General features: G+C 35.9%; 2 protein-coding genes across 7 annotated transcripts; both read left to right on the top strand.

Annotated features, from left to right (window-relative positions):
• The first annotated feature begins 747 nt into the window (after positions 1–747).
• On the top strand, positions 748–18,956 carry LOC145691017 (uncharacterized). Of its 4 annotated transcripts, none has more exons than XM_081766552.1 (4): positions 748–886; positions 7,034–7,195; positions 8,367–8,971; positions 15,671–18,956. In XM_081766552.1, the coding sequence occupies exons 2-4, from the start codon at positions 7,115–7,117 to the stop codon at positions 16,383–16,385; spliced, it is 1,401 nt and encodes a 466-aa protein (XP_081622678.1). In that variant the 5' UTR covers positions 748–886; positions 7,034–7,114; the 3' UTR covers positions 16,386–18,956. The 4 variants fall into 4 exon arrangements, with proteins under 4 accessions (XP_081622678.1, XP_081622677.1, XP_081622676.1 ...); XM_081766551.1 differs by having other exon boundaries at positions 764–978; positions 15,671–18,955; XM_081766550.1 differs by having other exon boundaries at positions 766–1,069; positions 15,671–18,950.
• An 11,594-nt stretch (positions 18,957–30,550) lies between these two features.
• Positions 30,551–61,573, top strand: LOC145691016 (uncharacterized). Of its 3 annotated transcripts, none has more exons than XM_081766549.1 (4): positions 30,551–30,688; positions 44,149–44,304; positions 51,752–52,395; positions 60,343–61,534. In XM_081766549.1, the coding sequence occupies exons 2-4, from the start codon at positions 44,230–44,232 to the stop codon at positions 61,241–61,243; spliced, it is 1,620 nt and encodes a 539-aa protein (XP_081622675.1). In that variant the 5' UTR covers positions 30,551–30,688; positions 44,149–44,229; the 3' UTR covers positions 61,244–61,534. The 3 variants fall into 3 exon arrangements, with proteins under 3 accessions (XP_081622675.1, XP_081622673.1, XP_081622672.1); XM_081766547.1 differs by lacking the exon at positions 30,551–30,688 and adding an exon at positions 30,868–31,106 and having other exon boundaries at positions 51,755–52,395; positions 60,343–61,573; XM_081766546.1 differs by lacking the exon at positions 30,551–30,688 and adding an exon at positions 30,868–31,106 and having other exon boundaries at positions 60,343–61,512.
• Positions 61,574–72,089: the final 10,516 nt, after the last annotated feature.

Below are 72,089 nucleotides of genomic sequence, written 5' to 3'. Positions count from 1 at the left end.
ATATTGTAGAAGCATGACGTGGAGCGTGGATCATAGTTGGTGCAAAAAGATCGGCAAGGGACTTTATTGGTACCAAATTAAACTACCGCTAATTTTACAAATTTTACAGTTTTTCTGTAATGTATTCAAAACAGTAAGTTAAGTTAACGAAATATACACGAAAACGTATTTACTTAATAGATATGTATTAGGTCCATAAATTACCATATAGCATATATTCAAACAGAAAAGGCAAAATTTTGTCGCTGAAAAAGAATGCTAGAAATAAATTGGCCCCATTATCTTCAATAGCTTAGGCCCCATCAAACCTAAATCCGGCACTGGTCACCTTTATTATTCTCCTTCTGTTGCAGGGGTGTCATTTCAGACTTCGCTTGAGGGGGCAAGAACACCAACATTATCAGACTTTCACAGTTTGCACTAGTATATTAGTAGACAATCGATAAAGTATATGTATTTCTCAAAATCTTGCGGGGGGCAATTGACCCCTCCTGTACCCCCTTAATGACACCCCTGTTCTGTTGGGGTGGGCGGATGGGTGGGCGAGGCCATCCATCGGGTGGGCGGTTGCCCACCCCCGCCCACCCTTAGCGCCGTCCCTGCACAACCATGGACTGCCCTCCTTATTTGTAGCAGTGTGTAGTATATATTATCTTCGTTATAGTTCCGCCTAAAGTGATTGGTAGTATTGTGTGTTAGCATTACATTTCTGTATCCATTCTATACTGTATCAACTCCTATTTGACCGATTGGATTGCTCATTGGAGGATCAAAACAATGAGGGAGTGAGAGAGAATCAGCTGGTGTTCTGTCAAAATCAAATCACAATGTTTGCCTATATTTGCGGGTTGATTTTCAATTCAGTTTTCGAATTGTTCACTCAAATGTAAATAGCTTATAAAAAAAGATAGATAATTCATGTGAAGTAGACTATACGATGAGCAGTTTAGAGAATTTATGTCGTTTCTGCTTGGAGAAGTTGGGTGAAATTCCAGCTATGAATATATTTGATACACATCATTGTAGTAGAAACTATATTCAAAAAATTGTTATTTGTCTGTCCCTAACAGTAAGTATAACGGTAATAGTGAGGCGTGGCTTGGGCATTACTCGAGCAGACGGTTCTACCAAATTTTCACATATTTCTTACATTTTTGGGTTAGGGTAAGGCTTTGTATTTCTTTTATCAGAGCATGCAATAAATGCGGAGCTTCATTACTACATTCAGATTGACTTCCAGGTGGTTTATTATCAATAGTTAGTATCAAACTTCTGCAATTGGCCACTAAAAAGCACGAATGCTATCTAACCGGGTTAAAGCAGGAGAGCAGCGGGCGGGCACGAGCGGCAACGACGGGGGTGCGTCCGTAGGGAGATTGCGCGTCAGTGACGGTGGTATACGCAGAATGAGGGTATTGGAAGAGTACATTTACATATGTGATACTTTCACTATTACTCAAATTTCATTTCGATATGTTGTGCACTGACGGTAATTACTTATATTCACATTTTCATTTCTTTTTAACGAAAAATGTTTTACATCGTATTTATGCCTGATTTAAATTTTTACTTCTTTTCCACGCTTTGCATAGTTAATTTTACACTTTATCATACCATGATGCTGTGAAACTTTATAATTCTATTCTCTATATCACACAGATCTTTGTAAGAAAAAAAAAAGTTTATATTATATCCATCGCAAACGTCCGTTGCTAACACACGATCTGAACATTCCTGCCGTTTGTGTCCACCTTCTTCACATTCTTGTATTCTTCGACCGCCCGCTTCAGTAAATAGTTACACTTAGAATACGTTCACCCCATTCAAAATTTATTACAATATACTATGCACTGACAGAAATTACTTATATTCACACTCTACTTCTTTTACGAAAAGTTTTTCACATCGTATTTTACTTATAAATTTTGTTTTGTTTTTGGTAGAACCGTCTGCTCGTGTACCCATAATTTGGTAAGTAGCTCCGTGCAGGTTGAGTTTAGGTACATAACCCTAATTTTCTTAGTGTTCTTCAAAATATTTGTAGTGGGGGACATGACAATAAATCACCATAGATAAAGTTCAAGAGGGCCTTCAGAAGGAATTGTAGAAAAATTAGAAGTATTTTACAATTTTCGTACAAATGCAGTGTACTTACACACCACAGAGAAATTACAGTACAAGGAACTAACCAACTTGTGTTAGGTGGCACTAAAATATCAATGTTATCTAATCGATTGAGAGCAAGGCATGCTGGAGGAGTGCTCCGATGGTAGCGGAAACATGGTGTACATGTCACTAGATGCCTTACTTGTCGGATAGGTTTATCGTTAGCGGTAGTAAAGTTGTTCATTTTTGTGCATGTTTGCTACATTTACAAGTATGGTAATGTGGGTTTTTACAGTATATACCGTTGACCTCTGCTACCTTTTCAACATGACACAATTTATGAATGGATTAGGTTTTGTTCACTTCCTTAGGAGTGACTTGGGTTAGTGGGGCTTAGCGGAACTTAACGCTTTCGATATGATATGAGTTCCTATAGTATTTGTAATGATTTTACAGTAGTAACGTTACACTGGTAAAATAAAATAGGTTTCTTGTATATTGTGCAGAAATTTACGCTGTCAGAAAAATAGCGTAGTATATAATACAATCCTTTCCATATGCACTTTCTAATTCAAGCATTGTATTGCATTGTAAACATTAAAGATCTGTATTACATACTGTTTCAATCAATCACCTGCAGAAATTTGTTGCTTAGAAAGATGTCTTTCTGTACAGTGTTCAGCTTTGTAAATTTTGCAAAATGTGGTGTACATAAACTTAATATGCACCTGTAGTTTTTTTATGTACAGAAAGTTAACTTCGTAAAGAATGTGCAATCTAGTTTGTAAGCTCTTCTTGCCCTAAGGGTCATTGGATCATTAAAAAGAAAAATATACTGCAGGTTTAATTTAGTCACAAAATAACTATTTTGGTAGTTTCAGAAGGGGCTAATAGATAGAAGTAAAATTAAAATGAATCTAATAAATGTATCGTGCCGATTAAGAATACGGTGTCATCGCTACACTTCGGATCGATATTCAGTAAAAAACGGCAAAGTATTCGCTAAAAATCACGAAATTATGCGAATATGCACTAAAAAGTGCATGCACCAATGCGAATATTCACTAATCAAAAACTAAAGTTAAATGAGAATTTTTATTACACCTTCAGGAAAAAAAAATGTTTTGTTAATTGAACTACATGTACTTGGTGTATAACTATGACGCATTCATACTACAGTACACAAGTATGAAGTTTTCGACATTTTCTGACAAAAAAACCTTCTGCGTTTGTCAGTGAATCTGTAAGTAAAAAATAAATTTGCTGAGAGAAATGAATAAACATTTCTGGCATAGATTATAGTAAAACCTGTCTTTCGAAATTCAACTGGACTCTCAAAAATATCCGCTAATGTTTTCTGGTTAACGAAGTTAGATCTAACAAAGAAATTTAAGAATGTGCATACATATAATGGACATAGTGAGATAAACCAAAATTCTATACATACCGTATTCAATCATGGTATATATTTGTGCTACGAATTAATGCACATAAACCTTATAGTGGGGGACAACATACGGTTTTCAAAGACAAGACAAAAAATAGATTCTGTGCCCTTTCCCGCATTCTTACTTCTACTTTTGCCTTCCTTTTGATCTATTGCGTATATTATGCTTGTTGTTCCATATCTCTTGATCAACTAGAGAATGAGTTACTGGTATTTGAATAACTCTACTTAAATTGCGCTTCGTTCAAAAGCTCGCACGGTATCTACGGCCTTAATGACAGAACGGGCTTTGTGACTAAAAGTTAAATACGTAACTAAGGTATAAGTACACGAAGACCTTTACAGACAGCGCAGTTCATATATCTAACCTCTCACAGAATGGCAAAAGATTTTCTAAACGCTGTATTCCGGAAGTTGAAAATTTCTTTTAAAAAGCTTATTTTAATATCTGATGTTCGCAACACAGGTTTCGCATAATCACGGGAATTAAACACATTTTTTACCTCTAAATTCATAAGACGGAGAAATATTTCCATTTAATAAGGGTTCCGTTGAAGGTAATATTAACACTATTAAGAGTCTGTCTTCAAACCTTGTTCTTGTTTAGAAGAGAATAATTCAACTCGAAACGACTTTTTGTATCCAATTATATATGAATCTAGAATATTTTCTTCTAGTGTAATATTGTCCGTTTCAAATAGCAATGCTTTACAATGCATAGTAACACATGAATGGGAAGAAGGTAAAGTTATTGAAAACATAACAGAAGACTTACATGTTAGTAGGAAAGTTGTTTCGAGAGACCGAAACGCATATGAAAGCAACATTAGTCTGAATTCAAATACTCTGATAAATTCGCTTAAAGGAAAACTCGGTAATTTATCTCAGAAAGTAAGCGCTGCGACAAGTCTTTGATTTTGTAAAGCAACTATTTTGATTGATTGAAGAGCTTATTTTCAAAAAGGTTTTCATTTCTTCTCGAAATACTTTTGAACGTTTTCTTTGAGATGAACTCTATCAGAGTACGCCAAAAACACACATATATTGTGTTTCATAGTTGTATAAACTCCTTACCAGTCTTCTAACTGCTATAAAAATATAACGAGGTCAGAAAATACGCTGCTGAAGTTTTGAGTTTTTGCTGTCGAACTAAATGGAAATGTCCTCTTTTGAAAATAAGGTTGCTTGCTTTGCAAATATTACTTACTTGTTTAGCACACACTTTGCAAAATATAGTAATTCTCCTCGAATTGTTAACGTCTCGTCTCCTTCAATCCATTGTTTCAGAAGATAGCTCTTAGAAATTTTTCTTTCTGCATTCTTATACTACCACAGAACCACTGAATTTCAAATTCAAACACACAACAGTAGCATCTTTAAGTTCCGAGATCGGTGACGGGGAAATCTTTTTGTATATGACTTAAACCGTAATTTATATCTTCATCCAAGCAGGTGACAGTTATGGCTCATTGCTGGGAGGGTGAATCACTTACCCTTTCTTATTCTCCATGATCTTGGAAGATATTCTATACTGACAAGAATTAACCATTTCTAGGTCTTGAGTTTATTTATACTAGAGACTTAAAATTCCATTTATAAAGAAAGTTGTTGGACGTTAAATATTATCAATTTGACCATTTCTTTAAATATGCATTTATGTGGAGTAACGATATAAACATGCATTAACCTCCAAAATATGCACATATATGCACTATAAAACTGCTATTTTATGCGAAAACAGCTGAAACGATTTTCTGTTTAAAGTGCATATCAATTTCACATCAGGAAAAAAAATGCAAATATGCTAAAATCCGGAATCTAGTCATCACGTAACTGATACAATCATGTTACTTCGTGGAAATATTATTATAATTCACCCTCTGTGAAAGTTCACAAGGCATCTGAAGAAAAGTCTAGATACACAATAATAATTTAGTGGTATACAGAGAATCTAATAATAGACTACTGTTTCAGAATTGGCTGTTCACTTTTTTATAAATTAAGCTAAAAGTCCGAATACTACTAGAACTTGATTGTCGAGACAGACCTCTTTCTTGAAGATTTAAGTGGATTCGCACTTGAAGACACAAGTACACCATCATCCACAATCTTTCACAGCAGGCACGTAGCCAAGGGGTGGGTCGGGGGAGGGGGTCCGGACCCCCCTTCGGAACCAGAAATGTAAAAAATTAAGGAAGGATGAAACAATAGGAAACGAGAAAAAGAAGAAGAAGCGTTAAAAATATGAAGCTACAGCAAGCGTATGGTTACTCTTTCTTATGAGGAGCTTTGTGTAGAGGAAACTGTGTGTGTGGGGGGGAGGGGATCAAGTTGAAAATGAATATTATTGTAACGGGGCATTCCAAATTCCATCTAGCTCCATGTTAATCCTATGGACAACAGATGATGATCGAGAAACCCATTCGATCAGATAGACTCTAAGAAGAACTTAAGAAACTCGGAATATTATATCTTTTTCAATACATTTTTATATTCTTTTACTCAAGAGATAGTTCATTATTGAAATACTTACTAGCATATTCTCATTTTATTGTCCTAACAAACCAATATACGTGTTGCCACTAAAATAGTTTAGATTGATCGAGCTCCTGGTGTGTAACCAGAGTATTTCATGTTAACCCCCCCCCCCCAGCATTACGAAATCCTGGCTAAACGAACCAATATATGTTTACAGTAAAATAGTTTAGAATGGTCGAGCCCCTGGCGTGATAACCGCAATATTTCGTCACGGACCCCCCCTCTATTATTAAAGCCTGCCTACGTGCCTGTTCACGGTCTGTCTTTTAACACATTATTCCAAAGCTTTCTTGTGGCAATACTGTTTGGAACATTCGTAATAGTAAATAGCTGACATAGTAAAATGGTACGTTAGGAGAAATGCTTGACAATATTTTCTTTACTATGTTATTTCTTATAACAATTGTCTCTGATTTTCTGACGTCCATTTTCCATTGTATTATCAGAATTGTCAGCAATATTGGAAATAATAATAGTTCTAACTGAAGAGGCGTCTATTGTAGAACCTGCACTATTGTCAAGCCTTGTGAGTTTAATTGGATCCATTTTTTAATTAACTCCTGAAAAAAAATAATGGATGCATTAGGAAATTGTTATTCACAATTCACTCTATAAAGTTTTAATATACATAGACTATACTAATATACATATATATATATGAATCCCAAGTCATAATAGGGATCAAATTCTGATAGATATACTTCATTTTCAGGTCTCTAGGACGTTCCATTTGGATACTTTAAGCCATATGAGTGTTATCAGGCGGCCATTTTGTATGACGTCATTCGTGAAAAAGTAGGGAGTTGAGGAGTGTCTACCCAAGATCTTTATCCTTCTTAAGCGTCCAATTAACCAATCCAACAATAATTTTCTCCCTCCAATGACTTCCATACAGAAGTGTTACTGGCTCCAGGACTAAAACGTACCCTCTTCTTTTCACAGGTTTCTCCAGAGGATGGCCTCCCTAACACCATTTGCGAGCCATGTGCAAATAAATTAGATAGTTTCGATAAATTTCGAGAGATGTGTCATCAGTCTGAAAGCTACCTGATGAGAATGTTGTCTACTCGAGTGTTCCAGACCGAAGCTGTTGCTGATAAACGGGTAAGTATTAAGAAGATAATTCAACTTTTATTATTCGGAACATTTACAGGTGGCCAATGTTAGAGAGAGAGTAAAACAGTAATTTCCAGCTGTCAAAAGGATGACGTATGATCCCATTTTTGCAATATGGAAGGAGAACCCACGTGGAAAAGAGACAGAGGTATGAAGTAGGAGAAAAAGATAATAAAGAGGATCACGTATGAATGATTTGAAGTGCATTTGTATTAAGGGTGAAGAATATGTAAATATTTTCAACTAGAAGTATGTGTAATCGTAACTGTTAAATGTTCTAACGATTGCATAGTAGTGTTACACCAAACTTAAATTTATGAATAAATGGTGTATGGATAATCATCGTTACTTGTAGCACCCATTTCTATATAACTGTTGGAAGGGGTTTCAGATATTCTACTTTGTCAGACATCCAAAACAAAGATATCGAGATCATGGGACCCGAGCTATCTGCGGAGGAATAGTCGCCCAAGACTATTACACGTGAATGTGTTAATGGATCAACCCATTAAGAAACTAGGCCGAGATAAACGCGCTAGTTATCTATTCCAATAAACAGATTACTAAATTATAGTAATAATGAGATTGGTATAGTAATTGAAGTAAACAGACTCTTTGCGAGCCTTACGAGCTTAATGTTTTGATGTAGGTCTTTAAGTGCTGTGAGAGAAAGTTGGAACTTGTGGAGCAAGGTTTATAGAAGTAAATTAGAACTTAAATAAGACTAAATTTAGGAACTGCTTTGCGAAGCAAAAATTGCCCCTTCCCGACATTTTTAAAAACGGAGAAATAGAATTAATTTGCTTCATATTAATGTGGAGATTATTTCTTTTATTTATTTATTATTTAATTATCTCACATATTCCATCAAAAGCAGGATTTAGTTTTATACATGTACTTTGCTACTATCTGTACGAATTACTTATGGAACTCAAAAGCAACAAATCGATGTAGCAGTACACATTTTATAGATTGGGGCGTTTATATCAAATGGCTACACTATACCATGTTGAAATAAGAGTATATTCTAAGATTCATTTTTAAATGTAGCCAATTTATGCGTAGAAATTGTAGGAAGTATCTTGATGTAGGATTTTTATTACTGTTATTTACGTGTGCCTACTAAATGTTGAAAACTCATTTAATTCCTTGTTTTCAGAATGACTTAAATCCTGAAGCGTGCGATGAATTGGAAGTATCCTCATATCGTGTATTTGTGAAGGCTGACCCTGATGAATTGGAGCATGCTTTTCACATGGAACCATCAGGAGCCAATAAAGAAAATCTGGATCAGAATGTAGATGAGACGGACTCGTTGAATGCGTGTCAAGGAATTTCACAACAGATTGTAAGTAGTAGTGATGAAAGAAGAAAAGCTGTTTCCTCAATAACACAATCTGTAACAACAGACTTAAATAATGTTTCACCAAACTCAACGACATTGGCTTTTAGTGGCAGTGTACTAAATAATGAAGATGCTAGAAGCATAGTGAAGAGTGAAGATGATACAGATGTAGAAATTAGTGAGTGTGTCTTGAGTCATGAATTTGATGATATCAGTTACTCAGATACGGTACTTTCAAAAGGAGATAATATTATAGAGGAAGATGGAATTGTCATTTCGTTTGATGATGACGTTAAAACTGCAAGAGAAGGTGGTGATTATAGTGATAATATGCCTGTAGACAGTTCGATGGATATCTCTGGCAGTGGAACCAGCGTTGTAGAATCAAGTGGTAATGCAAGATTGCCAGGGACCAAAATGTAAGTTTGATCTTTAAACTCTTTTACTACTTCATTTATTTATTCCTTTTATTTGAAGGATATATCGCACATCCTTAGATGTTTTTTCCTCAGAAAAATCATACTATACTATGTTGCGAGATATTTTGTATCAAAAACATTCAGTGTTTCTCTCTTCTTATTCAATTGTTACGTTTGTTCTTTGAACAAGATGTGCAAGGTAGTAAAATAATACACCGACAAACATAACATTAAGGAGAAACTTTGAAAAAAGCGTGGATCGAAGGCTGCACTGTTATGAGGTGAGAGACGTTGAAAACGCTGCGACAGAGCTGTTATAATGCCGAATTTTTCACAAACACGAAACGATATCCCTGTCGGTTCAAGGGACTACAGAGAAAGCCTCATCCAACAGATGCAATAACTTACAAATGGGAGCGAAGTGGTCGCTTTCCAATGAATGAATACATTATTATAGTTTAACAAGGGCGTCGTCAGCAAGGTTATTTGTCCCCGTGATATATATTGTCAATGGTCGACACATACTGTACATCAAATATGCATAATAAAACTTTAAAAGATGTGTTTCAAATCAAAGTATTACAAATGAGGTATTAAAATACACCAAATAATGTAAAAATTAAAACTTCCTCCTTCTTGTCTGTTAATTTTCTCCGGTTTGTTAGTGTATTATTGTAACCACCCGGGTGTCGGGTTGCTGTTCGGGCTGCCATTTATTTGTAACCATTTTGAGGTCCAGTCTCTGTTCGTGGTTCTGTACTCCGTGGTCCTGCCAATAAGTGTTCTGCTGAGACCTGAACTTACCTGGATAGGATAATGAAAGACCTCTCCAAGAAGGAGTTACAAATTGTTTCCAAATCGCTCGTCGGTCTCAATGATGATATGAGCATTAGGCGCAAAGGTTCGGATGTTTTGTCCTGAAAACCTCACGGACGATCAGACGGTCATCCAGACCATAACGCACACAAACATCATTCACACAAACAACAAAAACACACTGGATTAAATAACACTATACTTATTTATTAGAATACTATTAAATAAAAAAATAACGAAGAGAAATAAACACAACACTTAACACAGAATATGTATAATAATCTTCATCACTAAAATCACACTTTGCCTTTATAATGCACTGTAGCCCTTTATATATATATATATATATATATATATATATATATATATATATATATATATATATATATATATATATATATATATATATATGAGATTATATATATGAGATTATCATTCAGATTTGACTGCAAATGCTTTTCTCTCACACCATTGACGCACTGGGGGAAAAAGATCTCCGGGGTAATCCCACGTAGTACCCTGGTTGCTACTCCAAACAGTCCTGGAGAGTCGGCGTGAGTCTTCAGCGAAATAATTTCCGATGTGGAATGCTGATGTTGGAGGGCGCGTTTATAACTTTATAACAAGGTTTATGAACCTGGGACTTCACTAGTTGGGGCTAGCCGTAAGAAAACGTCCTTCGCCGGCTAATAGTTTGTGCCCTTTAACACAAAATCATACTTAATTCCCGACGCAACCTGCGTGGTGGCTGCACACAATACCGGAGTCAAACTCCCTGAGCACCAAAGCTCAAGGTACGAGCTGCAATGGTCGACTGAAGAGTGTTGGCAGTCATTCCAAAAACCACTCAGTTAAATCACTTGTATGCACATACAAACAATACGGAAAAGGATTTGTGTTAATTTTAGTCAACTGTCCACAATGCTCGAGACATTACGATAACTCGGGCGTGAGAAAGTACAGATAAGGAACTGCAAAAGCTATGAGGCTGGTGCCAGTCTGTTACTTGAATGCCTGTTCTGGTCTAGCCTGCTCTACTCTACTGCAATATTTCCATATGCGATTAAAGAAAGCACTTAATTCAGTTCCAAATAACAGTAGAATATATACGGTGCATACAAGTCAGGGAGCAACACTGAGAAGGTTTGTGGCTCACTGAAATTTTCTCACCAAAAAGCAATGTTTTAAATATATATATGAAAAAACAATGAGACTTCTTTGTCCAGTTGCGTGGGAAGGAAGCAATTCCCACCAAAGAAAGAACTTATTTGCGTCGCAGAATAAAGTATAAATCGAAAAAATAATCACTGTCTTTACGAAATATACAGAGCGTCCACAAAAAATACTTCTATAACCTGGTGGCGGTTATATTATCTTACCGTCCTGTATATTATTTTACACTCTTTAATTTTTTTTTCTGAATTCAGAATCTTATTTTATTCCATTTTACATTATGGAAATTTTATTCAATCGAGAAATTGTACGTAAGTTGATTTTCCAATTAAATTCCTTTTCTTGTCAATTCTCTTAATGTAAGTGTTGCCTCCCGCATCCTGGATCAGTTTTGTGTTGCCTTTTCTTCTGTATTCTATGTTTCTCCGCAATAAAGTGCATCATCGCGTTAGTCTTGCAATATATTTCAAGTTTTCACTTCAGTTTGATCTGTGGATCTTTTCTTCCTTTATTTTTAGTAAGTTGCATTTTAGTCTTTGTGTGCGATTGTTCTCCTTAATCCACATATAATCTTGCTATATTCACATCGTTTCCACTTTACATTTTTGCTTTATCCACCCTCTTTCAATCTCGGTATTTTCGATTGATCTGATTTCTTATTTTTTTTTCCTTTTTTTATACTGAAATCGTTGGAAATAGTTTCATTTTCTTGTTTCATTGCTTCTTCTACTATTGTATGTTCTGAGTTTCTTCTTGAACTTTCAACACCTGAGTTCAAGAGTGTAGCGTTTTTTGGAGTTTCTTTGTTTGTCATCTTACTGTATCGAGTTATTCATGCTACGCCTTTATTATTATGAATTAATGAAATATATATATATATATGTGTGTGTGTGTTAACGAACATTTAAATTTTAGTTTACTCTTGAACACTACTAAGTTGTGGTCACTTCAGATTTGCTCCTGGCTTACTTTCAATGTGCTCAATTGGTTTTTGAACCTCCCTTAACGAGTATGTAATCTCTTGAAAATCTTTGTTGCTCACTGTCATTTTCTACAAGCGCACAAATATCGGGCGCTTATTTATTCAACAGAGTGTTTACTGAAACTCTCATGCCCAGTTTTGTACCTTTTCGTTCAGCTTTACGAGTCTACGTATTGTGCTAACCCTTGTAGGCTTTTTCCTGCTGTTTCATTGAAATGCCGTACCAAAATAAGGTTTGCTTATGCCGGTTTCATTCGGGTTACATATATAGTCTATTTCTTTATTTTCGTCAGGGATCGTTGGCATATATTTCTGAATGATAGTTTTATCCTTTATTTGGCAGCTAGTTTTACTACCATACATGTCGCGTAACATGTTGTGACGTCCTGTTTTCAGACTCATTATTTATCTTTCCATACTGAATTCGTCTCTTGTTTGCGAGTTAATAATCTAACCGATTAGAAATCATCTTGATCTCTCCATTCTACTATAGTGATTCTAGGTAAATCTACGTTGAATTGTTCTACCTAGATACTTCTGTCTTCAGTTTCTCTAATTTACATGCCATTTTAGGCACCTGACTACGCTCCCTGTTACGTAGTTGTGTTTAAGGACCCTTGTCCAAAAAAGCGTTGCATTCTGAGTTTTCTGCTTACCGATTTTTAAGTATTTCAGTTTAAAAAACCATTTCTATCTTGCGTGTTCTTGGGAAATATAAATTGCTGGTTTCCTCTTGTCTTTCACTAGTTATCAATGCTTTTTCTACGTTACTCTTTTTCAAAACTTCATTAATTTTCTCTAGTAACGACTGATACTACACGCACTCTCAGACCTATCCTGTAGACTCCTCACTGTAAGACCCGCCTTCAAATATGCATATTCCGTGCTCTAGCACACCCGAACCCCTTGAGAATGTAAATATGAGGTAAAAAGTTAGACACAAAAATAATAATACAAAACTTCAAAATTGCTAATTTAGTCAAATTATTAAAAATAATGAGTGGAAACCCTAATCTCATTTGTTCCGTCGATAAGATTATTACTTGTCGCTTTCGACCACTTAACCTGTCGCCTTGTACGTCAGGTAAGTGGCATTAAGATCAAATCACATCGTAATGTAACGTGTCTTCCTATAAAGTTAAACACGTTTGGTGCCGAGTAAGAATACTCATACAAAAAATTAAATATATAAACAGCTGAATGATACTGAAATTCATGATTTAATTTATGTTACGTACGAATATGTTTATAGAGTCACTAAGAATCAGTTCAAGTAGTTCTTCCAAATGAAATACTAAATTTCAATATTAACTGTGCAACTTTAATAATGCTTTCAAGAAAAGAAAATCCTTTTAACATTAAACTACATCCGAACTGATTAATAGGCCTTATCACTGCGAAATTAAAATACCGCTAATTTTACAGTAATTCTGTGATATCTTCAAATAGACGTAAGATAATCGAAATGTGGAACAAGAGCGCCCTAGACAATATTATTTTGCATGAGGTACCATTATCACGAGTCACTTAATAGCTTTTCGTTTGCAGCCATGTAGAAACGCGAAAATAAATGCCGGGTTCCTAAATGGGTGGAAATCGAAAGTAGATAAGTGACTGGTGATAACGGTATCTCATGTAAAATCATATTGTCTAGGGATGTCTTGTTCCACTATTTGATTATCTTTATCTATTTGAAGATATTACATAATTACTGTAAAATTAGCGGTATTTCAATTTCGCCGTGATGGGGCCTCGTAAGTTCTGAAAGTGGACATGTGGAAAACTATTCTTCATAATACGAAAAACGTTAACCATTAAGCAGAAAAAGAGAACTTCAATAGTCAATAGAACTTTACTGAATAACAACTGTTACTTATTGTATTTCACTACCAGAATAAGTTGCATATAATTTAATTAAATATAAAAAAATGTCTGTTTATCCGGATATCCATAGTATTGGCTAATACACAGAATTTAACAGAAATTACAAACGCTTCCCTGGAAATATTCCACATGGATTCCAACAAGGTGCTGCTTATACTTCAGTATCAGAATAACTATATTGCAAATAGTAACTTCATACTATAACTTTCCAAGCACTACAATTTTGAAGTTAACACAGTTTCAACTGTTACTTAGAGCTCCCTCGTGGCTAAGCGGTTAGCGTACGCGCCTTTGGCGTGGGAGACCCGGGTTCGGTTCCCGGCGGGAGCTCATGTGGTTCGGATTCCACGTTAATCAGTAGGTCCACGTCTCATATAGCCTCGCTGCTGAAAGGGACGCTAAACTAAAATCACCTCACCTCAACTGTTACTTATTAATAGTATTTCAGACGAAGAAACTATCTCAAAAATCATTTTATCACTTTATGGCCATTTTAACTTAACCAACTTTCACACCGGAAACTAGCACCGTTTCTCTTACAGAGAAGGACCATAGTTTCACTTCGGAAAATGTAATGGACATCTACCTTTCCGGTCAGGTGTCTCAGGAAACGTAAGTTTTAATAGTTACACAAAATCCCGCCATAAACTTTGGCCGCTAGTAATAATGTTTTTTAACAGAGAAAAACTAATTTCTTTAACATGTTACAATGAGTATATTTTTTACTTTCAGTACAAGGGTTCGTAGTTAGAAACAGACTTCTTTTTAAACTGGTTGTTTATGTACAAAAAGAATTACTATAATTTCTTTGTGAAAGAAAGCTGTAAATACTTACAAAATATGACAAACTCTCTTAGGCCATGCTTCATTTCGTCGTGTAACTAATTTACTTCTCTATTAAAATTGTTTCCAAAAATTAAATAGTAGTTGATGATATAACGAAGTGTTGATTATATGTGATCATTTGAAAACAATAAAATTCAATTTCTTTAACTGTTAACCTAATCACGTTAAATGTGTCACATGCGTTATTGAAAGCAATCTCAAAGAATCACTAAACAAAATTAGTCCTTCTATCCATCATTCTTAATAGCTCGACGGCTAATTAATGTATCATATTTGACAAAATCCTTTTGGAGAGCTTCTAACGTTAAAATCTTTCGCAAAGCGTAAGTCCGTGCACATGTAAAATCATTATAATATATGTTTATTTTCAAAGTGCAGTATTTTTTTATTTTCGAGTAACGTTTTTGCAGGTCAGATAATAATGACTTTAAAATAGAAACCTCCTCAAAAGTCCTGGTTACAAACGGTTTATATGTTTTGAGGTTAAAAGATGTGATTAATAAAACTACAAAGATAAATTCTCTTTCTGGAAATATTAATTTTCCTTTTGTTTAACATCTTTCAAAAAGTTACAAGAAGCATATTCTGAGTGGGATAAAATTTATTTTTGATTATTTAGCTCCAAACTAGAACTAGCTGCCGTCCCTACAATTCAATTCTACTAAAAGCAAGATAGTAGTGAGACAGAATCTACTGTCTTCCATGTGATAATTCTGGATTCAATTCCTGGTGTAATTGGAGCACACGTAAGCAGTAGGCCCTGTTCCTTGTAACCAGGTTGCATAAAAATGTAGAGCAAAGTGAACAAATAATCAATTCTTAACGTAAGTACTATAGTAAACTATAGATTTCAGTTTTTTTTTGTCGCAGACGAATTTGGTGTAATGCTTCTTGCTATATGTGATGTGTTATTGTAAAATAGTGTAATTTTTAATGCGTATTTGTATGACTTTGTATTTTATTGTTAGAGGTAACTAAAAGTTATCTTTTATTTCTAGATTTGCAACGACTATAACAAATATAGGCAGTGAGAGAACTAATGTCGAAAGCTCGAATAGTTCAAAGAACTATCTTGCTATACCGTCTTTCTCTGAGGCAGCAAAAGGAAATATTGCTCCTGATTCTTCGGTGAAGGTACATTGTGAAGTGTGTGGAAAGGAGGTGCAGCAGAATTACGTGAAGAAACACTTAAAGCTTCACACAAAAAATTATTTCACTTGTGAACTAGACGGAGCAAAATTTCTATCGGAGACATTTTACAAACACCATATGGAAAATCATTCTGATTATTCTGAAAAATTTTCTTGTAACGAATGCAATATTAGCTTCTCAAGGAAAAAGCATATACAGTCTCATATGGCACGTCACTTCCCTGTTGAAGATTATACTTGCAGTGAGTGTTCTGAAGTGTTTCGTAGGGAAAGTGTATATCTTGACCACTTAAAAATTCATTCACGTGTAAAAGAATTTCTGTGCAAGTTTTGTGGTTATGCATCACGCAACAAAGATACTTTGATAGCTCATGAAAGGGTACATGCTGGTAGAAAGTCTCTTTCAAACGTGTTTAAGAGGCACTTAAAGCTACACGCAAAAAGTTATTTTACTTGTGAAATAGATGGTGCAAAATTTCAATCCGAGACATTCTATAAACATCATATGGAAAACCATTCTGATTATCTTGAAAGATTTTCTTTTGTAACGACTGCAACATAAGCCTCTCAAAATCCCAGTCCGAGGTGATTCAAATCACATCAACTTAATCACATAACTGAAGTGAAGTATGCGTGATCTATTTATCTAAAGCTATTCTGCAGATATAGTTCCTTAGAGAATCATCTTAGATCTGATCTCATTTAGTCCTAAGGAATTAATTGTCAAAAATGTGGGAAAAGCTTCAACACAAAAAACAACTTGAACCTCCATATTCGTATAGTTTATTTATACAGGGTGATTCAAAGAAATGGGAAATTTTGAAAGTTGTGTTGGCAACAGTGGACGTTTGGCAACACTGAATAACATGCGCCAGCCTGTCAACGACACCCTGCCATTTAATTATCATTAGGGCAACCCAAAGGCATAAAAAGCATAATAGCATTTTACACATATGGTTGGTACCTTGAACATGGTTCTGGTTGTCTAAGGTTCCAGAAGAAACTAATTTTAAGAGCATAATAAAGCATAATTTTAGACAACAAAGCATAATTTAAAATATATAGCACAATTCTTGGAAAATTTTATTAGAACAATTCTTGGAAAACTCTGTTTAACTGTAAGTTTAACATACTGTATTAATATTTTAAAAAAACTAATATTTATAATGCAAAATCATTGAGAACATAACAATGCAACAATGAAAAGCTTATTTTTATTTCTGTAAACTTTTCGCCAACAATGAATAGTACACAAGAACTCCATACTACATTGTTATGTGTACCTCTTGAACTTGAACACTTCCTGTACTTTTTGGTGGCATCTTTTACTTTCCCTTTCTGTATATATGCACCTCTAAGGCGCACACATGTGATAAAAAAACTCACTCGAGTAAAGATTATCTCTTTACAGTGCACTAAGTAAAAAGTTCATTAGATATGTAAGAAACTGGTTGCATAAAATATTAATAAATAGATCAAGATATTTAGAGTATTTAATGTAAAGTTATTATACTTTAACAAAGTAAATTTTTACTCTTGGTTGTGCATTAATTACAGAACTTTTACAATTTATGAATAACGATTAATTAATCAAATACGGATATTAAATAACTAATTAACATGGTTAATATACGTTACAATTTTTAAATATTAGAATCAGAACAATACAATAACATATCAAACTATGTACATAAGTTAAAATTAAAGCTAAGCTAGTACAATCAGTGGTCTCTTTCTTCTGGAGGTAGGTATATTAATCCTAACTTCTCAAATACTGATTCTTCTGTTGGTTTCGGAATTATGTAGCAGTCAGTTAGCTTATTCCTTCCCTATTGCACAACTCCAGCAGTGAGTGTGTGTTCACTCAAACTCATTCCGTGTTTGGAAGCCAATAGTCTCATAGACCAGATCTAGTGAAATGTATTAGAGCAGGCATATGCTCTGAATATGGAGCGGTAATTATATCTATTCTGTACTTTGTTCCCATAATGTTCGGCAGGTAATACTAAATTTTCTGCTTTCCAAGTCTCCAACCTGTCATATTATGTCACTGTCTTGACGTACGGTACAGCATTGATGCCGTAATTTTTCATATAAACTTATGGACTGTGAGCTGTCTCTCCATACTCCTTGCTCGGTTGCTACATAAATTGATGCACCAATGATGTCTGTTTTTATTTTTAACCTCCCTTCTACGCAATTACAGAAGAAAGACTTCTTCTAGCTCTTTACTGGTGGGTAACGTTCCCATTATTGCCGATACGTTCCCACGTTGAATGGCTATGCTTATGCGTTGAATCAGGAAACTTTTTGCTCGATTATCTCCTGATTTAATTGATAGACGGTGGCCGATTTCTTTTATAAATTTGAGGCCTCCTTCTTCCCAAGAACCGCTAGACTCAGTTGCTATTGCGACAAAGCAATAGTTATCGAGTAGATTGCTATATTTATTCTTTTTTTCTTTTGCTCTTCGAGCAGCTAGGAGTCCAGCTTGTAATGAGGCATATTGTAGGTTGAAGGGGGCATAGGTGTCGGAATATGTGAAGAACATATGAAGTAAATATTATACATTATACACGATTAATTTAAAACAATCATTGAAATTAACAATAAAGCATAATTAAACAAAAAATAAAGCATAATGTGGGTTGCTCTAGTTATCATGAATGATTGGATTGGCGCGCAACGTGTTTTCGTGATCAAAGCGTGCAATGACAGGATGGATGGGGCACACGTGTAGAGAATTCCCCCGTCGTTTTAATTTAGAACGTCACGATCGTGTTCCGTCAAAACATGAATACATAATTTCGAGCAAACTGGTTCGGCAATGGAAAAGAAACCTCCAGGCCGTGTGTGAACCGTTCTTACACCAGACAAAATCCAAGCTGTTCGAGATTTTTTGTGGGGTCATCTTAAAAGCAATGTGTTCCGTAGTCGACCTGTTATAATGGAAGAATTGAAAGCGAAAATCCGAGAAGCAGTTGCCGACATTCCAGTTGAGATGTTACGTTAAACCACGAACAATGTAATGAATAGACTGCAAAATTGTACTGTATGTATATTCATATTCATTTTTTACTATTATATGAGAAAAATATATTTTAAAAACATTTCTTCCATGAAATTATTTAATTATAAAAATTTCTGCTTTTTTAATTGCCCTGTATAATCTTTGTGCGATAATGGTTTCAAAATTAAAGGATAGCTGAAAACTAATATGAAGATCCACGAGATAAGAGGCCGTTCGCGTTAGCAGAATGTGGAAAAGTCCTTAAATAAAAGGGAACTTCTAAAGATGATACGAGCAAGCGGCATCACATATCTGTCTAATCTCGAAAACTATTTTTCTTATCGTAATCTTGTACCAGATGAAGTGAATATCCAACAGAAATTAGGTCGAAGAGAAAAATAGGTTACAATAAATTCGGTGCCGAAAAATTGAAAAATTCAGAAGAAACAAACTGATTTGTACGAAAGTTCGAAGAAAATGACAGCATGGATGTAGGTAATTAATATTCCTATTGGATCGCTGATTGGTTGTTTTCTTAGCCCATCTGCAGTAAAAAAAAGAACAGTCTTCGATGTGTTTGTGATTTTACCCTGCCACTCACAAGGGAAGGTTACGAACTGGCTCCGCTGAGGTTCGAACGAGACAATTTTGTTTGCATTTGATATATTATAACTAGATGAATCCCAAAGCTATACGTACCACCAGTCAGGATATCGTGAATTAGAACATACTTTGTAATGTAAAAACTGCAAAAGTGGCAGAATAGTTCGAACCGAGTCATATGTTCGGAAACAATTGGGTAGATAAAAAAATTCAGCGAACACGTGTCAAGGTCACATCATTTTAGTAAAGATGTTTGCCGTAGGGTTCCAGACGGGATCTAACTCAAACGTTTAAAATGTTAAGGGGGTTAAGTACCACATTGTTTGAAAACTGTTGTGAAATCAAAGATGGAACAAGTCTCGACTCTCCACAACAACCCTGTGCAAAATAGTGGCGGGTCAAAATGTTAAAAAAAGCAATTGAAAGGTCTACTTCCACCGCTATAAATCGGAAACGGTGAGATAAAAGTGAAAATAGGAAAACACGTGTGGCGTTATTTTCTAAGTACAACGATTTAAAAACGTCCCAGGCGTCGGCAGGTTCCCAGGTAGGGTCCAACTCAAAAGTTTCAAATGGTAAGAAATTTATGTAGCACATCGTTTAAAAGCTGTTGTGAAACGAAAGAAGATATAACAACTCTGGACTCTATGATAACCCTTGCAAATTGAGAGGGACATATAAACACAAGCTTAATCGAAAAGTCTATGGCCACCTTGAATCCAAGATGGGCGCTTAACCCTTATGTCGTAAGAATAGGCACTCCACACTGATGAAGCTAGAAAAATCAAATTATGCATGAATGTTGGCCAGTAAGCGTAGGTGACGAAAAGACACGAAATGTTCGAAAACGCGACATCTTGAGTTCACAATAACAATTTTTATATGATACAAACAGGATAGAAAATTAAAGTGAGAATAACAAAGAAATAATTGAAATGGTACCTAACTAAACAAAGACGATAGTAGCCTCCGTTCTATGATGCTTCCAATCGTCTGCAGCGGCGGTTAGAGCTGTCATCTGGTGGCAATAACTTCTGTACTTCGGTTGGGTCACTTGTATATCTCTGTATTTGAACCTGACGAATAAATGAAGATGCAACATAATTGTCAGCAGTGATTCATCGGAAACTGAGTTGAGTTGATTTCGAGTTTAACGTCCCGTTCAGCAGCGAGGATATACGAGACGTGGACCTACTGATTAACGTGGAATCCGAACCACATGAGCTCCCACTGGGAATCGGAAACTGAAGACACAGCTGAAACTGTTCAGCTTGTTGTTACTGTATATGGAATGTTACGTTGCTGCTTCATAACAGCAATTTAAGATGTCCGTTAAACCGCAAGGTTGACATTTGCTTGATAGAATCTGAGGGCCTTATGCAAAGTCATTTTGACGTATGATTAACTTCATATTAAAGGCCTGACTACCGCAGCAAATATGTTAGTCTAACTCTTTAACAGGGCACTAATCACGTGTCAGAAGACTCTGCATAAGGCCCTGATAGTTCACTATTATAGTTTTAATCCTATGTAGTGTAAGAATTTTGAGTTTCTCTCAATTGGAAATTTTCTGGTGTTGTGTTGATGTTCGTTTATTCAGATGTGTAAATGATGTTTCGAGAAGATATATATACGGTAATGCAGAGCGCAAAATTTCAAAATCAAACGCACTCGTCAGTCCAAAAATGATAGTTGCCACCACCTCACGTACAAATTGAGAGGTTCTACCCCCAGGCCTTTGGGGAAGAAAGAGATTACAACAGGGCATAACATTTCAAGACCAGACAATTACATTCAGGAAAAATCAGGAGAAGACTTCACATTCTTTGTTTTCTCTCACTCAGTGACAATTATTTTCTTGCGAAAAGAAAATTGCGCAGGCCTATGAGTTTAGGCAGAAATCATTCCTAGTGAACACAGGTCGCCAGCTCTAAATTTCTAGTCGGCAATAGCGATCTGGAAACCGGAAATTTTGCGCCTGCGGTAATTGCAACATTCTTAGCTCTTGATACAATGGTCTGCTAGGTGTATGAAAGGGAACTGATAGCATCATTTTGAGGACCTTTTGCATTGAAAATACCTTCGTTATATGACAGGTAGGGATGCGCACGAGTCGAGTCGAGATTTAAGCCTGTCTCGACTCGAAAATGTTTCTGTTTCGACAGTCTGTCTCTACCCTACTAGACGTCTTGAAATTCGAGTCGAGACAAAATATACGAATTAAAATATACGCAAACATCAGCCAGACCATTATGACTACTTACCTAATTGTCAATATGTCGAACTTTGTCATGGATAACAATGGCGACACGTCTTGGCATGCACGTAATGATCCTCGGTAGGTCGCTGGAGAGAGTTGACACCACATATGCACACACAGTACACCTAATTCCCGTAAATTCTGGGGAGGGGGCAATGTGCCCTGACGTCACGTTCAGTCACATCCCAGATGTGTTCGATTGGGTTCAGATCCGGCGAGTTGGGGGGCTAGAACATCACTTGGAACTCGCTTCTGCGCTCTTCGAACCACCCCATCACACTTCTGGTCTTGTGACATGGTGCCTTATCTTGTCGAAAAATGCCATTACCGTTGGGAAACATGGTCATCATGAAGGGGTGTGCGTAGTCTGCAAGCAGTGTGCGATACGCCTCGGCCGTCATGGTGCCTTGCTCGAGCTCCACTAGACACATGGATGCTCACGTGAATGTTCCCCAGATAATAATTAAGCCGCAGCTAGCTTATCTCCGTCCCGCAGTACACGTGTCAAGGAGCTGTTCCCTTAGAATACGACGGATTCGCACCCTCCCATCGTCACGATAAAGAAGTTATCGGGATTCATCAGACAATGCAACGGTCAGTGGCGACGGTCACGTATTCATTTCAGTCGTAGTTGTCGATATCGTGGTGTTAACATTCGCACATGAATGTGTCGTCGGCTGCGGAGGCCCATTGTTAGGAGTGTTCGGTGCACTGTGTGTTCAGACCAGTGTTGTGAAGGCATTGGAAAAAAACAGAAAATTTGTGTAAAAAACAGTTTTTTTTATAGTTTTCCCGAACTTGAAACAACCGGAAAATTTGGGTACAATTGAAATTTTCGAATATTATATTATATTATGCTTTCATAATTAAATCTATTTTGTATTTACTAGTTTAGAGTTAAGATAATTAACTACTTATGTTTCTTGTATTAGAATAGGGAAATTTTGTACACAACTTATCCAAACACTTCAAGTTAGCACCGTGATAGAACGGAGTTATGGCTACAAAAGAAACTAAAATATAATCCTAGTGAGCTTAATTAGTAGGCTATAGAACTCTATGGCCTATGGAACCCGGAGGTTCAATGCTGCGTTCACATAAGATCTCCACTGACTTTTATCCTTAGCCAATTGGATCCAGTATCTACTTTGTATTCTTATTTCTACGAGATGATCCATCTTAATATTGTCCTCCCATCTGCGCCTAGGTATTCCTAATGGCCGTTTTCCGATTGGTCTTCCAGTCAAGACTTTGAAAGCGTTTCTACTTTCTTCCATTCTAGCTACATGATCTGTCCACCTAAGCCTCCTAGATTTGACGACCCTAACAATGTTGGGTAAACCGTATAAATTATGTAGTTCCTCGTTATGAAGTTTCCGCCATTCCCCCATTCCCGTTCCTCTTGGGTCCGAATATTCGTCTCAGGATATTGTTCTCAAATACTTTCTGTCTATGTTCCCTAGAGTAAGCGACCATGTTTCACAACCATACAGAACAACAGGCATGATTATCGTTTTATATATTTTAAGCTTCAAATTTCTTGACAGAATTCACGACGACAAGAGATTTTGAACCGAATAATAACACGAATTCCCAGCTTTTAGTCGACATTTATTTTCATCGTGAATGTGATTTTCGTCTGTTAATAATGATCCTAAATATTTGAAACTAGCAACTTTATCAAAAGTATTAATTAATATTTTAACGCATCCATAATTTGCCGTATTACGGTCCCGACGCACTTCCATGTATTTAGTTTTCTCTGCATTTACTTCTAAACCCATGTCCCTTTATCTTGATCAGTCTTATGAATTTCACCTTTGAAGGCAGGGAAGTGTTAAAATAACAGTGCCAGAATCATTTTAGTTAATATGTTAAATCAAACATGTATTTTATACAGATGTCTTCTTTGTTCTATGTAAAATTTCCGGAAATTTTGAATCCATTAGAAAGAATCATTTGTCCGGAAATATTGGCAAAAGCAGGAAAATCTAGTCATCTGGCCTAAATCTAGTCATCTTACTAGGATTTTCGAAAATGACCAAGAAAATGCCATTTAGGCTTACACATACTGTACGTTATGCTCTTCTATCGATACAGTGGTTATTCAGTACATACAGTAATTACAATACCGTACATAAGGCTACTTACATTTAACCCTACAATCACACCGTGGGGTCACCGGCGACCCCAGTGCATATAAAATACGTTCTGCGGCAGCGCCGTTGTGAGAGGGAAACACAACACTGTCTAGCTTCAGTTCGGAGCATGCTGTTGACACTGCAAGTTGCATTGTTGTGTTGGTGCGGAAAGTTCTGTGTTATTTTGAGTGCTCGGGTCATATATGACCCAGGGGCGGATCCAGGGGGGGGCGATCGGGGCAATCGCCCCCCCAGAAGAGGAAACTTTCTTATTTTATATATATAAATAAAACCCATCCCAAAGTTTGGAGCCCTTAAAAGTAGCAGTATGACAACCCACCGCCCCCCCCCAGAAGTCGGTCCTGGATCCGCCCCTGAATTATGACCCCACGGTGTGATTAATGAAACATAGTTTATTTTGAATAGCCATATAAGAAATCATTTTCTAGTGGGCGATTTTTTTACGAATGGCGGCATCAAGGATGTTTTCTAACCAGGAAGATATTGTATGCATTTTAGAAGAATCAGATGATGATCTGTCCGATGCTGATGAACTGTTAAGTGAAAATGAGGATAATGAGGAACTGGATGATCAATCGGAGGATGAATTTGAAGCTGATGTTGATAACGATGATGTTGCCGACTTGTTACAACGTAAAGTTATTTATGGGAAGAATGGCAGTAAGTGGTACACTAAACCCTTCCACCAAAAATCCACTAGAACGTTGAAAAAAAAAACATTGTTATTCATCTCCCAGGGCCCAAGAAGGAAGCGAAACAAAGAACAGATGCAAAGGACATTTGGCTACTGTTTTCTTCAAATGACATTTTGAACACAATTGTGATTTTTACCAATGAAGAAATAGAAAGACAAAAGTGTATCTTCAAATCAGATCAGAGTTATCTATCCCCCACTGACAAAATTGAATTTTGTGCCTTACTTGGTTTGCTTTACCTAGCCGGTGTTCTAAAAAATTCTCACCTGACAGTAAGTGGTATGTGGTTTGAAGCGTTTGCTCCACCTGCATTTAGGAGCACTATGTCAAGAAAAAATAGATTTGAATTTCTCATAAACTGCTTGCGTTCTGACGATAAAGCTACAAGGGACCAAAGGAAATCTGTAGACAAATTCGCTGCCATCCGTGAAGTGTGGGATATCTTTGTGCGTCACTGCTCTGAATATTATACTCCTTCAGAATATGTCACGATAGAATATGTCAGAATATGTCTACCCCTTCATTATTGGGGTTCAGGGGTAGATGCCCTTTCAAAATGTACATTCTCAGCAAGCCCGATAAATATGGGATAAAAGTTATTATGATGTGTGACGCCAAAACATCGTATATGTGTGCAGCAAAACCATATGTTGGAAAAGAGAGAAGAGATTCACAGCTTGCAATTCCAACTGAATATGTGTTGAATCTCACACAATCCATCCATCACACAAACAGAAATGTAACTATGGACAACTGGTTTAGTTCCTGTGAGGTAGCTGACAAGCTCTTGGAAAAAGGACTCACCATGGTTGGCACTATGAGGAAGAACAAACGAGAACTTCCACCATGTGTAACTGAACAAAAGGGAAACTAGTTTATTCCCCATTGTTTCTTTTTCAGGAAAACAAAACCGCTGTCTCCTTTGTACCAAGAAAAAACAGGTGCGTAGTTCTGATATCGTCTATGCATAATCAAGCTGACATAGACAATGAGACGTAGAAACCAAAAATAATCTTATTTTACAACCAAACTAAAGGAGGCGTGGGTTAATTTGATCAATACTGTCATTTGAAAACAGTTGCCACAAAGACACGTAGGTGTCATGTTAGATGCAGCGGCACTAAATAGCTTCGTTATCTTCAGGTGCAATTCGGGATCTAGTTCAACACTGAAGAAGCGTTCTGATTTCTTGAAGGCTCTTGCATTGGCACTCTGTGAAGAACACATGAAAAGGAGAGCAAATAACGAGAGATTGCCAAAACAGCTAAGGAACAATATTCGTCATGTTCTTGGCATCGAAGAGGAACCGGTACAAAGTGTGACACCAGTTGGACGACCAGGTAGATGTGCTTTCTGTACCCGGAAGAAAGACAGAAAATGAGTAGCAGTGTGTTACTTGTGTAAGAGAAGTGTGTGTGTGTGCTGAACACCGACACAACATTTGCGAGAATTGCAAAATGTAAACAATGGTAAACAATGAAAACTGCTTCATTTATGTCCATGTAAAACAATGAAAATATCAAATAATTGAAACCTAATGAAAACATTTAATATTGTTATAATGTAGAACTCGTGTATTTTAGACTAACTGGATAATCGGTAAAGAAACGAATTATGTCAACATATATAAAATGTGATACGTGAAATGTATAAGATTATATAACCTAATAAACCTAACCTAACCTCGCCTCATTTAACCTTACTTAACCTAATCTAATACATATAGATATAATCTAACATATATATACATATATACACATATATACATAACCTACATAAACATATATAATTAACAAACCACATATTATCTACCCTAAGTTAACCTAACCTAATATTATCTAATCTAACATAATATAACCATATCTAGTCTAATAAAACGACTCTCCAGACTGGGGTCGTATATGACCCCACGGTGTGATACATGTCATAATAAAAGCACGGTGTGGTTGTAGGGTTAATGTTTCTGAAGAACTTGCTCGTACACTAAATTACACTGATCTTGTAAGTCACACTTAAAACTTATAGGCCTAAGAGAAAATAAAAATATGTATGACAAACAATTACCTATGAATGAACTTTCGTAAAAACACTGACTTCACACAGCGTTGACGGACACACTATTGTTTGTTTATCGCTAGATTATATTATGACAAAATGTAAAAAGCTTCTAGGGACCGCGTTCGGATTGTCGACGTCCTACTGTATATACAATGTATTTCGCTAACGGAAAAAATACTTAAAAAACAAGATTTAATTCTACATTTTAGTTTTCTGATTTCTAGTAAAATCCCTCTTTAATCTTTGTATATTTTTCGAATAACTCAAAAAGAGAGATGATCTTATTTACATATACACACATATACCGCACAAGTGAGTAAATTTGAGCAGTGAAAAATATACTAAAGGGTTGAATATGTGAAACTTCCGTTCGTTATTATTACAGACTAGCAGAATACCTGTTTTTTGCACGGGGAAAATGCGTTTCATTTTGGACACAAAGAGCACTAAAATTGTCACCAATAAACTTATGGAGCCTCAAAACTATGAATTCGACATTAATATCTGTAATTTTCAATTATCTTTACATGTCACCATTTCCCCTTAGAGTACTAATGGGACTGAATTTGGATTTAAACGGCCGGAAGAGTCACTGTTCATCTCAGCGACCCCGAAAAGGATTCGACACTAATATCTGTCATTTCCCCTCTCCCCTTTTCTCAAGTGGCATCATCAAAGCGAAATAATAAAAAACATCCCGAACCTCATCCATGTTGAAAATTTTATCGAGATCGGTAAAATTTCCAAAAAATTTTGAACCCATTAATAAAAAATAATTTGTTCGGAAATTTTAGCAAAAACCGGAAAATATAATTAAAAACTATTTCTTCGTCTGATGCTAGTAATCTTACTTGCTGTAACATGTTTGCAGCATTATACAATGTATTTTGGTAACAGGAGTACTAATGTTCCCGTCCCCTCTTAGGAGTACTAATGGGACTGAATTTGTGGATTTAAACGACATCTACTGTTCATATCAAGGACCCCGAAAAGTATGGATTCAACCGCCACTTTTGATCATGTATATATCTATATCTATTTCCCTTTCTCTCTCTCTCTCTCTCTCTCTCTCTCTATCTATCTATATAATGTTTTTTTAATAATAAAGGTTCCGGTACGCAGGACCTCACCTTCACAATGGTTAAAGAGTTGATAAATTGGTTGCATACCTTTCAGATTATGCTTTAATTGTAGAAGAAAAAAAATCTAACTCTGCTGTACTGTAAATATTTTCATTTTCGTAGGCGGGAAATTATCTCTGTAGTGATCTGTGCTGTAGTCAGTGTTGCCAACAGCAGCAGTTTCCCGCTAAATCTGGTGGTTTTACGATCGTGTCTAGCGGTGAAAATTGGCTGGCAGCGGGAAATCTAGCTTTTTTTAAAGAATATGTTTGTAACGTATTTCAAAACGTGTTACTTTTTGATAAAATGTGTTACTGTTGTATTTTTTCTTATCTAGGTATTGGTCGAGTGTATTACAGACGTTTGCGAATTACCTGTGGTATGTGGCAATGTTGCTCTCGGGACGTGGTATGTGGCAACGCTCTCTTTTTTCGAAATCAACGGGACAATCACGTTTACTCGAAAATGAAATGAAAGGAAATCTTTGAGTTTTACGTCCCACGGTTATGCCGGTTAGGCTAAAGGAGACGGTGATGATGAGTAATGAATGAAATGGTGGAATGAAGAAAGTGGGAGGAAACGGGAGAACCCCGAGAAAACCCACGCACACGGTGTTTGTCCACCACAAAGTTCACTTGGCGGGGGCTGGGATCGAACCCGGGACCCCAAGCACCAGAGGTGAACGCTCTACCACTGAGCCACCGCGGCCCCCCACGTTTACTCGAGACGTATGTTTGTCCCTTTCGTTCCTTCACTGGATATGATTGTTCCGAATTAAGCATCCGAGACGGCCTAATTTTGTTCGAATGAGGACTCTGTACCCGTTACCACTTCCCGTCAATTAATAGTTGTTAGTTGACAGTTCTGTGGTCCATAGTTTCTTTTGCCGGTTTATGCGGACTTGTGCTACCTTTAGTGTTTCTTGACTACAATTGTCATTGTGTGGTGTAACAATGGTACGAACAAGAGTAAGTTATTCTCAAAAATTTAGAAAAGACTGGCTAAATGATCAAAATTTGAAAGACTGGGTGTTGGAAGTTGAGGAAGATCGTGCGGTAGCTCGGTGCAAATACTGCAAGTGCAATTTGAAAGCAAAATTGTGTGATCTTATAGCACATACCAAAACTAAAAAACACGTAAGTGGAGCTGAACTTTTTAGCTTAAATAGACAAAAAGAAAATAGAATTCCCGGTAACAAACGTTTCTTTTGACACTGTTCCAGTCGAGGCAGGGTTAGCTTTATTTACCGCGTGTCATTGTTCTATTAGAAGCATTGACCATCTTAGTGAATTGTGCAAACGCTATTTCCAAGTGAAAGAGGTAGACTTACATCGTAGTAAATGTAGTGCTATGATCAAGAATATTTTATCTCCATACTTTAAGGAGAGCGTTCGGAAAGACATTGGTGACAGTGACTATAGCATTCTTCTTGACGAATCAACAGATATTGATATAGTCAAACAGCTAGGTTTAATATCATTTACTATTCTGATGCACGTTCTATTGTCGTGTCTACTTAGGAATGTACGAGTTACTCGGCTGATGCTAATTCAATTGTGAAGGTACTAAAAGTAGCTTTGTAAGATTTTGGGCTCGATTTGAAGAAACTACGCGGTTTAGGGACTGATAACGCTAATGCATTGTGGGAGTTAACAATCGTTTGTACCAAATTTTAAAAAAGGAAATAATCATCTCGTGTTAGTTCGTTGTCTTTGTCATTCTGTGCAACTAGCTGTGTCCACGGTGGCCTCCGAATCACTCCCGAGAAATTTGGAATTTATGATTTCCGAAACATATTTTTTTTTGTTCGATCACCTCTCCCGCAACAGATGTACACAGAACTGTATAGAGCTATAAATTAAGGGTCTAATCCACTGAAAATTGTACAGGTGTCCCATACTAGGTGGTTATCAATAGAAACAGCAGTGAAACGGGTTCTTGCGCAATGGTTGGAGTTAAAAACGCATTTTCAAATAGTGCGGAACAGTGAAAAGTGCTACACATCTTAATTACTTTTCCAAATGTACAGTGAAAAGTGCTACACATCTTAATTCCTTTTCCAAATGTACAGTGATCCGAATAATGAAGTGTATTTTTTATTTTTGAATCCTATCTTAGCAGAAACCCAACACGTAAATCAATCTTTTCAATAGAACTCTGTTGACCCAAGTAAGCTACTGCAAGATCTTGTCTTGCTTATTGAAGGACTGGCAAAAAGAATACTTGTACCAAATTTTCCAGTTAATTTGTTAACGGAGAATATTAAAAACTATGTGAGTTCCAAACCTTATGTGGGTTATAATGTTGAGAAAAGAATAGGTCAACTAAAAGCGGCTAGTGAACTTACGATTGAAAATGATAGACAATTAGGGAAAGATGTACGAATTTTATTGTTAAGATGGTATCACAGCTTCAACAGCGTTTACCTGGAAATGTTGAAATATTGAAAAATATTTCAATGTTCGCACGAGAAAACTGTTTGAAGGTGTTAAAGGATCCGATTATTCCTTTGGCGGAACTCATGGGCTTTCCTAAGGAAACCATAACAAAAATTGACTTTCAATGGCAAAAACTCACGTTAGTTTAGTGGAAAAGAACGGAAAATTTTACAGCGTTTTGGAGTGAAGTTAAAAAATATAAGGATGCAGTCAGAGAAAACCCTTTTCATCCACTTTCTAATCTCGCTCTGTGTCTCCTTGTTTTACCATGGTGAAATGCAGAAATAGAGTTTTTAGCCAGCTCAATCTCGTGAAGACGAAACATAGAAATCGAATGGGAAGAGAGCTTTTCGTACTACTCATGCAGGGCTGAGATGACTCGGGAAGTACTGCCATGATCTCGATTTAGCAATTTCCATATTACAAAACACTCATACTATGACAAGAGCAACGTACTCCAATGTACAAGTTGAAGACGACGAATCGGAGGATGAATTAGCTGCATTAATGAATTAGTGGTAAGTACTTCTGTGCTTTAATTTTTTTTAGTGCATAGATTGGAATTAATAAAAATATGCAGCTTTTTCATGTGTAGCGCGATTTTTAGCTATATTTGTAGATCGCGATATTCTTTGGTGGATTTCTGGCGGTATTGGTTTTCAATTTAGCGGGATTTTTTGCAAACTCGGTGGCAACACTGGGTGTAGTCTGCAGTTGGATAATGTATGGCTAACATGAAGAAGAATATTTTTATTCTGTGATTAATTAATAAAGATCGATTGCTCTTAACATTTTTAATGGACTTCGTTCAAAATGAACGAATCTCACATGCTTTGTCGATTCTGTTTACAAGAATTGTGCGAGAAAATGAAAGTAAATATATTTAATGGCGGTAGAAATGTTCTTCACAAAATCGTTACTTGTTTGTCACTTACAGTAAGTATGAAGATAATTTTATATCCTAAGGAAGGTGTACATAAGTATCTACAAGATTACAATGGGGATCCACTAGAAACTAATCAATGTAGGGCCAGATTTACAATAGGGATCTCGGGGAACGTTTAGCTCATTTTACTGAAAAATGTTACAATTTTGGTAATTTCTGTTCATATTAGGAGGTTAGGTTAGTTTATGTTGTATCATGTTAGTGTAGGGGTCCAGCATAATTTTCAAAAAAGAATGATATAATTTCGATTATTGCTACTAATATTAGGTTAGTTCAGGTTAGCTTAGTTTAGTTCAGGTTATGTTAGACTTGGTTACGTTGTGTTACGTCTAAGTACTTACATCATTCATTTCCCATATAAATTTTGTGTTTCTTACGTGCTTCTGGACCCCTTCTGCTAAACATACTCCGCCATCTCAGTAGAAATTCATGAATTTGGGGTTCATATTACAGGTACCGAGTCGCCCCTTCGTTTTGTATAAAGGGAATGGGTAAGAGTGAACTTTATGCCGAACATTCATCGGAACCGATTCCTCGGAACAGTTCAGAGATCAGTTCCCAAAAATAATCCCATGAATCGAAGCAATCACAAAGTAAATTCTGGACAAGTTTTGCAGACCACCTAATAAGTAACCGTAATCTAACTTCGCACCAGCAAACTAAGATATATCATAACAATGATAATAGATTACGATTGCTAACCAAATGATCTACCATACTCACCAAGAATTTACTCTTCAATTGCTACGTAATAGGGCAATATCCTTGAGAACTGACGCTTAAGGCTTCCGAGAAATCAACTCAGATAAATCGGTGACTATCAATTTTGAGCTATAAATGGGGCGCTACCGCCCCTCAAGTACCATAAAAACATCCAAAACAACAATAAATAATCAAACCAGTGGTATAAAGCTAACGTAAGAAGAAGAAGAAAAAACACCACTAATTATAAATCAGTGCAGCATCACGAAGAAAAATAAATTACATCTCACCAAGACTTGGAACAACCAGGAGCAAACCTCTTTCTTAAATAAGCGAAATGAATCATCAAATTATCAGAACGATAAGTTAAATTTAAAAATCCTCTTTAAATTCAACCACGTATTCACGATAGACTGCGTACCACCGACTATCCACTTCTGACTGCGGCACATTCGACCGACATTAAATTTGCGTCTGCCGAACAAATTCTCGTCCACCTAAACTATTAAGTACAGCTCTTAATCAGTCCACACAATATCGCGGAACGATAGGAATTCACTTCATTATCACAAACATTTGAAGAAACAAATAAACAAAATAATTAATTAATATCCGAACACCGAAACTCACTTGACCGATGCAACACACATGTTCAACGTATATTTGAACATAGAACATGTTCAGTAAGATTATATAACAACCAATCAGCGACTTCAACACAACCAATCACAGCACAGGAGACATCAGTGCCATCAACCGCTAAAACACCAAAACAACATTCTTATCTGGAGGAACAAAAATACCGATTCCGTACCTGTTCCGGTGACAGTGGTTCTGTTCTTTTCTACGCCACTTTCAGTGACAAAATCACTTGTTCGGCATAAACTGCACTCTAGCCAAATGATGTAATAAGTGGTGATTTACAGTTTTTATGTGATGTTTAAGTGTGTAAGTTTGGCAGTAAAATTACGAGAAAAGATATGTAGGAGTGGGTACTATTTGCAAGACGCGGAAGGTTTCTGTGATTCAGCACCATAGTAGTCGTGTAAGATGGCGAATCGTTGCGTTGAATATGATATTTCCGCATTGAGTTTTACAGAATTATATAAGAATAATGAAGAGAATCTATTATTTTCTTATGAGAACCACGGATTACTGAATGTAAGTGATAATTGAAGCTTCTATGAGAACCGGTTTCGGTCACTGTTATAGTGTGACTAAAGTCTTACCAGGTAAACTAACCAAATCTAAACTAGCCTAACCTAACAATTTTTAATGTTTTTACTGATCTTTTGTGGTTTGAAACTGGAGGGACAGCATGTAGCCTGTCTGTTTTACAAGATCGACTCCGTACCTTCAACAACGGCATTTTATAAGCGACTCATGTATTTTGCTATCTAGATTTTAAAAAAAAAGCCACCTAAAGGTCTATTATCTACCAACTTCTGCTTCGTGATACATCATTTGTTCCAGTTCAAGGCAACATAAAGCTTGTGGGCCCGTGCGGTAGTGCGTACGTAAGGAGTGGGTAGGGTTGCCAACTGGCCGCAAATATTGCTGTTATTTTGATTAAAGCCGATGACTGGTACAAAATGCTTACCAGGCCCTTTATGACCGGTTTTTTCAAATTTGAATCTAGTTCGAAGTAATTTAATCTAGTTCGAAGTATAGATTGTAACGTGCTCTTGTAAACTTGAGCTCTTTCGCGGGGCACTAGCTAATTCAATTGAAGGATAAGGGAAAAAAAGGAGGAATGTCACAAAACTTTATTTTCGTGAAAACGGCGGTTTTCTATTTTAAACCGCTTAAAAAGAATAGGGTATTCAAATCTTTTGCCCCTTTTGATGTTCTATCAAATAGTACCAAGAGTCACCAACAGATGGGATAAAACAGACACTTGGACATTCCTTGTTTTTTCCCCTTACCCTTCAATAGACTAGGACATTTACCTGCAACAAGATAAAATTATATACTAACTTTTTACTAATAATGCTAATAAGACTCCCAGACTTGGAAAACTGTTCCACTAATATAGGACAAGTATGAATTCTATGCAAAAGTTGATCTTCCAAAATAAGGAGATAATTAAGATAAGGATCTTAATGATGCACGTTTAAGCAAAATATCTAATATCTTGTATTAAAGTTAAAAGCTCATGAATTTCCTTGTAACGTCCTATTTTAGGGCCATAAAAATAAATGAAAACATACCAAGCAATATCTTAGATTGGATTAAAAAAATCAACGTACTTTAAAGATTCAGTAGCTTGATTAACTTAACCCAATATTAAAAAAATCAGAATGAAAATCAATAATGATTTCTAATTTACACGCGCAACGGAAATTTAACAGTTATCACAGGTTCTTGCGATAGCGGTATACCCTCAATGAGATTTTAGTCGATGTGCAATCTAGCACATGTTCGACACAAACTTAAAATGTACCTTATTATCATATAATCTAGATATGTAATATGAATTACTGAAATGGAATCATACATTGAAGTTCAAGTTATCATTTATTGTTAAAAAAAAATTGAATTACAGCTTAAGAAGGTGGTTATAAATTTTTGAACTATTGTTTCAGAATAAATTTGATTCTTTGCACTGCTTTAGTTTTCACATTCGGTCAACACATAACTTCCGATAAACATTATTACAATTGTACGTGATTTACATATTCATAGCTTGCCGGTACAAAGAAGAAAGAAAAAAAAATTAAACATATAGATGATACATAATTAGTAGCTTCTTTGGCAGGTTAAACATAATGTATTACGCTCCAATGGAAAAATCCTATTAATTCTAACTATTCATTGATTCATTTATTTTTCATTCAAGACTCAGGAAAGTGTCAGGAATAAATAAATAAAAAAAAATGAATTATGTTCCGTGCACTTCTGGCACGTATTGCATATGTGCCCACTTGTGTCATCTCCACTTCTATATACTACATTATTATTATTACTATTATTATTCCTCCTTAGGAATCATTTCATAACATATGTTTGTAGCATATTCTAAATTTCTTTCTATGACATTGGGTCACATTTTCTATAACATAACAAACACTACATTGACTATCAATATGAATGAATATGATATATATACAAATGAATATGACAAAAAAAATACATCTACAATATTTAGCACTTTCCTGATTATACTGCGAACATGACATTTTACTCTATGCATCAATATATTCAAGGAAAAGAGAAGAGCGACAAGTTGAGCATAACTAACCTAACCTTTAAAACTGCATAAGGACATCGCGTTAGAAATCTGTACAGGAAGCTAAATTTATGATTTTACCGAATGTATACTAAAAATTTAATAATAATATTAGTGAAAGTATTACGATAATCTTATGAGATGCGTGACACAACACGAGATTTTATTTGCACATGTTTGTCATGCTATTGTGACGTACTGATAAAAAAATTTAAGCAGTTAATGTTTCCAGAGTTTCAAAACTTAAAACACAAATGGTACCGTATATTAGGTTGTTCTCAGTTCGAAATAATTCCCACTAAAGGAAAAGGTAAACTTTAACGTTACCTGTTATGTGTTGTGTAGCAAGTCCAGACTGTTCTGGATCCTACCTCTCCGTGTACACGCAGGGGCCGGCTCCAAAATGCCTCGGCCAACAACACAACAGACCTACCATATCCTTCCACTTTTACGGCAAAGAGATAATGGTAATGGTGACGCTTCGTCGTTTCCAAAAAAGGTTAACAATAATTTAGGTAAGACCAAAATTTCTTTATCCAATGTATCACAGGTTATTCGAAATAAAAAAAATTATACACTTTTGTCCGAGAGTAGCAATTTAAGCTTTTAAATTTCGAACTTTCCTGGAGGTCTTACAGCGTCACTAATCTTGCTTCAATACATTATGGCGGACCGTCATGCAATACCTGGCAAGTACATAACCCAGGCTACACCATATTTTTTCATATTGTAAAACTTAACATTCTATAATAGTTACATCCCTAAATTTTGAGAATTTAATGAAGTGTTAATATATATGATATATTTAATGAGACACATAATTTCTCAAACTAAAAACAGAATATTTATAGATCTCACCTAGTCTCTTCGGTCCATTTGCCTTAAGAGCACCAATAGGCGTTAACCACATATTCATGTCTTCTAACCCGGCCATCGCCATCTTGGCCTCGTTACCCAGCATGCAGCAAGCACAAGACAATTGAATGCCAAGGACCGATGCTCGAAATGACTAATTATGCGATGTCATGGGTGAGTGTTATATAAATAAGAACTTGACTATTACAGTGTTAATAAAATTTACCTAGCAAATTTAGAGGAATCCGATATAATGTTAAATCATTTGTAATTAATATTTATTCAAACATAACGTTACATATGATTATAGCGCGCAGGTATAGAATAACCTCACCATCTAGAGGCTTGCATTAGTAATTAGAACATTTCCACATAAATAACATTAATAAACAACACGCAAAGTAAAAATTAAACACGTATTTGAACTAATGGCACGACTAAAGCAAATGGGGGCTACTCACACAACATAACAGAAACAATAACAACAATAATGTGAAGTACCGTAAAAGGGTACGTTGCATTTTTCCCAGCGCCTCGAAAAAATTTTTTTTTTATTTAAAATCTTTCAATAACTCTTTTCGTTTGACTTCCGAACAATTAAACAATTTGAAATTTATTAAATTTTGGACTGGCATTTCTCTCCCTTTTAAATCCTTCAAAAATACGGAATTATGTTGTAATTTCGACACGAAATAAGGTCAAGTAAACACTCGAAAATATTCATGTGTTACCTTTTTGAAAGCGTCTGAAAGAAAATAAGTTTTCCCCATGACTAGATTCCCTTCTTTAATTTCGACTGCATTCCTTTTTGATTTTCTTTTCTTCTTTGACAACAATCGTGGTTATACTTGTATAAACCTCTTCGAATTCTCTACATTTTGAAGTTCAGGAGGCCAAGGAAATTTCTCCTGAAATCTATCTACAGCCGAAAAAGAAATGAACACTTCTGCGGGTGTGCAATTGATGGAACTATTGTAAGAGTGGTTTAATAGGACTTGGGCGACCTTCAAGACATTTTTCCATTTGGTATGCTTACTACTACATAAGAATCTGATGATCCTATTCAAATCGCGATGGGACCTCTCCAGGATTCCATTCGCCCGAGCGTTATAAGGAGAAATCAGAATATGCTGTATCTGGTGTTCGTTACAATAATCTTTCCACCTCTGAGAGACGAACTGTGGGCCCTAATCAGAGACGACATAATTTGGGTATGGACAAAGATAGCAGAAATCTTTCTCCAAAGTCCGAATAATTTCAGCTGTGGTTGCTGTTCTTAAAGGTAGGTAACAAAAAAATCTGGAGTAAACGTCAACAATTGATAGTACATAATAATATCCATAGCTACATGGAAGCTTACCCACGAGGTCAACACACACTTTGAAATGTGGTTTATCTGCTTCAATATGCAAGTCTTCGCGAGAGAGCTCTGTTCGAAAATTTCGTTCGCGCGCACGATTCACAATTATTTATATGTTGTCAAAACGTTTGGTTTTGACCTTTCCAAAAGAATAACTTTTGCACTAATTTCATGCATTTAGCAACGCCAAAATGTCCTGTCTCATGAATGTGTTTTACTGTTCTTTCAATCGGAGATTGGGGAACCACTAGCAGCCAATTCTTAGTTTTTGAATTTTGAATATAAATTAGATTATTTATAACCTTGATTCTTGAGTTCGCAGATTCTGAATTCATTTTAGCTCTCAACTCGCGACAATGCTTATCCGATGCTTGCATTCGCTCCAACTCGCATATTCTCATTGTAATTAATTAAATTTACCTGACATTCCTCCGATTTGGCAGGGAGTTCAGGAGAATTTCTACTCAATATATCGGCAGTTTTATTATCTACTCCCTTGATATGCTCAAATCGGAGATCAAACCCTTGGAGTTTCAACAAAATTTTCGTAGTTCTAGTATCAAGGTTTTGCAAAGTGAAAGCATGTCACAGCACTATTGTCACAGTGAACCGTCACCTTCCTGCCTAATATGTAATACGAAAAATGTTCACATAAGAACAGAACAGCTAGTAATTCTAACTGAAAAACCGAGTAAGACACTTCATGGAGTTTTAATTTTCGACTCGCGTATTCGATGACCAAAAGTTCTCCCTCATCGTCATATTGAGCTAGATAACCCGCCAAAATATCTAATGAAGCGTCCGAAAATAGATGAAAAGGCTGGTTGAAGTCTGGTTGACTAAGTGCAGGGGGCTCACTTAGCAACACTCTTAATTGTTGAAATTTACTCATTAATTCCTCTGTAAAGCAATATTTTCTGTCTTTCTTTAAAAGGTCAAAGAATGGAGCCGTTATTGCAGCAAATTGAGGAATAAATTTTCTCCTTCACGAAAGAATACCTAAAAAGTATCTTAATTTCTTTTTATTTTTGAGAATCGGAAAAAACTTAATGGCTTCATTCTGTTTAGGGTTCGGCTTCAATTCCTTTCCATTCACTACATGTCCAAGAAACGAAATTTCAGTTTTTACAAACTGAAACTTCTTAAAATTTAAGGCAAAATTTCCAAATTTTAGAATTTTGAAGAGGGTTTCCAAATGTTCAAAATGTTCAGTTAAGTTCGAGCTAAAACGTAACAAATCGTCGAGATAGACTACAACAAAATTTCTAGTATCTAGACCGAAATACGAATTCATCACATTTTGAAACATACTAGGACTAGACTTGAGTCCCATTGGTAAGACGCATAAAACATATTGTCGTCCAAAATAAATAAAACTAGTTCATGAAAAGGAATCAGGATGAAGCCTAACACCATAGTAACCCATGGTGGCATCCATTGAGCTGAAGATTTTTGCACCAGATATTCGAGAAAGTATTTCGTTAATTGGTTCAACTTGAATTTTAGGGCTTATACTTTCAAATTCAGGGATCTGAGGTCGATCACTGGCCTCACACCCCCTGAAGCCTTTCTCACGCAGTGAATGGGGTTACCTTATTATCATATAATCTAGATATTTAATATGAATTACTGAAATGGAATCATACATTGAAGTTCAAGTTATCATTTATTGTTAAAAAAAATTGAATTGCAGCTTAAGAAGGTGGTTATAAATTTTTGAACTATTGTTTCAGAATAAATTTGATTCTTTGCACTGCTTTAGTTTTCACATTCGGTCAATACATAACTTCCGATAAACATTATTACAATTGTACGTGATTTACATATTCATAGCTTGCCAGTACGAAGAAGAAAGAAAAAAATTAAACATATAGATGATACATAATTAGTAGCTTCTTTGGTAGGTTAAACATAGTGTATTACGCTCCAATGGAAAAATCCTATTAATTCTAACTATTCATTGATCCATTTATTTTTCATTCAAGAGGAAAGTGTCAGGAATAAATAAATAAAAAAAATGAATTATGTTCCGTGCACTTCTGGCACGTATTGCATATGTGCCCACTTGTGTCATCTCCACTTCTATATACTACATTATTATTATTACTATTATTATTCCTCCTTAGGAATCATTTCATAACATATGTTTGTAGCATATTCTAAATTTCTTTCTATGACATTGGGTCACATTTTCTATAACATAACAAACACTACATTGACTATCAATATGAATGAATATGATATATATACAAATGAATATGACAAAAAAATACATCTACAATATTTAGCACTTTCCTGATTATACTGCGAACATGACATTTTACTCTATGGATCAATATATTCAAGGAAGAGAAGAGCGACAAGTTAAGCATAACTAACCTAACCTTTAAAACTGCATAAGGACTTCGCGTTAGAAATCTGTACCGGAAGCTAAATTTATGATTTTACCGAATGCATACTAAAAATTTAATAATAATAATAGTGGAAGTATTACGATAATCCTATGAGATGCGTGACACAACACGAGATTTTATTTGCACATGTTTTGTCATGTTATTGTGACGTACTGATAAAAAAAAATTTAAGCAGTTAATGTTTTCAGAGTTTCAAAATTTAAAACACAAATGGTACCGTATATTAGGTTGTTCTCAGTTCGGAATAATTCCCACTAAAGGAAAAGGTAAACTTTAACGTTACCTGTTATAAGTTGTGTAGCAAGTCCAGACTGTCCTGGATCCTACCTCTCCGTGTACACGCAGGGGCCGGTTCCAAAATGCCTCGGCCAACAACACAACAGACTTACCATACCCTTCCACTTTTACGGCAAAGAGATAATGGTAATGGTGACGCTTCGTCGTTTCCAAGAAAGGTTAACAATAATTTAGGTAAGACCTCCAAAATTTCTTTATCCAATGTATCACAGGTTATTCCAAATAAAAAAAAATTATACACTTTTGTCCGAGAGTAGCAATTTAAGCTTTTAAATTTCGAACTTTCCTGGAGGTCTTACAGCGTCACTAATGTTGCTTCAATACGTTATGGCGGAGCGTCATGCAATACCTGGCACTACATAACCCAGGCTACACCATATTTTTCATATTGTAAAACTTAACATTCTATAATAGTTACATCCCTAAATTTTGAGAATTTAATGAAGTGTTAATGTATATGATATATTTAATTAGACACATAATTCCTGAAACTAAAAACAGAATATTTATAGATCTCACCTAGTCTTGTCGGTCCATTCGCTTTAAGAGCACCAATAGGCGTTAACCACATTTTCATGTCTTCTAACCCGGCTATCGCCATCTTGGCCTCGTTATCCAGCATGCAGCAAGCACAAGACAATTGAATGCCAAGGACCGATGCTCGAAATGACTAATTATGCGATGTCATGGGTGAGTGTTATATAAATAAGAACTTGACTATTACAGTGTTAATAAAATTTACCTAGCAAATTTAGAGGAATCCGATATAATGTTAAATCATTTGTAATTAATATTTATTCAAACATAACGTTACATATGATTATAGCGCGCAGGTATAGAATAACCTCACCATCTAGAGGCTTGCATTAGTAATTAGAACATTTCCACATAAATAACATAAATAAACAACATGCAAAGTAAAAATTAAACACGTATTTGAACTAATGGCACGACTAAAGCAAATGGGGGCCACTCACACAACATTACAGAAACAATAACAACAATAATGTGAAGTACCGTAAAAGGATACGTTACATCCTATTGTAGAGAAAGCATAGGGACAAACCTCGAACTATTTAGTGTTCAATACTAACAATTTTTATTTCAGAATTTTATATATCGTGGTCACATATATATCATAACCTTTTTACCGTAATTTAAAGATATATATATATAAACAACTGAACATTTTAAAATGAATTATTGAAAGTAATACAACCTCAAGCAGATTTTTATGAAATCAATGCGTATTCTAAGTGCATTGAATAAAATGCGTATGTTAAGTGAAATGTAAAATTTACGCCAAAAATATAGTGCCTCCCAAGCTGTTCAGTTAGGAAGGTGACACTCGGTATGTAAGCTCCACATTAGAAATAACTTGACGCACTTGCGAAAATTTCAACTGTAAGGACGGAAGGAGATTTTTTAATTCTTTTCTCATTCAAATCGACGTTGTCTGTGTCGTCGTTACGAGAAAACAGCTGAACCGTTTGTAGATTTGAACATAACACTGGGCTCGAGCTCGGTTTTATCATGGTACTTGCATAAATGCCTATCCTTGCAGGGTTAAGGGTGTTTAAAATGTTTGCCAAAAATAGAATATCTGAAGATTCCGTGGAGTTCGAAAGATGAAACCTCGTATATAAACTCTTTATGAAAAATAAGTATCCACGCAGTCTAACGTTTTAAAAAATTCCGCTTTTCTTTGGTGAGCGGGTGGTAATTTCTATTGTATTTTTCGTAATATTTTAAATTACTGCCCATTCTCTCTTACAATCACAGAAAAGTTGCTGAATTGTTTTAGAAGAATATTTGAACATAGCAGCTGACTCGAGATGGGATTTTGTCATTTGATCTTCATTAAAATCTGACTCTAAAGGGGGACAGATATAGGGCGGTTTTCCGGCACAGTCCAGGTTTCCAATGAAAGAATTAACTGTCCCAAAAAAAGTCTTTCGGGACGCCTGTTTGTCCCGATTTTCTTTCTTCAGATTGAAATATAAATTCAACATGCAAGAAGTAGTATGTCTCACAACCTGCAAACACCGTGCTCGTGGGTTTTCTCGGGGTACTCCCGTTTCCTCCTACTTTCTTCATTCCACCATTTCACTCATCTCTCATTATCACCGTCTCCTTTAGCCTAACCGGCATAACCGTGGGACGTAAAACTTACAGATTTCATTTCATTTCACAACCTGCAAGAAGTAGCATGTCTCACCTAAAAATAGAAGATTTGTGTAGCCAATTAATTTTACTAAATAAACAACAGGGAGCTTGAAATCACATCCATTCTTTCGTCCTATGGATAGTTTAGCTTCCAGAGAGGAAGAAAGGATTTAAAATATATATATTTAAGAGGGAGCATATGTTATGTAAATAATTTCTTGAATATCACTTCCAGTAGGATAAAACGTCCTTCTGCAGGTGACCGGCTTTAACTACTAGTTACCTTGTACTTCAGTCGGCAGCAAAAAACTGCTTAGTTGTTGGAACTTTAGTCAAGAGTGGTGATACTGCTCTCAGTCCCTACAAGTTAACCGCATTTAAACTGTCTATTTCGTCCTGTTTGCTGTCTTCTTAAGCACAATTTCTGAGAATTGAGTTGTCTTCCCTGTGTGGATAAATATTTCTAAAGATGCCGTGGACGCACTCAATGCTTTTGGAATTATATTTTATCCTTTATCTGATAAAAGTTTCAGTAATTTCAAGCTAAAATTCTGTAACAACTTACTCCGGCACAAGAAATGGCAGTTAAACACATTAAAGTGCATGTCTTATTTAATTTTGATAGTGAATTTTGTTTTCTATCAAACTTTTAAACTTGCGTAAGTCTTTCAGGAGGTTTAGCTTTTAGGGTAGTGTTTCTGACAGGCGATGGCGCAACAAAGAAACAAGTTTCTCTTCAATCAAATGGGGGGTGCGTCGTAATTGGCGTAATATTTAGAATCTGCTAAACACAAAAAAATCGAAATTCAGAATAAGGGACAGCTCTTCTTACATTACCTTTTCTTACTCCTTATATATTCTTTGTTCGGCTTCATTTATGTATAAAATAAACTGGAAAATTATGAGTAGTAACCGGGAAAAGACAGGTAATTAATTGACTTTTATCAAATGAATAGGAAACCTTGCCTCATATATAGTCTGAGATCAGTGTTAAATTAACTTTTGTACAAGCGGGATAATAAAAATTTAAGGGGAACTCTGTTCTAGATTGCAATAGAGCAGCAGAAATCTGTCGAAATAAAATTCGAGACTTGTTATTGCCCGATCGGTTGCAATAACCAACATATTGCCATTTTCCCCTAACAAACGTTGGAAAGCGTTTGTGTGCGTCTGTATCTAATTTCCAAGTTTTTATTTAACTTCGACTTTATACAAGAATGTGGTTTCTTAATTAGAACAATTAAGTTGGGCAAAACAAAAAAATTAATTTTCTTTGAAAAATCTTTGCTTTTAAGACTTTTATTTCCGAAAAAATTAAACAGAAGAAATGGAAATATTTCAATGCATGCGTATAGATATTGTAGGAGGGCGTGTACATATTCTATGGGGACTCAGCCCCCCTTGAACATGCCTGACTTCAACAGTGTCTGAGATTGGTGTCCCGGTTTTCTGTTTACAAAATTTGGCAACCTAGACAGGTATATAGCATACGTGCACACGCTGTATTTATGCCCATCACAGGTAAGTTGTCCTGAAATGTATTTCCACCCAGTATCGCAACTCCTCCCTTAAGAAATACCTTTTAAGAAAATAAGTGCATTCCTGATAACAGAGTTAGTATCCCACGAGTGTAAGTATGTGTCCCTAAACTAGGACTGGATGGCTTTTAGTTTTTCAGTATGAACAAATAATCTTAAGTATCCACAGTTAACTTTAGAGTTGATTTGAGATTTTTAAAAATAAAAAGAGGATTATATAAGATTACTGGGTGTTCACGCTTGCTATTTGAAACTGCACTTTCCCAGAAGTTCGCAGTAGTCAATTGAGTTAAATATAGGAAATACATTATTGCAGGTTCCAAAGACGAACACAACACGCAGCCAATCAAAACCTTAACTTATTAAACTAAAATAGCTTTAGTAAAGAGTCTTGGGTTCTGTTCTATGATGAGCGAGCCACAACTGCAGAGCCTAATATCAGCCAACTCTATTTTTCTTTTGCTTTTACAGGTTTCTTTGGAAGATGATCTTCCGAACGTCATTTGTCTATCCTGCGCGAACAAAGTAGATAGCTTTTACGAGTTTCGAAACATGTGCCATAAATCTGAAATATTCCTCATGAGACTCATATCTACTCAAACCTGCAACAACACTCAGGTGAACACGGTAAGAAAGTTATAAATATTTTATATAAAATATACATTTTTCTTATTGTTTATATTTCTTAGAAGAGCGTCATTATCGTTCATTAGTGAGAGTATTGTCACTAGTGACAAACCAACGTTTTGATGTGTTTTAAAGAGTGAAGAAAAAGTATGCATTTTATTGAAGCAACAATAATTGTATATAAATAATGAATGCTGAATACAAGGGACAATTTAAATATTTTTAATTATTTTATCTAATAGAATAAATCTAAGGTGGGAAAGATTGAACTTATGAAATAGTTCATTCTAAGTTTGTATAATACAATTGATTTAAATGATATTTTGTATTGTAAAATATTAATTTCATTTGAAACTATTGTGATGCCAATAATATATTTTTCTGTCAGTATTATTTGTTGTTTTCATGACCCACAAAAAATATTCTACGATATAGAAAAATGGAGAATAATAGCTGTAACTTTTTCAATTCAGTAAACCGAGATCTCGCTTCCACATAGGTTGCCAAACATCCAAACTCTTTATGCTTTTCTCTTTCATATGAGATAAATGCTGAGAGCAGCATTTAAAAAGTTCGAGCCGCTTTCTTCCCCATTTTATGTGCTAAAATTTAAAGTAGGTATTTCGGCTTGAGATAAATGTATAAGTACAAGATGCCAACAAAGGGAACATAATGTGAGGTCTCCATTTTGATATGACGTGTCCAAAAATCGCAGGTTTTTTCATCTTTCTACGCATGGACTTACACATAATAATAATTAACAGAAATGTTCTCAGATTAATCTGTCGTCCTAAAAGCATTGTTACACAATTGGAACAGATATATGAATGATATTTTCTAAGAAACCGGGTAAAATAAATATTTTTGACGCCGAGAAAGAAATTTCTTTAGAAAAGAACTCTTCCGCTGCATTTACTAGACACAGTCTCAGATCGTTGCACAGGTTTTCCTCTTCGTTGAGTTTCCCTGTCATGGTTTTTCTTATTTATTTGATGCTCGTGACCTTTCCGAAAGTTGAAGAACTCTTTGGCTTTGTGTGAACCGTAAACTAGAACAAGAAAAATGAACAAATTGGGAAATGATCTCAAAATTGCTTTCCATTAATCTTCAAAAAACAATATTCCATAACCGAAAAAAATAGTCTATATTATATTTGTTTGATGTTTGAAATTAAAGAAAAATAACGTGTTTTGCATCTGTTGCTTTACGTAGTTGCTTGGATTGTATACCATTTTAATCTGTTTTGTTCATTTCTTTAAACGGTGAACGCTTTTTAAAAGTAGTTTTAAATTACAATTCATTTCCAATATCCGAATATTGTTCAGTATATAATCGGTACACTAAAGCGAATATAGTGAGTATGAACAAATTTCATTTTGTTTTTACCTTTCTGTTCATGTTTGAGTTGTTTTATTTTTTTATTTTATTTTAATTTATTATTATTTTTTCTTACTATCTTTCAGAGCGTTTCATTCCAGCTTTAGTTACTATATTCTATTGCTTATGGGTGATAAATGCTTGTATTAGCATTTATATGATTTTAATTCATGCGAAATGTGATCACATTCGAGTCAGATCTGATACAAAAGAAATCCTTAAATTTGTCCTTAATAGCCAAGCGCAACTGCAACTAAAATGAACGCTTTCGTGTCAAATGGCGTTGGTAAGCTACTGGAAGTTGCTTTCATAACTTTAATTACAAGCATCTCGATACATTATTAACAAAGAAGTAAGGTTGGATTTTAACGTTGAGTAGTCATTGGCTATTAGTTGTTGGAAATATGTCAAAGTTTAAAAAAGTTGACAATTTCCAGTTTTGGCCGATGAAAGCAAACATTTACACTCATGTGTGAGCTGCATTCTACGTCACGTATCCTAGCAATTACCCTTTCAGTTTTATTATATATATAAAAATTATCCCGATATTTACATTTCCATCATTAATGTTTTTAATGCTGTAAGAAGGATTTGGAGACTATAAAAATAACAGCTATATTATTCACAGTCCTTTAATCGTGTTCGATCGTGCAGTACCTTACTAGGGATTTACGTTTACATTAGGAATTGTGTAACAAGAATCAGTCGTTGTTCCAATTCACAAGAAAGGCCATAAAACTGATTGTAATAGCTATCGAGGAATCATTATTCTGTCAAATCCTATAAAATCCTCTCAAACATTCTATTAGCAAGATTGACCCCATATACAGAACATTATTGGAGATTATCAGTGTGGATCTATGCGAAATCGATCGGTTATTTACCATTCTCAAATATTCGAAAACAAATGCGAATACAGTATCCTGGTTCATCAATTTGATTTTAGAAAGGCCTACAATTCGGTTAAGAGGAAGGACTGTATGACATTCTTATAGAATTTGGGATGCCGAAAAAACTAATTAGATTAAGATGTGTTTAAATAAATCGCAAAATAAAGTCCGAGTACGAAAATTCCTGTCTGTGAGCTTTCACGTTGGGAATTGTCTGGAACGGAGAAATGCGTTGTCGCCATTATTATCCAACTTTGTTTTCTAGCACACTATAAGGAAAATCAAAGGCAGCAACCAGGGCCTAGAGCTAAATGAGCTAGTATTTACCATGTTATAGCTTATGCTAATATAAATCTGATAGAGATTGGTAGGGGAACAATAGAAAGAGAACACTTGAAAAGACATGGTTTTAGAAGTAAATGCAGAAAAAACTGAACACATGGAAGTGCGCTGAGATCGTAATTACTGCAAATTATAGATGCATCAAAATACCGAATAATACTTTAACAAAGTAGATATTTTCAAACATCTAGGATCAATTTTACACACCAAAACCATTGTACTAATTTTAGCAGTTCATACAGGTAATTTGAATATTTGTGTGCCTCCTTATGTCCGGAATTCAATCATACACCACTATAACACTCAGTCACAAAATTGATTTTAGTTTTTTTTTAAATGTAACTGGGCATGAATGTGGTCATATGCAAAACAAATGAGATGAAATATTGCTTGTCTAACACGTGTTACCCACCCCGGCCGCCATATTAGATTTAACTGCCAGTTTTTCAAATATGAATAAGTGCATGTAATACATCAAATTCATATAAAATTTTCTAGTATATTCATTGGTGTAGTTAGCTTGTACCGTTTGCAAGGTATTGCATGCTAAATGTCAGGCAGTTCACGAATATTGAACCAAATAGGAAGTTGTGCAGGGCCCGTGTATCTATGTAATCTTTTACGTGATTTATCCATGACGAATTATTCTCTGAACGTAGATATATACAGACGTAAATACGGGAATGTTAGGTCTCCACCCAAATCTGGTCATATCTGGATTTACATTAGGCGTTTTGACAGTAATATAATACTTCCTTGTTATAGTATAATATAGAAGTAATAACACCTACTCACAGAAATGTAATAACATTATAACACCAATGTTGTAAAGATTTTCTTTATACCTACAGTATTTTTCCAGTTAGAAATTGTTTTGATATGTCAACATCAAAAACGTAAGCGTAACTGATATTACTCTATAATGTTTAATCGCGAAGTGCCTGCAGGGATTTAACATGCAATACCTTTCAAATGATACAAGCTACAATAAAATTAGCTATTTCAGTGGATTTCCGAGAAAACTGTACGCGTCCATTTACATCTAAAGAAAATAAAAGTAATTTGTGTTCAAGCATTATAGTAGTGTATGATTAAGTTCCGGATATATGAAGGCCCATGTATTTGTAAATTACCCGTATGGACCGCTAGAATTCGTACAATATACATTGGGCCGCGGAGAACTTTTAAATCAATTTTAAACGGATCCCAAGGGGACATTTCGCGAATGTACCTTGTGAGAGAAGAACGCAGATTTAAAATACTTGAGAATAAAATCTTGAGACGAATACTCAAACTCGAGGAACGGGAGTGCTGAATGGCGAAAACTTCAGAACTTCCTAATTTGTACCGTTAACGAAACATGTTTCGGTCATCAAATCTAGTAGGATCAGGTCAGCACGTCATGTTGCCAGAATGTAAGAAAGTAGAAACACTTTCGAAGTTTCTAATCGGATAACGACCATTAGGAAGAGGTAGGTGGAGATGGGAGGATAATGTTAACCCCTTCCCTTACGATTTATTTTCTGATTTCTGAATTGAAGTATAAAAGTGTATTATAGATGGTTTATCATTATATAACTTTCAAAACGTCAATAGAGTAACCCTACGTGATGCTACAATAGTTCAAATTTTATGACGAGTATAGCTCGGCATTGTGCGATTTCGCACCGGGAGGCGATGACGAGCTAGACTCATCATTTCAGTGGAAGGGGTTAAGATGGATTTCGCAGATATAGGAATACAAAGTAGCAACTTAATGAAATTAGCTAAGAATATAAGTCAATGGAGAGCTTTTGTGAACGCGGAATTCAACCTTCGAGTTCCGTAGGCCATAGAGTGAATCAGTTAGTTGGGAGTTGCAGTCTATATTCGCAGTTTACTTATATATGTTACTCCAGTACTTTAATTTTATAGTAAGTTACTTTAAGATTTAAATGGAGTAATGATTAATATTTTGTGTTAGAAACTTTATGTGTTTCGTTCACCTGTAACTGATTTTGTTCCCTTAAACGACCAGTTTGTTTAGGTAATAGCCCATGACGACATTCTTCTTCAGGAAGAAAGCTACAAAATTAACAAACGGGTAATCACCACGAAGGACAGTAACTAAAGATCCCGCCTTATTATACAGTTGAAACTTCTTTAAACTGAAGTATAGGATAATAATAATAATAATAATAGTAATAAAGTTGAGTCAATAATCAAGGCTAGATATGTACTTTGAATGTGGTGATGCGAGGTAAATTGATTTATAATTTTATTTTCTGGGTGGAGATGAAAGTATTGAGACAGAAAAAGTGTAGAATAAGTTTTAATTAGTTTTTTCGAACATTGTCTTCAGATTTTCCCTGGAGATTTCTAATTAAGCTACAGCGAAGTGAGCAACATGCTTACTCTCAAACGCATTATATTCATTAATAATTCTGAAATACTTTTCTTTTTTCCAGTCTTCATTATAAATGACACACTAACTTGGAATGACTCCGTTCGCTAACTTATAACGTTTACTTCATAGGATGGTAATCCAAATAGAGCAAACATTACATTAGATAGTCGTAGATAGTATGTTCGCTCGAGCGTTGACGATGAAACAAGTTATTAGTGATAGCTCCTTTCAACGCCATTTACACATAAGCAAAGATTCTAAATACAACCTTTAAAAACACCAAAAATTCAGCATCATATTTACGAAAAATAATAAACACTACAAACAATAAGTAAGGAGTATATTCCGTACCATGCACCTAAATGAATGACCACGAGGCACGAAGATGCGACATGCAAATCAAAATCAACACTCATAAATAGACTTAAGAATTTTAATAATGATTTATACTTACATTACTGTTATTAGGTATTAATATTACTACAGTATTCTGTATGGATGCTTTATATATATAGAAAAATACGTGGATATAGTTTTTAAATTACATATTTTAAAAATATATGATGCAGCAAAGTTTATGGAGTCCTAGTCCTATCGTTGTCTGGCGCCGAACAGTGCTGCCTACCGCAAAATTTCTTCAGCTCTCGCTGTTCGCGTAGGTTTCACGTGTTAAGTGACGTAAGAGCGGACAGGGCTGTGATTGGCTGGGGAAGCGCTGGCCAAGGTCAAGCTAGCCGCCTGCTTTCTCTGAGCGAGAGAACACACACATAGAAACGTCGTCTGCTAGTAAGTGAGAGTTCTTTAAAAATAAAAGAGAATTAAATTGCTTGAGCTGCATACAGCCAAATTAATGTACAAATGAGTTTATGACAAACTGCTGGATAACCATTTGTCAGGTGTCACTGAAGCTTGTTTTACTGCATCGCCTCCTCCTTCCTCCAAATAGTCAGAAGGGAACATTTCTTTGGATTTCCCCATAACCATGGCATTCACCATATCCCTGGCAGCTCTGAAAAAAAAATGCCTTCGGTGAATGATAAACAACTGAGAGTTTTCAGAGGGCAACAACTACACCTTCCGTTCTTCTCTTTCTCACACGAAACTTGTATTAATCTTTGCAACTCTTCATACCTAGGATTGCCGTATGTCCGTATTTTGTTCGGACTGTTTGTATTTTTGGATCCGTGTTCGTATCGTACAAAGCATGAAATAGGAAAATGTCCGTATTTGACAGTTTTTGGCGCTGCCCGAAGATTTCCGCGTTCGGAATCGCCAAAATTTTGGGTGAAAAGAATTGTTTTCCTCATAGGGCCTATAACTTATATTTTAGTTACTATTAATAAAGTAGGTTATGTTTTTAAAAAGTGTCTCATTTCTCAATTCCAGGGTTCTTTTGGTAAGATTTAATTAATATATGTAATTTAATGTTATGATTTATTATACTGTTTGTTAATGAAAAAATTATAAAACATTAGTCTCGAATAGTGTTTTAAGTATTATAGTAAACAGTTGTGTGATAACTTAAAAAGATGAATTTTAGGTAAGAAATTTCAAAATATTTGTTCTGTGTGTGGGCACCGTATCTTTGATGGGTCGTCAGTTTAAGGCTTATCCATATTTTGGATCAAAAAATTACGGCAACCCTATTCATACCTAGATTTTGATTTTCAACGAACTTTGAAAGTTCTATAATAAATTCTCTGTGTATGTATGTATATATATATATATATGTGTGTGTGTGTGTGTATGTGTGTGTGTGTGTCTGTCTGTCTGTTATTCGCGAATTTTTCAATTTCGAGCCCTCCATTCGAAAGTGCATCGAAAACTATCTGTGAAAGTGATGGATTTTTTCTCGTCACTCTTACCGTTCTCGAGATATTGGCCAGAAAAAATTCGATTTCGGGAGCAAAATCTCAGGAACCGTAAGACATAGGGATATTACATTGGTGTTGATCAGTACCTAAGAGGATGGTAAACATTTTGGTGCCAAATAGTAACCACTGGTCGCTGTGCAACTGGCGACCTTTCCCCAAATATTGGCCAAAAAAATTGGAATTTCGGGAAATTTAAGGAGCCATATCTCGGGAACTGTAAATTATAGAGAGATGATATTTTGCGAATTTTTCAATTTTGAGCATGTCTCTTAGTAAAGCAAGTTATCACAGAACATTTTAGCAGAACTCCTAACTAAAACATGTTGAAATAATTTAGTACTGAAGGAAATTAAAGATGGATAGATATATTGCTAGAATTGTTTAATGATTATAATAATGAAGTACATAGAACAATTGGTTTATAGCCTGTAGAGATTAATAAGAAAAATTAATTCCATTTAGGTTCGTTCTGGCAATGCTCTTGGGGCATTCTCAACTGGTTTGTTTATTTGTTTTTATCTCTTTGTGAGTGTATCTTAAATATTGGAGTTTCATTTGGTTATCATCTTTTGTTTTAGAAGAAAGCAGATGGTGAAACAATTGATGTTCCTACTGGAAAACTGAAATCTCTACAACATGCTATGGCTGAAATGAATGCTGATAAATTGGAGAATGCTTTCCAGAGGGACCAATCAGGGGCTAGTAAAGAGAATTTTCCTCACAATGTACATTGCAAAAATCCGTTAAGTGTTTGTGTGGAGCTCTTACAGCAGACTTCAAGTAGTAGTGGTGAGGAAACGACAGCGATGAAGGTGCTATCACCAGATAAACGATTAGTATCAACAGACTTAAATAACGTTGAGACAGAATCGGAGACTTTGATTACTTGTGGCAATGAAGTGAAAACTGAAAGTGCTATGGACGTAGAGGCTTGTGATACTAGAGCGGATAGTAACCTTGATGATAAGCCTGATGTTGGGACAAATCCAGTGTTTGTAAAACCGTACTGCGCAGAAGACCCAAATTTAGAAGAAAGTTGTATTGTTAAGGAAGATGAAACAATTGTTCCAAGTGATAATAAATCTGCAACTAAAAGTGAAGACAATGATGATGACAGAACGCTACTAGAGAGTCCTCAAGACATCGTTAGTAACTTTGGCTGTACCAGGAAAGTTCCAGATACAAACAATGATCAAGTGATGGCACAGATTGCAAAAACAGCGTGAGTATAAGGTTTTAACTACTTTTTGCATGGTATTATGCGGGCAGAAAAAAAAAAAGAATGAAAATGCTAGCTGCTTGAATTGCTGTCTTATAAACAAAGTCAAAAGTTGCCTTGCTTTTCTGTATCTCGTTATTCATTCGTTTAAAAAGCAGCATTATCAAGATGGTTGTTAAGAAGAAAGAGTTTTAAAGGAGATAGGAATAGTGGAAATTAATTTCTCAGATAAACAATGGAGTGTATGGTTTAAATGAACGCTACAAATATTTTAACAGTGCAAACTAATTATTTCTTATATAGTATCATTCTTTTATATTTGGTGATTTTTTAATATTTATTATACTGGACTATAATGTGGGCAGTGGACTTCTGAATATTGTACCTAATACATTTTGTTTATTTTGTTTAAACAGGGAAACAAATTAAAGTAGAGGAATGTAGTATACCAAATTTTAAAACCCTGAAATTATTGTAAATATTTAAACTTTTGTAAAAATCTATATTAACAGTTGAAGGCTGGCTTAAGTAAAAAAATATTTCCTTCCTGAATTGAATGAATTAAGTAAGGGTTGTTTCCAGGATCTAGTCCGCTTTATTAAAATAAGTCCAAAACTTATTTTATTCTGCCATACATACAAGTAGAATTCCCAGATAAGGAAATATGAAAGGCATGCGAATTGCATTCCGCAGTTTTATATAAAAGGACCACGTACATTTATTCAACAAACACTAAGTCTATACTTCAGTTGTAGACTTGCCATTCTGCTGGAAGTTTCATAAGGGCCATTCTACGCGAAAGTGAGCCTGAACTCAAATTTTCGAAAACTGTCAAAACCAATGCATTTTTGCATGTATATCAAGTAAATAGAACGAAATGTACTTTGCCACAAAGAGAAACTTATTTATACTTAGAATTGACGTAAAATTTTAAGTCGCCTAAGTTGTAACATGTCAGTTGCAAGGAAATTTTATATTCTTGTTATCGGCAAAATTTTACGGTATGTTTGGCTGAAATAACTTCGAGCTATTGAACATGTTTCTTTTTGCTACAAGTAGCAGATGAAAAAGTGTTTACAGGACAAAAATTGTTTATAATATCATTAAAGATATGAACTTCAACTTGAATGTCCTGCCCGTCACAGAAAACTACCAAAAGTTATTGTACTGAATTACTAAATTTGAGAATGCGGTTAGTACTTAATAGAAGTAACAATTTGCATTTGTACTTCATTTTTACCAAATTTTGGACTAATGTTAATAATATATTTCTCTTTATTTCAATTTGAAAACGTGTCCTTCCCGTGACAGTGGGCATGCAACTGGTGGGAGAGTTTGTGTACATTGGTTATTCATGATAGAAAATGATTCCATGTGTACTCTAATAACGTTTTCTAAGCATGAACATTATTTACTTAAATAGAGGATTATCTATTACTGTCAGCATGATGTTTTAACTTGAAATGAGTGTCATGTATATGTTATTATTATTAGCGTCACCTTTTTGTTCGTTTCAAGGGAGCAGTGGATAGGATTGGAGTACGTACAAGAAGGCCAGTATGAAACTCTGTGAAACAAAAGAAAGAAATTGTAGAATGTGCTGCTTTAAGCTCTTCGTTTCAAAATATATATGTTTTCCTACTATCTTCAGCAGAAATTGAAAAAAAAAAAAAAAAAAAAGACGCTTTGAACAAAAGACGGGAAAATGCTCTTGTCAATTGAATGTCTCAAATCAAAAGTTTATTTTCTGCAATTTGACAACGAAACTCCGTGTAAAATTTTCAAATTTCTAACAGACTTTTATTTAGATTCTAAAAATGATGGTTCCGAAAGTCATGAAGCTATCCTGAGCGACGACTTAGGTTTGCATGTTAACAAGGTTTGTGTTAGGCTAGCTGTTGAAGATATAACACAAGGAACATTTTTGTTGATGGAATTTTTCCCTAGTGGACAGAAGAAGAAAACATACAGACATGAAACTATCGCACAAAGCCCAGTGGAAGAGAACGAAGATGTCAAGGAAATTTGTATTAAGACCGTAAGCGATTGCGGTAAAATTTTCAAGACTGTTGAAGATGTATCTTACGTGCATTTTGATCAAATCACCGCCTTCTTGATTCACTTACCTGCCTGTTCATTCTTTTCAAAAACCATTGTCTCCCGCGTGAACGCTTGTTTTCTAATTTCGACGCTAGAGTGCAGCACGTACTGACCATTTTCTGTGAGTAAATCTTTATGGTTTACATAGGAATGACCCCACTTTTCCAATAGTTTAGAAAAGAAAATGGTCTTATATTGTTGGGTATTATTCTGCAAAGCAAGAAAAGGCAAGTTGGAATACAATGGAGTGTCATTTCATGAAATACCGACCGATAGTGAACTATGTTATGAAAATTAATAGGGGTATACATGAGGGATACTAGATTTTCCGTTTTTTCCTCAAGCCTTTGGCAGTTGCATATACGAAACTCTCTAAGTCAATAAACTAACTGTATACTCCATAGTTGATGAGTTCAACAATGGAGTATATTGACTAGGAGTTATAAAATGAAAAAGATCTCCAGTATTAGACTTCCAAACTATAATATAAGTGTTAGCAGTCTTCTAGAACTGCTATGTCCTTCGGTTGACAGGTATCAGAGAAAAAACGGCAAGACCTATCGACATGCAGTTTTCGGGGATCGATTCAGTGTCCCAGGAATATCTTCCATCTCCTTGGACTACCTTCTGCTTAAGCCGGAATTGGTTGAAATCGACCACTTCCGGTTTCAACAGTAAAGCTTATAACTCAAAACGGTGATAGATAGCCACAAACTGTTTTCGGAAATTGATTCATGGTCTCAGGGAAATAACCCATCTGCACCCCTATATCTTAGTAAAACTGGAAGCAGGGGCGGATCCAGGACCGACTTCTGGGGGGGGCGGTGGGTTGTCATACTGCTACTTTTAAGGGACCCAAACTTTGGGATGGGTTTTATTTATATATATAAAATAAGAAAGATCGCTCTTCTGGGGGGCGATCGCCCCCCCCCATGGATCCGCCCCTGACTGGAAGTTGAAGAAATTCAGTACTACGTCCAGTTTCAATGTTGATTTTCATATAGCAAAACCGGTAAGAGATTTTGCGAAAGGTTTCTCAGTAATCGATTCAGTCCCAAGAATGTACTCCATGTCTTCAATATAGTATTCAATTTGCATAGTTTGGAAGTCTACTGTAGTTTCACTGTCTGAAACGATATTCACTTGTATATTTTGGATATTGTTGCTCTCGAGACAAGATTTAAGCTACTTCATCTCAAGAAGCTGTTGCTAAACACTAAATTTAATATTAAACAATGTACAATTTAGCTTAGAATAAAAACAATCTATATTACATGTTGTGGTGTGGTTTGCGATAGCCCAAAGTCTGGAAAGTGTATTAGAAAAGGTACAATTCTTTGTGTCTGACATTTGTATTAGTAATGACTAGTGTTCGGGTTTAAACTTCCTTATTATATGTAGGGTGGCCTAAAAGTAGGTATACAGTAACTTACTGTTCAACCCAGTACTGATTGCTTTTTATATCATTTGTTATTGTTATATATAAGGTAGACTTAGTTTCTTTATTATTCATTCTTAATGTCTTTGTACTTATATCTTAAGCTCGGAACAGCCGAAACAAATAAACCTATAAGCTAGAATGATATACCTGATCGATGCAGGGGTGTAGGCGTATACCTACTTTTGAGCCACCCTGTATAATTACAATTATAGTTAATGGCGCCGATTTCTCAGTAAATTTGGGAGGGGGGCGTCAGATGCAGAAGACATATATAAGGATTTTAAGACAAATTGCATTCAAATTATACCAAATATCGCATATTCATAAGTACAATGCGGGGGGCCGGGCCTCCGCCCCCAGGATCAGCACCCTTGCTTATAGCATCAGAGTTCCTCCACACAAGAGCATAAAATTATATATATTCTATTTAGGCCAATATATGATTGTGCGTCTTCTTTAATTTTTGTGCCTCAGCCGTAACATCAACAAATGTGTTTCTATTGAACTTTTTTTTTTTTTTTTGTAGTTCTTCAATGACTACCGCATATTATATCCTTTACGCAAACCATTTAGATTTCTTTACATTCTTTCTATTAACATGTATTGTATACGTACAAATGTCAAACTGCAACGCTACAGGATTGACTGTCAAACGGTAGGATGCCATGGTAGGACCTGCCATCTAGTGGCGAATTCATGATGAAAGGTACACGCATTTTTTGGCTGATTGAGCAGGCAGGTAGAGGGAGCGGACGGATGTAGAAGGCAGTGGATCAAATAATCTCTGTGATACCAACAGTGCCGTGCCGTGGGGGCAGGAGCGAGCGGGTCGAAGGCCCGGGTGTCCAAGTAAGGAGGCGCAAAATTCAGGAGGAAAAAAGAAAAGATATATATAAAATTTACTTACGCGTCGCACCAACCATGGTGACGCTTTGCGACTGGTTTGTCGACCTCACTCACATTTACGGGGGCGCCGTCGCGACGCGTCGTATACTCGCCCCGGGCGCTGATTTTTCACGGCACGGGCAGTGGATTGCAGCACCTATTTTATATACTGTTAGACAATGTTTTGTACGAATTTCCCTACAAGGTGGGTGTAAATCGGCAAATAAAGCCATTTCCTGAAGTGTAGGTGGTGAGAAATAAGTGTACTACATATTTTTGTGTGATAAAAACGAGCCTCAAGTAAAGTAAATAGAATTATTTGTGTACAATGCTATAACTGTACAGCAGAAATTGACTTATTTTCGATTTTATTTCATTTTTTAAATCATTCTTATTGAAATTTTGTGTGTTGATTCACACGGTGTCCTGCCCGTGACAAAGTAAAGTTACCCCTTTTTTTATTAATATAAATATTTGGCAAATTTCTTTTATGTGAAGTTTGTTGGAAAATTTCATCATTTATACATACGATTGGACGTGATATTGGAGTGGATACGATTGGACGTGAATATATGCATGGAACCACAACACATGTACGCACACCACCGGTTCAAATCTTGGTGCGGGCTGTCAGTGTGATTTGAGCAGTGCATAGGTGAAGATGGTATTCACAGTGCGGCAGAGGATATTCGTTATGGAAAGTTACGTGAAAACAAATTCGTGAAAAGTGTGGGGTCACTTATTTGTTCATGAATTTCATGGCGTCAAAGTTTCAGCAAAGAGTGCAATGCAACAATTAGTTGAAAATGGCGTCAGACAGGATCTGTTTTAACAAGGCAAAAAACATTCCAAAACGTGTCCAAACACCTGAAATTGTGGATGCAGTTAACGAGAAAATGCTCCAGAGTCCTACCAAATCAACCCAACTCCTGTCGCAAGACACCGGCATATCATGTCGATCATGCAGACGAATACTCCATGGATCACATTTACCCAATCTTCACTTCCGACAGAGTTGTCAGCAGAGTTCAGTCTGGTGTCAGCCCTAGCTGACCACTCCGATCACCTGATCTTTCCGTGTGCGATTACTTTTTGTGGGGAAACCTCAAGTCTAAGGTGTATCGCAACAACCCTCATAGTCTTCAGGAAGTGCAGCAGAACATTTCTCATCAGATTGCAGCATTTCCAGCAACCCAGCTTCGATTATGTGCCTTCTGCAGCTTGCTGGCCAGGGCCAAAAATTGCCAAGAGATGAATGGGGGTCATTTTCAACATCTGCTATAAGGAGGTTAGCGAACTATTTCCTTTACTTTTCTGTTTCTTTGTACCCTGGAACTCTGTTCTCCGAGCCACATTTATTTGCCCCACCCTGTTCAGATCTAAATAGTACATGGAAAACTCACAAATGCCTAGCAACAAACAAGTTTGAAATGAAGAAGTTCATTGTTACAACTTTCTTATGGGCATCATCAAGTATCCTCGGCTATCCATGTAGTGGAGTCGTTTAATAGGATTGGTTTTAATTTCTAGACCAGAAGATTCAACCAAAATATTCAAAGATTGATTTCTTTCATTGCGAACAAATCTTCATTTTCTGAACGTTCTAACACCTCGTCCTGAAGTTGATTCAGACAGACTGTAGAAAGTTCAGCCTATCATTGATTGATATAAAAAAAACATGTTTGGCACTCCCTCGGAACTATATGTATAATTAAATTGATGAGCAAATGATTCTCTTTATAGGAAAGTGCCCTGGTTTGAAGCATGTGTGAAAAATAAGCCAACGCAAGTTGGACTAAAAAACTAAGTAATCTGTTCAGACAATGGACTTGTGCTTAATTTCGAGATGTACCAAGGGAAGACGACACCACTACCAAAAATGACTTAGGTCTCTACCTTTCTTGTTTTACATCTTGTACAAAATGTACTGCAAGAAATTTTTTGTATTTTGACAGGATGCTCACAAGCTTACCTTTCCTTGAGAAACTGCCAGATTCTGGACTTGAAGGCACCGGAACAATGATGAGCAACCGTGTCCAGTGACAAGAGAGAAATTCTGTTTACAGCTTAAACGCAACTCTCAGATGAAAATTGGATTCCGTAGCGCATGTTCGAAAAGATAATAAATTCATAATTATTAAGTGGAAGGACAATAACAGAATTCTATTGGCTTCAACAAGCAGCGGAGTTGAATCTCAAACAGTTGTACAGCAATGGTCGAAGCAAGAAAAGAAGTGTTAATGTTAGTTGTTCTTCGGCAATTATACGTTATAATAGATCAATGTATAGAGAGGATGTCGTGACCAAATGATGAAATTGTATAGGATATGGTTTCGAACAGTTAAATGGACTTTTAAATATCAATTGCTACTTTTTGGATTCTGCTGCCTAACCGGCTTAAGCGTGGGACGTAAAACTCAAAGATTTCATTTCATATTTTTGGATTCTGCAGTTGTCACTAGTGGGTTTGAATATAGAAAAGATCCACGTGGTAACCATTTAGCTAAAAACAAAAGATTTTTTTGGAATTCCATCTTGAGCTTGCAGAAACACTTACAGGTACAACTCTCAGTGAAAGGATAAATGTTGAAAATGACAACGCTAGACCAACAGAAGAAGAAGTCTAAATTCTTCAGCTTTTCTGCAGCGCTTCCATGCAAAGCAAAACGTTTTGATGGGTATAAACACTTTCCCTGCAGTGATGACCAAAGAACTACAAGAGCTTATAGTCTTGATGACTAAAACACCAGAACAAAACGTCGTGCTTAAAGTACATCTGTCCTTGCCTCAGTAAAGACAAGAAATGTTTCCTGAAATTTCATTTAAAAAAAAGGAAGCTGATGATTTTGAAAAGAAATTTCACAAATAAAATATGGTTTGTTTATTTGTAAATGTTTTTACATTCACGATATTTCTTTATCATTTTTAATGTATTTATAAAATCTAATATAATTTAACGCAAGTCATTACCGTAAATGGAAATGAATTCTGTATTTTTTATGACAATAAAAATGTAAAAATATAATACCATATTTACAATAAAAGAGAATAATACAAACCTAATTTGGTAGCATAATTGTAACCACCACAAATATGTAGCTAAATCATTTCAGCAACTTTCTTAATATAAACCGAAAGTACACAATGGTACAGCTGGATGAAATCAAGAGTATTCACAATAGCGGCCGAACATACACAATTGTGCAGGTCACTTTCCAAAAGCTACCGGTCTTAAAAAATAGCTTATATTTATGAGGATTAGTATATCATAGTAGCTTAGGAAATTACGATTTTTTTAATTAAAAAAAAAAAAAACAGGTGGAAAGAGATAGGCACATTAAGGTCTGTAAGTCACTTCGTTCTCTCTCTGTAAGCGCTTCGTCAACTGAGGCGTCTAAAATGTGATTAAATCACTGAATCTTCTACAACAGCCTGCCGTAAAATATCATTTATCTCTGTTGCCATGACTAGCTTTCCAATTTCTTTTTTCTGAGAGATGACCTGAGGTATTCTTTTCTTTTTAGGTACGAGAAAACAAGCAATAAGCTGAAAGGTGAAAACATTAAGCACGATCCATTACTATACTGCAACATCTGCAAGAAAGATGTTCGGAGAACGAACTTAATGAGACATATGAGAGGACATTCCAAAGGAACATTCGTTTGTGAAATAGATGGAGCAACTTATTTCTCAGAGAGATATTACAGAATGCATTTGAAGACTCATCTTTTCGAGCCATCCACATATTCTTGCAACGAATGCAACAAAAAATTTTCAACTAAAATGCAACTGAAAAATCATCTCCCAAATCACTTTCCAGGTGAATATTCTTGTGCTAAGTGTTCGAAAGTATTTCGATGGAGAAATTCCTACCGGAACCACATGAAAATTCATGCTGGTGTAAAACAATTTACCTGCAAGTTCTGTCATCGTTCATTTCGGACTAAGCAAATACTGGATGTGCACGAAAGGACACATACTGGAGTGAAACCTTACATGTGCGAGGTATGCGGAAAGTGCTTCAAAGATTTTAGTCATTTCTGTATTCATCGGCGTTTACATACAGGTGAGAGGAAGCAGACATGTCCCGAATGCCAGAAAGTGTTCTACAGAAATTACGTTTTCACGGCGCATATAAAATCTCATTCGGACGAAAGAAGTTTTAAATGTAATAAGTGTGAGAGAACATATAAAACACATTTGGCGTTACAGCATCACGTTAGTGCTATACACGCAAACGAAACAGATTATGAGTGTAATCTCTGTAATAAACATTTCAAGACTAAAAAAACACTAAGAAACCATCTGAAAAAAGTTCATTCAAATGATAGACCGTTCGTGTGTACAGAGTGTGGTAAATCCTTCAAGCATAAAAGGGTTTGTCTAATACATATGCAAGTACATTCAAATTCGTCATCGTCATAATTTATCGTTTGCGAGGAGTTAAAATAGTTAATTGTAAGATTTTATAACGTTCCTAGTTCATATAACCTTATTAATCAGTTTTTTAACAAAAGGTGGGAACCTTTTCCGGTCCAATTAATATTTGATAGCAACCTACACAAAGTTGAAGTTAACGATTTTAAATTATAAATAACTTATAGTAATGTTGAGTTAAATGTATAATAAGAGTTAAACATTCTACAATACAATAATTTTCGTTACTGCAGAATTATGGTAACTTTTCCCAGCCACATACTACATCGTGGGCCATATTGAAGGGACATAATTATATTTTGAATACAGCGAGCAATAACAGCCATGCATGTTTTTTATATAGCTTAACAGGAAGTGTAAGAATGGGTATTGCTGATACATGTTTCTTTCATTGCTGCAGGCAATCATTGTGATGTGGACTGCCGTCAAAATTTCATACGTCATGGAGGCGTTCTTCAGTAGTGGAAGCTCCATCATCACAACACAGGGACGTTCCAAACATTTTAAGAAACGGGTAGAACCATCTGAAAGGTCATAATGCGTGCTGTTCATTACTTTCGTGAGACTCCAAACGCGAACAAAAGACGGTCGCGTAATGCAGTAAACACTGGACGTGTCTCCAATATCATAGAACAAAGTCCAAAGAAGTAAACTCGGCAGTTGTTTTGTCAAGTGCATATTTCACGTACCAGCGTGCGGCGAATCCTTAAAAATCTTACAATTTATCCATACCAGTTACAGGTGGTGCATAAATATTTCAACCAAGGTATAGTTCAACAAACTGCACCTGCCGTAGCCCTGAGCCAGAATATACTGAACATGATTGTTAGGGCCAAAGAATGTTCTCGTCAAGGTGGGGCCATTAAGGGATATCTTCAAAGACCGAACACAGTGCAAAACTCCCGTCCCGTGGTTCACATAGTTGGTAAGAAGTGTGTTCACCATGCTCCACAAATACATTTTAAATGTGTTCTATCAATATGGCCCACCCTGTATGAATAGCAATTTATTGATTTTTTTTTTTTTTTTGCGTTTTGCTAAAAAAGTGGATATTTAAAATAACCTGCATTAAGAGTTATATCATTCTTAATCTATGGTAGCCATTTGGTGTACCGGCGAAGAGATTGTAATTTTGAAAGGTAAGCTTCATTCCAATACTTCGGTTACTCACAGTACCGAGGCGCTCCGAGGTGGTATACCAGTAGTGGAACAGGGAAGTGACGTAACTAACTTAGTCCATAATTCGAGAGTTCTCTTTATTTTTATCAGTCTTGTCAGAAACTACCGAATCAATTCTTAAAACGCTTTCATCTTTGGAAACCTTATTTAACGGAGATGGTAATTGGCTATATTTTATCACACAATACAATGCCAAGAGAGTTTGGGGTGCCATTTTTTTTGTAACATATTAAAAACAAAAATCAGAAACTACTATATACACCGTATTAGTCTAGCACTACCCCAATATACAATATGAAGTCTGATAACACTGTTCTACCAAAAAAAAAAAAAAAAAAAGAAAATATTAAAAGTTCTATTTCTGGGTAACAAAGTAGTGATTCTGAAAGGATTTTCACTCCTGAATTGAAATCTGATTTCAGTTATTCTGAATCAGGGATAGTTTTGGAGTAATCGGCACCTAATGTTTGTGTTTGTAAAGCATTACTATATATTGTTGACACTATATATTACGTAGAATTGTAGGTATGCGAAACAGCTGTCGACCGTAAATAATGGTTTACTTTTTTCTTTTGTACTGAGTCTCTCTCTTGTCTCTAATGATACACCAGCAATAGTCTGCCAGCATGGTGGGCATCCACTTCCCTTGATAGCGTTTTTCAATGATGGATATATCTTTATGAAATCTTTCTCCGTGTTCATCGGAAATGTCTCAGCAATTCCTGGGGAAGTAATCCAGATATGAGTCCATGATATGCACCTCCAAGGACATTTTGCACCCTAAATCCTGATAAGCTGCAAGCATTTCATCCACACACATCTTGTATTTAGGGCCCCGACTTCTCCCAAAGAAGTTTTGGGTTACTTTCGTAAAACTCATCCATGCGCGTTTTTCTTTCTCTGTGAAACATGCCTCAAAACCTCTATCTTTCTGTAGTTCTCGTATCTGCGGATCTACACACACGCTTTCTCTTATCTTATTTTTGCAGCTGACAGTCGGGGAAATTTGTCAGCAAAATATGCAAAAGCTGGCCCATTGGGATCCATTGCCTTCCCAAGTTTTATATGTAAGGGTGGATCAAGAACATTTCTAGGATCTACAGGGTGTCCGAGAAGTCCTTCCCTGATTACAGAAATTGATAACTCAGGCTAGAAATAAGATAGAAATATGAAACTGGTGTTGAATTGTTTACAAACTATAAAAGTTTTTGTCTGTGTTAGGTTTGTTCTGTTCTGTTTTACCAAGTCTCAATATTGTTTGTTTTAGGTTTGTACGACGTAAGTAAGAAGCCCAAGAAGCCATGCCAACCAACCAGGAGAAGGCACAGTGTGTCCTGTGGTACCATGAGACACGATCACCAACCACGGTGCAGAGACAGTTCCAGACAACATTTGGGAGGACTCCACCTGATGTCAAGAGCATTAAAGCCTGGTATGAGAAGTTCAAGAACACAGGGTCGGTTGCTGACCTTCCGAGGTCTGGTCGACCAAGAACCTCAGCAGACACGGTGGAGGCTGTGCGGCAGTCTTTTCTGAGAAGTCCTAAGAAATCGGTGCGCAGGGCCTCACGTGAATTACAGATGCCAAAAAGCTCTATCCATGACATTTTACACAAACGTTTATTGTTTCGTGCTTACAAAGTGCAACTCATTCAGGCCTTGTTGCCCGATAGGACATTTCCTGGGCGATGGATTGGTCGTGATGGACCAACACCTTGGCTTCCACGCTCTCCTGACATAACCCCATTAGACTTCTTTTTATGGGGTTATGTCAAGGATGAGGTCTACCGAACACGTGTACCAGATCTTGAAACCCTGCAGCAACGAATAACCGCAGTCGTTGCATCGATCCCTCCAGTGATGTTGGCTAATGTGTGGATGGAAATTGAATATCGCCTAGATGTGCAACGTGCTACCAAGGGTGCTTATGTGGAAGTGCACTGATGTGACCAAAACTTTTATAGTTTGTAAACAATTCAACACCAGTTTCATATTTCTATCTTATATCTAACCTGAGTTATCAATTTCTGTAATCAGAGAAAGACTTCTCGGACACCCTGTACAAGACTGTCCCGTTGCAAATTCTTTTCACCAATTGTGTTTAGGCCACTCCTTTTTCACATAGTGGGAAGTTCTTTCCCGACTATCCCATTCACAAAAAGCATGCATATGCATAAAAAACTGGCATATGCAACTGGGACTGAAGGCAGTTTATTCCCGATATGCAGCAATACACCTTTTAAGCTATTCTCCGAAGCATCCAAAAATAATCTCCATTCACCAGGTTCGTATCTTATGTGCAAGGCTGTCATTAATCCATGAACATCATTGCAGAATGTCAGGAAACTATCACTGGCAAAATAAGACACAAAAGCACGTTCTGTGTTCCTGAAAGTTATGTTGGTTGTTTCGTGGAGAAGGTTATATTCCTGTAACCTGGAGCCTAACAATTCTGCTTTCTGTTTACTGAGTCCTAAGTCTCGCACTAAATCATTTAAATCATCCTGCTGTAATACACGTGGCGTGGGCGTACTCGTGCCTTGATACGGGGAATTCGTTCTTTTTTCCGGAGAAGATGTAAGTTCTGTAGTGCTACTTTCTTCACTATCACTCATATCTTCTATATCTGTGGGCCTTGAAGGAACTAGTAAAGCTTCAGAATGTGCCACAGGTCGTCTTGCTGACGGGAGATCCGGATAAACAATATGTTTCTTTGATTTGCTGTTTGTGAATCCCTGAATGTTGTTAAGCAGAAATAATAGTCTGTCAAATGGTCCCTTGGTTCCCTTCAAACCATCGGTACAGCAAATAATGAAATATTTTTTCCTTGCCACCATTTAATTAATTTACAATAACATGCAGCACAAAACATATTACGTGACCACTTCTTATCAAAATCACCAGCTCCGACGCCAAAGTACTGCTTATATGCTCTCTTGATGATGGGTGTGATTTTCTTCCTGTTCCTCACGGACGTGAACTCACCACAAACATAACAGAAGTTGTTAGCTGCGTACTTACAACCACGAGTGCGAGGCATTTTTTTTTACTTCACTTAAACACAAACAAAATGAATCCACAGCATTTAGTTTACATACAGTAAGTAGTACTAGCACCCGATAAGGAATGTGACACGGAAGTTCAAATGAGACATCCGATTTGATTCGTCAGGGATAGTTTACGAGTAATTCAAGCATTCGTGTACTACATATATTCATATACATGCCAAACATAGTATATGGTGACTCGATTCACACGCTCATTTAACTTACACACTACTCCCAACATCACATTGCAACAACAAAACAGTGTCGGGCAAGTTATGCCAACCTCTTAAAAATGAAAGCTGTCAATGTTGCAAGGTCTTACTTTCCAAATTCCCTTTTGCCACCATATACTATGTTTGGCATGTATATGAATATATGTAGTACACGAATGCTTGAATTACTCGTAAACTATCCCTGACGAATCAAATCGGATGTCTCATTTGAACTTCCGTGTCACATTCCTTTCATTGTACAAAATTTCATTTCAGAAATACAACCCATGTAAAACAGTGTAATTAAGTTCGCGTACTCGTCACTGTAATAGGGCTGGCTATACAAGTAGGTACAAGCCTATTCTTTCAGTGTCTCACAGCAGCGTTTGCGTTGACACTTCATGTTTCCGTGCTGAGTAGCGTGCGTTGTTCGTGCTTGCGCAGGTGTTGTGGTGTGAAAATATCTGAGCTGGAATTGAAGCAAGGAACAAATGTGAAATTTTTGGTTAAACTGGAAGAGAAGGGCAGTGAAATGCAGGAAGCGTTAGAGTAGGTGCACGGCGAGAATCACATGAAGAGAACACCATTGTATAAATGGATTAACCAATTTTCGGAGGGTAGGGAACAAGTGACGGATGACGAGAGGGTGGAGCAACCTGTAATGAGTCAAAAGGATTAAAACATTAGCAAAGTTCGTCAAATTATGCGCGCAAATCGGCGATTGACTGCAATTCATTGCTGACAAAGTGAATATGGATAGAGGAACTGTGCGGAAAATTTAACTGAAAACCTTGCTATGCGCAAAGTATTTGCCAAAATGGACCCAAAAGACCTCACCGATGAAGAAAAGCAAACCTGGGTGGAAGTATGTATAGAGAATCAGTGCAAAATTTTGGGCCGAATTATCACAGGCAATGGAGCCTAGATATAATGATCCTGGAACAAAGTAACAAAGAGGTCAATGGAAGACAACTCCCTCTCCACGACCGAAAAACTTCCGGCAATTAAAATCACAAATTAAAGTAATGTTGATAACATTTCTTGGATACCCGTAGAGTCGTACTCCATGAGTTTGTAACACGGGTCAGCCAACCAAGTGAATTATTTAGGAGTGCTGTAAGATAGCGTGCGAAGTTGAGACACAAACGATCAGAACTTTTCGAAAGAAGCTCATGGCTTATTCATCACGACAATGGATCTGCTCGAATCGATTTTTAAAACTTATTTAAGGCATCTTTGGAAACCTTATTTAATGAAGATTGTAATTGGCTATATTTTATCACGTAGTACAATGCCGAGAAAGCTTGGGGTGCCATCTTCCAGCACGGTATTGTTCATAGGAAGTTTTTGACCAGAAAATAGTCAGACAAGAATTCGCACAGAACATTAGCACAGTGCGGAGAGTGAAATTGTCATTTGAGATTTGTGGTCATTTTTCGAAAATTCTGGTTCCAACAGTGTAAGAGAATACTCATCCAAATTGTACAACCTTTCGGAATAGGGTGGAAGAATATCACTCCCTCGTAATCCCAGAACATAGCGTACAGCTCCTAATTTGATGCCACCTAACGAAATTTTGGGGGGCTGAATCTTTCCTCTGCATCGACTGCTTGGTTTACTTCTTGGTTGAATAATAGAATCTGCGATTGATCTGTTGTCACATACTTTCCAAGAAATCGCGTATCTCTTCTGAAGCGTGTCCAATTAGCAACATTCGAAAGAATTGTTTCTTTTTGGTAGCCATTAAGCATTCGTGGAACCGGTCGAGAAAAAGTTTTCATTAGGCCCAGTTCGTTTGTAATCGTTCTGTTTTTCCCATTGTTAGCCCCAGGGTATCATAAATCTCCTGCATAATAACATGCTCAGCTTCCATGATGAAATCAACACGTGCAACATTAGCATCAGTTGGTGCTGTTTTTAGGTTAGATGTCTAGATCTCTCATTTTTCACATTTGTTCGCCCTGCTTTGAACTGACGTACCCTCTTTCTAACATTCTTTTCTACAAAAGGACTATCACTACACACACTCACCAAGTGGTGAACATTAGCTGCGCAACGTCCAGCTGCAATGAGGAACTTCACAATTACCCGTTGCTCTTCAACCGAAAATTCCATGTCTTCGGGCAGTATCAGAAACACGTCTTACTCGTTCAGGCACTGTGACTCAACTGCTGCCATCTAGTCAACAAAACCTAAACTGCTTAGAGACGAATAATGGTGGTCTCCGGTGCTGCAGTTGTGTTCGTACAATAACAACAAATCTGGACTTTAGAACAAAACGGAGCTTATTTTTTATGTGAACCCCGAATGCCATTTAACTGATTAACTGAGTTTATCTTATATTATGAAGTAATTGATTTGATATCCAGTCCAGCGTCTCTCAGCCATGAGGCTATATGAAATGTGGTTCTACAGCTTAACGTGGAATCCGAACCACATGAGCTCTCGCCGGGAACCAAACCTGGGTTGCCACGAGGGAGCTGTGAAATAACTGGAAAACTGGATGGTATGAGAAAACTAACTTCATTATTCACATCACGGGTTACTCCATCTAAAGTACATCATAGAAGTCATACATAAACCCTGCCTGTTCGGTAGGTTTTTAATCTCGATTGTTCTAATAATCACGTATGAAAATTGTGTTAAATGATCTCACTATAATTATCTGACATACTACGATTAGTAACAACGAAGATGTGTTTCTTTGTATGCCCTTCATACTTATTTTATCACTATCAACCAACTTAAATGCTATCCACATCAAGAAGCTGTTCTATGTTGGAAGTAGAAGTTTCTCCTTTGTTCGACTAAAATAACACATTCACAACTATACATACACACTGCCACTTTACATGACCACTGTTGCAGATAAGTTGTAAGGTGTCTCGTCTCTACTTAAGCCCTACAGTTTTCACAGTAGAGAAAAATAATACAAAATTGGACCAATGTTGTTGCACAATAACAAGATTATAGTAGCCGATATATTTCTTAATCGAGAAACGGCAGAAAATAAAAAAAACGAACCCTAACCCTCCAGTTGTAATGTGCTGCTATTCCTAATCTACACCACAGCGCATTACATATTTAGAAAGTGGTGATAAGGATTCCAATCCAAACCGTATGATACGAATTTAGAAAAAGTAATGTTTTCGATTCGAAAATAAATAACATAGATTAAAAATGTAAATGCGGAATGTTATTAAAAGTGAGAAAATAATTATGAATAGATAGTTTTACGTTTGTTCTGGAGAGATTTCTCTTCTCTCTCCCCTTATTATAATCTGCCATTATTTGAGGATGACATAATTTAGAGTAAATATGATTAAAAAACTCAAAATTTTGTTTCATAGTAAACTCTGATATTTACTACGTTGCCTGTTTTTTTGAATATTCAGAAAAAATGAAGTAAAATCTTTAAGTTTTTACGTCCCACAGTTATGCCGGTTAGGCTAAAGGAGACGGTGATGATGAGAAATTAATGAAATGGTGGAATGAAGAAAGTGGGAGGAAACGGGAGAACCCCGAGAAAACCCACGAGCACGGTGTTTGTCCACCACAAAGTCCATATGGCGCGAGCTGGGATCGAACCTGAGACCCCAAACGCCGGAGGTGGACGCTCTACCACTGAGCCGCCGCGCGCCCTTTGAATATTAAGACATATAATATGAATTCACTATATAATATAAAACTTGATCACATGGTAGATGAATAGTTGAAATTGCGGTTTCGTAACACAATTAGATATATCATTTTGGAATATGGAATTCTGACAAACCAAGTTATTTTAATGTTTTAAACACAAAATGAATGATTCTGTGGAAATAACTCGGAAAGCAGCTTTGCGCTTGTCTTGGTATGGAAACTGACATCAGTGCTTGTAGCGAAGGTTCAATTTATCTGCAAGAATAAATAAAGAATGTACTATACATTAATATAGTAAGAAGGAAAAAGTAGATAAAAGAGAAGTTAATTATACATGATATGAAAAAAAAGATATGAATGAAATATAAGAAAATATTATGTAAATATATATATTAGTTATTGAGTAGAAAAGTTGAAAAAATAAATACGGTACTTACTTCGCTGTTATAATGTTTCCTGAACGAGCGACGTAAATGTACTTGCGCTGAAACTGAAAAGAGAATATTGAATATTGAATATCTAGCCCGTAGATTTTTATATTTATCAGACTTTCATACTAGAAGCACAAGATCACAAGATAATTTCTTGCTCTCCATACCCAGTCACAATTCTGATTCAAACTCAAAATCCTTCACAGTAAGTACTACGCGCCTCTGGAACAGTTTACCTCAATTAATACACAACGTTTCCACAGTTGCCAAATTTAAAAAAATTGTAAATTCCCTTCTCTTAAGTAAAGATAAGGATACTGGTAGCACATGACGCATCTTCGTTTTACCAGATTATTAATAACCCACATATGAACACACAACCAATAGGTAACCAATGTTAATTTGTACATCTTATATGTTCATACTTCTAGTACCGCTATATGCAATATGCAATTTTAGGTTTCTCCATGTTATTTTTGTTTCACTCTATTGTATATTATTTTTCAATTTTTGTTTTTGAAGTGCTTAACCATTTTTTTTACTTAAGTAGTATATTTTTTTTATGTGGTTCAATACTCTTCTTTTGTAATTGTTAATATTTTCTATATATTGGTGTTTTTTTTTCATATATCTAATGTATGCACGTGGTTAAGTGCTCGGAGAAGGCTGCAGAGCCTTAACTTCGCCACGTAAAAGAAGTCATAAATAAAATAAAATAAAATATATATACAGAAACATCTACATATAAAATATTGTATACGAAACCTAACCTAAGTATTCAACTAAGAAGTTAACGTAATAACGCTAAACAAAGAAACATATATACTACTAGAAATGTATTATCAAAAGATTCAATGTAATAAAAATACTTATTTACCTGTGGTTGTTGTAATATTCTATGCCGTATGTATTAAAATGTTGAATTCAGAATGGTAATGATATTTCAGTTGATGGTAGTATTGCAAATTTAGTTATATATAACAAATCTATATTCTGTTTCCATATTATTTGTGTTTCGGATAAGTTCCCAGGTTGTTGCTTCACATGTCGTCGAGATCCTGATCTGATTTATTTCCCGAACCATTATGTGTTTGGATGGCGACTCCGCTGTGCAGGGTCAAAATTCGGCTCAGTTCATGCTAGGGAACGTTCAATATGTTCCATTGTAGAACCGAGCCCATAGCTGGATTAACTGAACCATATTGTGAAAACTATAAAACCTAACAACTGTGTTGTGTGTTGTTGTATTGCAAAGAAACCGGATCCAACATAACATCACTACGTCTATTTGTAGAATGCATACGACAGCATAACAGTTTCAGGAAGATTTGTATAACATTTTCATTTAAAATGTCAACAACACTGTGTTGTATTATGGAAGGAGTGCATTACACAGTTACTTGTCAGAAGTTCTTACCTTAAGTATGATATACCTTCTTTCATTTAATTCCGTGCTTATTTGCTAATTTATAGATTACCATTCTTTATGAGGGAAGAACAAGGCATAATTCTATTTATAAATTTCAATGAAACAGGAACAAACTTTCGTGCTATTTATTTTATTTTTGATAACAAAGCTATTCTCAGGTTTTTCCTATTTATTAATTTTACAATAATTGCTTATTTAGAAAACAATAGGTTTTAAACTTTAGATTATGAGTTATTAAAACAGAACAAGATTTCTAAAACAATAGTACAAATTCACGTTAACAAAGGTTTATTGAATGATTCCAGTCCATCTGATTCTCTCTCACAGTTCAAAATAATTTCTGAAGGTAGCTTTACTTGCATTATTTACGTTTAAATATGTGAATTCTTTAAAGAAATACTAATAAACGATGAATCGCTGTTTAGCTAAGCTTTATCACTGATTCATTGTGCGTCGGGCTAGATGAAATATAAGGCGGCATAAGACTTTAGACAAAGATTACTTTTAATACACAGTGACATGCATTACAGAGTGAAATTTGCCGGTACTTATACTGTAATATTACAGATTACTTATGATGCTAGCTTGGAAAATAAGTCAAACGTGGAACCGTAACCGTGTGACCCTTTCCACACTAGCTCATTACAAAATATACTAAAATACAGCCCAACAGTGAATATTCCCGCTACAAGATGCAGATAAAATTTCGCAATACCGTAAATATAGCTGCACACTAATTCACAGCTGGAAGCAACACACAAATATACTTAACACCTTTAGTAACGAAGAATGTTTTATACCATTACGAAAAAGCTTCTGCGAAACGAGTTTGCTAAATTACAATGGAGGTGCTGGGATTACAATTGAGAGCTTCAAAGTTAAATAGGACCATTTA

The sequence above is a fragment of the Thermobia domestica genome, chromosome 7, assembly GCF_964235325.1.
Source record: "Thermobia domestica chromosome 7, izTheDome1.hap1.1, whole genome shotgun sequence".
Lineage (NCBI taxonomy): Eukaryota > Metazoa > Arthropoda > Insecta > Zygentoma > Lepismatidae > Thermobia > Thermobia domestica.
This window is presented reverse-complemented; position numbering and strand designations above follow the sequence as displayed.

What these genes read in the sequence shown, in the direction of transcription:
- LOC145691016 (XM_081766546.1), top strand. Translation starts at nt 30,984, where the DNA reads ATGAACGAATCTCACATGCTTTGTCGATTCTGTTTACAAGAATTGTGC. An exon ending in TTACTTGTTTGTCACTTACA is followed by an intron (nt 31,107 to 44,148) that starts GTAAGTATGAAG and finishes TTGCTTTTACAG; the next exon opens with GTTTCTTTGGAAGATGATCT. An exon ending in GCACAGATTGCAAAAACAGC is followed by an intron (nt 52,396 to 60,342) that starts GTGAGTATAAGG and finishes TTTTCTTTTTAG; the next exon opens with GTACGAGAAAACAAGCAATA.
- LOC145691017 (XM_081766550.1), top strand. Translation starts at nt 938, where the DNA reads ATGAGCAGTTTAGAGAATTTATGTCGTTTCTGCTTGGAGAAGTTGGGT. An exon ending in TTATTTGTCTGTCCCTAACA is followed by an intron (nt 1,070 to 7,033) that starts GTAAGTATAACG and finishes TTCTTTTCACAG; the next exon opens with GTTTCTCCAGAGGATGGCCT. An exon ending in AAGCTGTTGCTGATAAACGG is followed by an intron (nt 7,196 to 8,366) that starts GTAAGTATTAAG and finishes CCTTGTTTTCAG; the next exon opens with AATGACTTAAATCCTGAAGC.